This window comes from Humulus lupulus, chromosome 2, assembly GCF_963169125.1.
Source record: "Humulus lupulus chromosome 2, drHumLupu1.1, whole genome shotgun sequence".
Classification (NCBI taxonomy): Eukaryota; Viridiplantae; Streptophyta; class Magnoliopsida; order Rosales; family Cannabaceae; genus Humulus; species Humulus lupulus.
The window spans coordinates 189865462-189937550 of record NC_084794.1 but is presented as its reverse complement, the minus strand read 5'-3'; the positions used below and the strand labels follow the sequence as shown (position 1 = coordinate 189937550).

The 72089-nt window shown below is 40.9% G+C and overlaps 1 long non-coding RNA gene and 1 other non-coding gene across 2 annotated transcripts; one reads left to right on the top strand and one right to left on the bottom strand.

The window, feature by feature from the left end:
* Positions 1–35311: 35311 nt before the first annotated feature.
* On the bottom strand, positions 35312–42020 carry LOC133816459 (uncharacterized). The gene is made up of 4 exons (XR_009885260.1): positions 41600–42020; positions 40877–40976; positions 39899–40217; positions 35312–35487 (listed from the first exon to the last, which is right to left on the bottom strand). It is a non-coding gene; the product is annotated as an uncharacterized LOC133816459 (long non-coding RNA).
* Positions 42021–53141: 11121 nt separating this feature from the next.
* LOC133820151 (small nucleolar RNA R71) lies at positions 53142–53248 on the top strand. Its single transcript, XR_009886580.1, has one exon. It is a non-coding gene; the product is annotated as a small nucleolar RNA R71 (small nucleolar RNA).
* Positions 53249–72089: the final 18841 nt, after the last annotated feature.

Sequence of the window (72089 nt, the reverse complement as noted above, 5' to 3'; positions counted from 1 at the left end):
ACACCCGGTTGAATATTTGAACGGGACTAAGGGCTCCCTGATATATATGTTTGAAAGAATGGTTTTATGCCATGTAAATTGTAAACCAATGGCCTAAGCATGCCACGGTTAACTTGTGCAATTGGCACGACTCAGACACTGGTATCCGAGGACAACTTATTATGCACTGAGCTCAGTTTAAGCGGGCCAGAGTCAGTGGGTTAAACAAAGGGTGCGACCTAAGGTGTCGACCCTAGTATTTGCGCTAATTGATTATTATATTTGGCTATCAATGTGATTAATGAGATTGTTGAATAATCTGAGTATAGATGAGGTTACTTGTACCTTGAAGTGTGCTTATATGCTGTGGATTGAATATCTGAACATGCTTATTGGAATGTCTGCTTGATAATATTGTTTATGCTGTGTATGTTGTTTTCCTGCTGGGCCTTGGCTCACGGGTGCTGCGTGATGCAGGTAAAGGCAAAGGCAAGATCGATCAGCCCTGATTGGAGAGCTCGGCAGGGTGAATGTACATGTCAAGCCGCTCAACCGCCACGGTTGAGGAGGTTACAGGGACAGGAGGACTGGAATCACCTGTTTTGCCTTAGTAGGGCCAACGTTGTCTTTGACTTTTGTTTTTTTTGTAATCTGTTTGTAAACACTAAATGGTTTCAGGGATCCCTGCTGTAAATTGTTTATAACTTATTAAAAAGTATCTTTTGAGGACAAAATGTCTTTTAGCCCTAGAACACTTTAGCTAATGACACGTTTTGATTAAACGACTTGATTAGCAAGTCTCACACCTTTATAAATACATAGTGGAGTGGTTTTGGCTATCCAGGGCGTTACAGTGAGAGTGAGGAGAGAGAGAGAGATAGCCTGAGTTGCTTCTATAGCATTCTGCCTTAGTTCTAAGTAATTATGAGTTTATCTATAATAGCCAAAAGACTAATTTGCCTCTCCAAAGTTATCAATATTTCAAGGGTACTTAAAAGGGTTATCTAGTCATTTTGCTCCAAGATCCTGCTAATTCCCCAACTGTTCCTAACATTTACTAATTAATCTCGTCAACCAATTAATTACCAATTATTTATTCAATACCTAATAATTCCCAATATATTCCACAAATTCCCAAAAATACCTCCAGGCTCCTTCGAGCCGGGTATTAATCCCCGTTGTGACTATTTCGCCAATCTGCTCACTAGGACCGTCTCGAGCCATATGCTACAAATATATCCACATAATAATGTGGTCTCAACAATATATCACATATAACCACATTTATGCCCTCAATAGGCCAAAATTACAAATATGCCCTTATAAGCTAGAAATGGCCCACATGCATAATTAATAGTCATAACACATGCTTATCACATATCCACATAATTATATAATTATGCATTTAATCATAATCATACATATACCAATTATACCCTCCTGACACGCTAATTAAGGCCTTTAAGCCTTATTAGTGATTTTGGGTCGTTACAATTATCCCCTCCTACTGAAGTTTAGTATTGCTCCTTTAGATTTCTTTGTCCTCGAAATTTACCTTAATCACTCGGTATACTGGTCCCGCATCGTTGATTCAAGCTCCCAGGTCGCTTCCTCGACCTTACTATTCCTCCACAACACTTTAACTAGAGGAATCATCTTGTTCCGTAAAACCTTGTCTTTCCTGTCTAAGATCTGAATCGGTCACTCCTCATAAGATAATTTCGTTTGTAGTTATAAGTCCTCTTACTTCAACATATGAGTCGTATCTGAGACGTACCTACGAAGCATAGAAATATGGAATACGTCAGGAACTCTCGACAACGGCGGTGGCAACACCAATCTGTAGGCCACCTGCCCGATCCTCTCCAGGATCTCAAAAGGTCCAATGAATCTCAGGCTCTGCTTGCCCTTTTTCCCAAACCTTCTCACTCCTAGTAGTGGTGAGACTTGCAGAAACACATGGTCCCTTACCTGGAACTCCATGTCCCTACGCTTAGGATTAGTGTAGCTTTTCTGTCTGCTCTGTGAAGCGAGCATTCGAGCTCTGATCTTCTCGATAGCCTCATTAGTCTTCTGAACAATGTTAGGTCCCAAATACTTCTTCTCACCTATCTCATCCCAATGAATGGGCAATCTACAACTCCTCCCATATAACATCTCATATGGAGCTACTCCAATCGTTGATTGATAGCTGTTGTTGTACAAAAACTCAATCAACAGGAGATACTTACTCCAAGATCCTTCAAAGTCTATCACACATGTCGTGAGCATGTCCTCTAGTACCTAAATTGTCCTCTTAGACTGTCCATCAGTCTAAGAATGAAAGGTCGTACTGAACTTCAACTGAGTCCACATAGCCCTCGGCAATCCACCCCAAAACTTGGAAGTAAAGATAGGATCTCAATTTGATACTATAGACTTGGGAACCCGATGGAGACGTACAATCTCCCTCACATATAGCTTCGTATACTGATCCACAATATAAGTCATCTTCACTAGCAGAAAGTGAGCTGGCTTGGTGTACCTGTCTACTATCACCCATACCGAGTCATGTAGCCCATTGTCCTGGGTAAACTGCCCAAAAAATCCATCGTAATGTCTTCCCATATCCACTCGGGAACACCCAAAGGCTGTAGCAACCCCGCTGGTCGATGATGCTCAGCCTTCACCTGCTGACAGGTCAAACACCTAGCCATATACTCCACCGCATCCTTCTTCATCTTGGGCCACCAATACAATGTCTGTAGATCCCGATACATCTTCGTGGTGCCTGGATGTAGTGAGTACGGTGTAGTATGGGATTCATCAAATATCTCACGTCTAATCCCCATATCAGTCAGAACAAAAATTCGACCCTGATACCATAGCAAACCAACCTCAGAGATGGAATAGTCCTTTGCCACTCCCGCTAAGAGATTCTCTCCAACTTCCTGCAACTGTGTATCTACTAACTGACCCTCCTTAATCCGCTCCAGTAGGGTTTACTGCAAAGTAATATTTTCCAACCGACCCACAACCAATTATATCTTCGCTCTAGACATTTCCTCTGCCAACTCTCTCGATATTTGTACAGAGCTAAATAACTGTACCGGGCCCCTTCGGCCCAATGCATCTGCCACTATGTTTGCTTTCCTTGGGTGGTAAAGAATGTCACAGTCATAGTCCTTTACCAACTCCATCCAACGCCTCTGCCTCGTGTTCAAATCTTTTTGGGTGAAGAAGTACTTCAAACTCTTATGATCAGTGTTTCTGTCACACTTCTCTCCATATAGGTAATGCCGCCAAAATTTCAGTGTGAATACAGCTGCTGCTAACTCTAGATCATGGGTAGGGTACCACTACTCATACTCCTTCAGTTGCCATGATGCATAAGCTATAACCTTCTCATTCTGCTTCAACACACAACCCAACCCCAGCCTCGATTCATCACAATAACCTACAAATTTTCCTCCCTCCGAAGGAAGAATCAACATAGGTGCTGTAATAAGCCATCACTCCAATTCCTGGAAGCTAGTCTCACACTTGTCTGACCAGACAAACTTCAGATTCTTTTGCGTCAATTCTATCATCGGTGCAGCAATCTTCTAAAACCCTTCTACAAACTGCTTATAATATCCTGCTAACCCAAGGAAATTCCTAACCTCTGAGGCATTCCTTGGCCTTGGCCAACCTCTAACTGCCTCCACCTTAATCCCATCCTCACCAACAATATGTCCAAGGAATGTCACTTCTAGTAGCCAAAACTCACATTTCTTAAATTTGGCATACAACCGATGGTCTCTCAATCTTTGCAAGACCTGTCAGAGAGGTTGCTCGTGTTTTGCCTCTGAACTGGAGTACACCAAAATGTCATTGATGAAGACAATCATAAACTGATCCAAGAAGTCCTTGAACACACTGTTCTAGGTCCATGAATTCTGCTGGGGCATTGGTCAAACCAAACGACATGACCAGAAACTCATAATGCCCATACCTCATTCGGAAGTCCATCTTCGGTATATCCTCATCCTTGATCCTCAGTTGGTGATAACCAGATCAAAGATCAATCTTTGAGAACACCTTCCCTGTAGCTGATCAATAAAATCGTCGATCCATTGTAAAGGGTATTTATTCTTGATGGTCAACTTGTTCAACTCCCTGTAATCTATACACATCCTCAAAGTCTCATCCTTTCTTCACAAACAAAATCGGAGCAGCCCATGGTGAGTAGCTAGGCCTAATAATCCCTGTTGACGGTGAGAACTCATCAACTAAGTTGAGTTGGAAGAAGTTTTCAAGTCAGGATCGTCAATAAAAAAGCTATAGAAATCAAAGCAATAACTCAAGAATTATGACAGAATAACAATGGAGAAATCAATCAATCTTTCATTAACTCTCAAGCCCCTGCTACAGTAAAACTTCCAACCACCTTTCAGGTGGTCTTAGAGTTCATTTTATAGTAGGCTCTAATGGCCTTAGGTACATAGTGGTCCAGGAGACCATGGGGTACATAAGTACTATGTCAGGGGAGTGGCTTCAGAGGTTGTGGTCGTACATCCAGCACAGGAGCAGATGTCAGGAGAATGCCTCCAATACTTGTCTGTACCCATATCTGATGAGTGGTGGCAGGCGTAGTGGCGCAGGAGGTAGTGGTGTCGGCTTTGACCTTTGGCCGTAGACGTACGGACCATGACTCTTACCCCAGCAGTCTCACTGGCACTGGTATCCGTACTCAGTACTAGGTCGTACAAGTATGTCCCATTCGACTCGTACTGGAGCCTCTAAACATAGGGGTCTTAAGGTGTAAGGAATGGGACCCTGGGTATGTGTTATGGTCCTGGTGTGAGGTGGAGATCTTGGATCCTTGGCACGAGATGCCTGAAGCCTTCCGAGATCACTCACGAGTCTGGTTGATAGGCATGTGGCCTTGACGGATGTCTAAGGATGTGTAGCGAGATGCCCTCCTAGTGACCCCCTTGGTGGTGCGGCTCCCTTGGTGGCGCGGCTCTCTGGCTGTTCACGAGGCCCTCCTCCTCACGCGTGGCCAGGGGCGAGATGGCGAGGCGGGGCCACGAGCGAGGCCACTCCGGGGCTCGGGCCTAGATGGCGAGGCGGGGCCACGGGCGAGGCCACTCCGGGGCGAGGCCACTTGAGCCAAGATGGCGAGGCGGGGCCACGGGCGAGGCCACTCTGGGGCGAGGCCACTCGAGCCAAGATGGCGAGGCGAGGCCACGGGCGAGGCCACTCCGGAGTGAGGCCACTTGAGCCAAGATGGCGAGGCGGGGCCACAGGCGAGGCCACTTGAGCCAAGATGGCGAGGCGGGGCCACGGGCGAGGCCACTTGAGCCAAGATGGCGAGGCGGGGCCACGGGCGAGGCGCATGGGCGAGATGGGCCTCGCGTATGGCCGAGGTGCAGGTGCGTGAGGGGCCTCGCGTATGGCCGAGTTGCAGGTGCGTGAGGGGCCTCGCGTATGGCCGAGGTGCAGGTGCGTGAGGGGCCTCGCGTATGGCCGAGGTGCAGGTGCGTGAGGGGCCTCGCGTATGGCCGAGGTGAGGTGCATGGGCGAGATGGGCCTCACGAGGCTACTGAGCCTTGGCACCTATGCCTTGCCAATGTGGGCCACCTGGCATCGACTCCATGAGGAACGAACCCAGACTCGTGTCGTGATGGTGCGATGGCTTCCCGAGACGACGGTGGCCCAAGGGCCTTGCCTCGGCCTCATATTTTCTCTTGATGAGATTTATGAGCATCAACACTTGCCCCCCAGTCTAGGAGAGTACCTTTAGGTGCTCTTGTAGACTATTCACTTTGACTCCTATAAATAGGCCCTCATGCATGGCCTAATATTTTCATCTTACTCCTTTGGCTTATTGGTTTGGAGAGCCCTTCTTTTTTCAAGAGGTAAGGGGTTCAATCCCTCACAACCTCATTTTCACCATAGTTCCTTTTATTTGTTTTATATATATATATATTTTTTGTATGAGCTAATTTCTTGGTGTGTCTATTTTATGACTAACACATCTTTCTGGTCCATTCTTGCAAACGCGCATTTTCGACTCTTTGGTGCTTTTCGCTCCCCGACCTCCTTTGGACCCCAACTTCGCTCTCTTAATCGCTTGAGGTATATTTTCTTTCCTTCTCCCCCCTTTTTTTTTATCGGGTCCAAACTAGCAGTACTTGGGATGGGTTACCTTAGCCTGAGCTTGTAGTGAGTTTGACCATATGCACGCCCCTCCTCCTTTTTTTTTTTTTTATATATCCTGTAGTGGGCCATTTAGGGTGCTTGCATCTAGAGATATTAAGCCCATTCTTTGTGTTTTGTAGCCTTTCCCTCGTTTACACGTGAACCCCTTTTTGCTGTTGGGACGTGGTTTCATGGCCAGTGACGGCCCGTCCGACATACCCCCAAGGACTGAGTTTATTGACCTGTCCTCAGACTCTGAGTCCCCCGAGGGCAACCCTCACCAGGACTATGACTCCTTAAGGCAAGCCCGCATCCGCCACCTTGAGTGCCTGGCCGAACTTAGGCGTAAAATTTGGGTGGTGGAGAGCGAAATTGACTCGGTGTCGAGAGGAGATGGAGGACCTTCACCTCCGGACCTTAGTGACCATATAGCGCGTCTTAGGACGACCCTTTTTGAATTGCGGTGGGAGTTAGAATTTATGGAGGGACACATTCCGCCAGAACCTCCCACTCCCTCCTCGCCTGATGACGGTCATGGGGCTGCTAGCTCCTCTCCCCAGCCCCTAGTCTCAGTTTATCCTAGCTTAGTGCTTCCGCCATCGCTCCCTCAATGGAAAACTCTTGCTAGGAAGAAAAAATGGAGGGTTAAGTGTTCTGCCTCTTCCTCACATCTTTCTTTTGATTTTGCAGGTATGCCGAAAGCACGCAGACAGGTGTCTGTCCAGGAAGAGGACGACGCCCCTCTATTGGCATCCAGTCTGGTGTCACATGTGTCCGCGAACAAATTGAAGGAGATCGTGAAGCACTACCGTGTTGCTCCAGAATACACCCTATATGCTCCTTAGGAGGCATGCCGGGCCGACCGCCCTAGGAAGGGTCATGTGGCTTTGAGTGAGCATATTTTGAAGGCGGGTGGTACCATTCCTTTGCACCCATTTATCGTGGCGGTTCTCAACTACTTCGACTTGGCCCCTCTTCAACTGTCACCCAACAGTTGGTTGACTCTAAGTTGCCTTTTCATTTGGTTCAAGGAAAAGGCCGAGCGCGCCCCGACGGCGCAAGAGGTGCATTCCCTGTACAACCTCATGGCAGTGCACAAGTCCAAGGGCTTCTACTACCTGCAGAAAGCCAACAACGAGCTCCCCTTGATAGAGGGCTCAGTGTCCAACACAGGGTCTTGGAAACAAGACTTTTTCTGGGTAGAGGGCCCTCTCTCTGTTCGTGAAGACTTTCGCGCCGGTCCTAGTAAGTGCCCTGGTCTTTCTTTTCTTCTTATTAGAACTTACTGTTTCGTACTCTTGCTTGTACTGACATTGGCGTGGATCATGCAGAGCAATTTGCTGATCCTTCGGTCATTGGGCCAGAGGCGGAGGCTATAAACAACCTCATTAATGCAGACTCTGCCCTGAAGAAGGCGGCGTTCCTAATTACTGTGGCGAACTTCAACCACCACCAGCTGTCCCCGGTCTCTGACCCCAAGCTCCTGTGGTCAGTTACTGGGTCTAAGAAGACTACAGCTGCGCCGGCTGGGCCGTTCCCACATGATGGTGAGGCTGAGGGGGAGCCGGGGGATGCCCCCCTTGAATGTGGGGGATCTCATCAGCGCCCCCTGTCCCCCGGGGGATGCCCCCCCTATGGCTCCTATGACCAGGACATGGCCTTTCAATCTCTGGACCCGCAGGTCGCAACGGGATGTTACGCTCCCCCTGGCCTTGATGGCTGTGACGCCTTCCCTCAGGTCCCTCATGATATTGGCTTACCGGGGGCTGATTTCGTCGACCTCGCGGAGCCTCCCTCTAATCTGCCAGGGTCTCAGTTTTTCTCCTTCCCTGCGCCCCCTCCTGCTTCGGCGAGTGGGTCGTCCGTCCCTGTCCAACAAGATGCTCCCAGTACGGAGGCGGAGCCTTGGGTGACTAGGATGGCCTCATCTTATGCGCAACGTTACATTCAAATTGCCTCGGGCCTCCCTGTCTTCGACTGGAGGGGCCTATGGAATGTGGCTCAACCAGACCTTGGGGACACCCTAAGGCGCGCCGCGGCCTGGGTGAGTTCTTGCACCTTGCGTCGATTAGTATTATGTATAGATGTACATGTGTTTTTCTTTTTGTTACTTATCGCTGACGCCGTTGACTTTCTTGCGCAGATCTACACCGTATCTCTTCGGTATGCTGACACGTCCGGCATCCTCTCCGCATCTACTGCTGAGAGGGACTGCCTCATAGCCCGGGTCCAGGAGCTCGAAAATGAGCTTAACGAAACCAAGGTCAAGTTGTTAAAGGCTCGAACTAAGTTTTCCAACTTGTTCTCAAAGAGGGAAAAAGCAAAGGCCAAGACCAAGGAGCTAAAGGGCAAGGTTAAACGCTTGGAGCGCGAGCTCCAGGAGGTCAAAAATACTGCGGCTGCGTCGCAGCAGAGGGTTTCCCAATTGGAGACCGAAGCCGAGGCCTTTAGGGCCGAACTACAGTCGGCGCAGGAGAAGAACGCTTCCTTGGAGGCGGAGAGGGCTTCCTTGGAGGCGGCGAGGGCTTCCTTGGAGGCGGAGAGGGTCACCACCGAGCGTAGGTCTATAGATCGTGCTCTTTACAATGTGTGGAGGCAGGACCCTAACTTTGACTTCTCCTCTTTTGGTGAACAGGCCGTTGCCCGAGCGGCCTTATGGAGTGCCCACTTTAGGTGGCCTTGAAGTAGTCGTGCTCTTTTTTTTTTTTACTTTGTAATACCATTATCACTGCTACTTTTCTTTTGGTAACTCTTGTACTATCTCATATGTTGCTGTTTATTTCTTGTTCTATTGCATTTGAGGCCCTTTTAAGCCTGTATGATGGGGTTTGGTCGGTTCCCCTCTTTAATCTACCAGGCTAGAGGTCCTTTGGAGCCCATGCGAGAGGGTTCGCTGGGACCTCTTTTGGTGCCTCTTGGTTGCTTCTATAAGGATATTTTGACCCCTTGGGTCTTAGTTATCCTTTTATGTTTTTCTTGCGCGCGCTTATTATTTCTTTGCGAGAAGCGTCCTTCTCGTCGTTATTCATAGTACTATTTTTGCAAGGGTCTCCTTTGGGACCCTTTTTCGCTAGGCGGCTTGGTGGTCGCTCTAGACTTATTATTGTCGTTACCACATAATGGCTAGACTTATTATTGGCTAGACGGCTTGGTGGCCACTCTAGACTTATTATCATCGTTACCATATATTTTTTTTTTGTAAGTCCCTATGGCCTCCCTTGGTGTTCACAAGGGTAGCTAATCCTCGTGATCCCAAGGGATGCCCTGTACGGACATCGTTTAAGACCCTAGTATAGGGGGTCCCTTTGTTTTTGGGTCACTTCCTCTTAATGGAGGGGCCTTTTTGGGATCCTCTTTGTAGAGGGTCCTTTTTTTTTTAGGGGCCTCCTTTTTAGAAAGGCCAAGGGTCCTCTTGGTAGAGGGTCATTTTTAGGGGCCTCATTTTTAGGAGGGAAATGGGTCCCTTTTTAGGATCCTTCGTCATAGGGCCCTTTTTAGGTTCCCTTTGCTAGCCGCCTGCTGTCGCCTCCTATCCTGCCCCCCAAGTGTCTGGTGAAATTTATTTTGGCAGGTACTTTGGCTGATGCCCACGTAGCGAAGGAAAATAATACATGAGGTTGCAAACAGTTTCTCCCATAACATGCAGTTTCATTCATCACATTCATAACAAACAGTCTCATACAAACAGTTGTAACGGTACATAGGAGATTTTCATAGAAAATAAAATAAAAAGGCTCACACCTACTCAGGAGGTCGTCTAAGCAACCTCTTTGATTCCTCCCAATTTTATTAGGTTAGCATTCAACACTTGTCCTTTTACCATCGGATGTGGACGCCTTACTGGTAGTACTTCCTCAGGTGCTCCGCGTTCCATGCTCGGGGTATGATGGTGTCGTCCATGCGCGCCAGCTTGTAAGTGTTTGGGGGTATGCACTGAGCAACCTGGTATGGCCCCTCCCAGTTCGCCCCCAGCACTCCTGCGCCTGGGTCTCGCGTGTTAGGGAGTACCTTCCTTAGCACCAAGTCGCCAACTCTGAAAGTTCTCTCTCGCACCCTCGAATTGTAGTACCTTGCGGCGCGCTGCTGGTATACCGCCACCCTCATTTGTGCTTTTTCTCTCTTCTCTTCAAGCATGTCTAAGCTTTCGGCCAGGGCTACACGGTTGGCCTCGTCTCCATATGCCTGTACCCTGTGGGACTCAACTCGCATCTCGACTGGGAGCACGGCCTCGTACCCATAGGCTAAGGAGAATGGGGACTCCCCAGTAGTCGTGCGTGGGGTGGTTCTGTAAGCCCACAGCACATTTGGTAGCTCATCTACCCAGGCTCCCTTCATCTTTTCAAGCTTTGTCTTTAAGTTCTTCTTAAGGAGCCTGTTTATGGCCTCCACTTGTCCAATGGCCTGGGGGTGCACAACCCCGGAGAAACTCCTCCTTATGCCCCTTTCCCTACAATATTCATCGAAAGCTCCCCCCTCGAACTGGGTACCATTGTCAGAAATAATTTTGTAGGGAACTCCATATCTACAAACAATGAATTTGTTGACGAAAGAGGTGATGTGCTTGGCGGTTATCTTCACAAGGGGTTCTGCTTCTACCCACTTAGTGAAATAGTCCACTGCCACCACCGCGTATTTCGCCCCACCCCTGCCTGTAGGAAGAGCGCCGATCAAGTCTATCCCCTAGATAGCGAAGGGCCAGGGGCTGGTCATGCTGGTCAGTTCATTTCGGGGTCTCCGAGGGTAGTTGGCGTGCCTCTAGCATTTGTCGCATTTTGTGGCAAAGTCATGTGCATCTCTCTCCATGGAGGGCCAGTAGTATCCTTGTCTCATGGCCTTCCTGGCTGTGGAGGGTCCGCTCTCGTGGTTGCCGCACTCTCCCTCATGTATCTCTTGTAACACTTTCAACGCTTCCTCTTCTTCTACACACCACAGGAGTGGCATTGAGAATCCTCTTTTGTAAAGGACCCCATCTACTAGGGTGTATCTTGCGGCCCTGTACACCAACCTCCGAGACTCATTTTTGTCTGCAGGCAAGGTTCCTTCTTTCAGGTACCTCTTGATTGGCTCAATCCATGACTCCCTTGGGACACTAATCATATCCACGTCCGCGCCTTCGATGCTGGGGTTGGGTAAGTACTCCACGGGTATTGACTCCAAGATGTCACCATCCTTGGTAGATGCCAGCTTTGCGAGTGCATCAGCATGGGTATTCTTTTCTCTGGGGATTTGCTCTATATTATACGCCACCAACCGTCCCAGATAGCCCTTCACCTTCTCCAAGTAGGCTGCCATCTTGGGTCCTCTCGCCTGGTATTCCCCCTTTACTTGGCATACTACCAATTGAGAATCACTGAAGATATGAAGGCGCGTCACTCTCAGTTCCTGGGCTAAACGCAAGCCGGCCAGGAGCGCCTCGTACTCTGCCTCATTATTGGAGGCCTCAAACCCAAATCGGATTGCGCAATACATTCTGTGTCCCTCGGGCCCAGTCATCATGATGCCCGCTCTGGATCCTCCTTCATTAGATGCCCCATAAACATGCAAACTCCACTCCTCTGAACCTCCTGGCTCTTCCTCCATAACAGGCTGCTCCCCTTCTTCATTCCTTCCTTCAATCGGCTGATGGGTGAGCTCTACTATGAAATCTGCCAGCACCTGTCCATTGATGGAAGCTCTTGGGGTGTATAAAATGTCAAATTGACTTAGCTCGATCGACCATTTCATCAGTCTCCCCGAAGTCTTAGGCTTATGTAAGACCTGTCTTAAAGGACTATCTGTCAAGACTTCAATTGTATGTGCATGGAAGTAAGGCCTCAACTTCCTCGAAGCCACCACTAGTGCATAGGCAAATTTTTCGATCTCTGGATACCGGTTCTCCGCGTCCACCAAACGCTTGCTGATATAGTATACGGGTTGTTGCTGCTTCTTCTCTCCTTTGACCAAGGCTGCGCTGGTGGCATGCTCAGACACTGCCAAGTACAGGTACAACTTCTCGCCCTTCTCTGGCTTTGCCAACAGGGGTGGCTTCCCCAGGTGCTCCTTTAGCTTGACAAGTGCTTCCTCACATTTTTCATCCCAAGCGAACTTTTTGCTCCCTTTGAGGATGTCAAAGAATGGGAGGCACTTGTCGGTGGACCTTGAGATAAACCTATTAAGGGCTGCCACCCTTCTTGTTAGGCACTGCACTTCCTTCTTATTCTTTGGCGGGCTCATCTCTATTAGTGCCTTTATCTTGTCAGGATTGGCCTCGATGCCTCTGGAGTTAACCATGAAGCCCAAGAATTTTCCTGAGGATACCCCGAAGGTGCACTTGACTGGATTCAACTTCATCCGGTATTTCCTGAGTGTGTCGAACATCTCACCAAGGTCTTTGTTGAGCTCTGCTGCTTCTTTGGTCTTCACTAACATGTCATCCACATACACCTCCATATTCCTTCCTATCTGGTTGGCGAACATTTTATTCACCAACCTCTGATAGGTGGCTCCCGCGTTCTTGAGCCCGAAGGGCATCACCTTGTAACAGTAGAGCCCTTTGTCTGTAATGAATGACGTGTGCTCTTCATCTGCTGGGTTCATTGGGATTTGGTTGTATCCTGAGTAGGCGTCCATGAAACTCAGTAACTCGTGTCCTGCCGTCGCATCTACTAGCTGATCTATCCTGGGAAGTGGGAAGCTGTCCTTAGGACAAGCTTTATTCAGGTTCGTGAAATCGACGCAATTTCTCCATTTCCCATTCGGCTTCGGCACGAGTACTGGGTTCGATACCCACACAGGGTAGTAAGACTCACGGATGAACCCGTTGACCTTCAGCTTGTCAACCTCCTCTTTTAATGCTGCGTATCTTGTTGGGTCTAGCGCCCGCCTCTTTTGCCTGACGGGCCTTGCCTTTGGGGAGATATTTAGGTGGTGGCACATCACACTGGGGTCTATACCCACCATGTCCTCATGACTCCATGCGAACACGTCTAGATTATCTTTAAAAAATTTCATCAACTCCTCCTTCACGTCTCCTTGCAGGCTTCTCCCTATCTTCAATTTCCTTAAGGGTTCCTCCGTTACCGTAACCTCCTCTACTTCTTCTACTAGTTCTGCTCTTGACTCATCCACGACCCGAGGGTCCAGCTCTTGCGGACCCCCCGTGGACATACGTAGCGCCTCATGTATCACCATGGCCATTGGCTCCCGCGGTTTCGCAGGCGCGCGGAGTGAGGTGTTGTAGCACTCCCTCGCCTCCTTCTGTTCCCCCTTCATACTAGCGACCCCTCCTGGAGTCAGGAACTTGACGACCAAGTGATATATTGAAGTTATGGCTTTCAATTCTCTTAGGGAGGGTCTCCCCAATACCGCGTTGAAAGCTGATGTGCAATCTACTACAACAAAGTTAGACATGACTGTGGTCTGCCGGGGTTGCTCCCCCATGGTAAGTGTCAATTCAATCATTCCAAGGGGTTGCTGTAACGACCCAAATTCGTTATTAGGCTTAAGGGCCTTGAGTAGTGTGCCTGGAGGGCATAATGGGATTCTGTGTGTGACTTTAATGAGTTTAATGCATGATTATGATTTAATGCACGTTATATGACTATTTGATTATTTGTGATGCATGACTATGTGAATTAGTATGCATGTAGACCTGATTGAGCATATTTGTAATTTGGCCATTTTGGGCATGACTGTGTTGATATCTGTGATCTATGACTCGAGACGATCCTAGAATGAGCGGGTTAGCGGAAAGGTCAAAGCGGGAATCTGTACCAGGCTTGGGTTAAGCCTGGGGAGTTTAAATGAGAAATTGGAAATATATTGAGGTTAATCTTGATGATGAGGAATGTATATTTGATGATTAATCAGGTATAGGGTAGCGAGCGGGAATTATTAGGAACACTACAGGAATTAGTGGGTATTTTGGTAATATGACTAAAATGCCCCTTTATGGACATAAAGGTTTAGAATTATTAAGGGAGGGCATTTTGGTCTTTAGGCTTGTAAGAGTTGAATTAAAGGGGGCTTTATACTTAGTGGATTTTGTAGAAAAGAGTTATAGGCTGAAAAAGAAAGAAAGAAGGAAGAGAAAGGAGAAGAGAGAAAACAGAAGGGTTTGGCTTTTAAGAACGGTTTGTGGCTCTCCCAACCATTTTCCTTCATTTTTCTTGGAGTCAAGCTCAGTGGAGAGCTAGGGTAGGCTGAGCATCAAGGATCCTAAGCTAGACTTGAGGATTGGCAAGGGGTTAGCAAGATCACATCAGAAATTTGAGGTAAGTTCTTGGAGATTTCAGTTTTAGGGCTTGACTGGTTTGGATTGTGTTTTTGAGCTAAATGGATGGGGTTTTCGGGGAAAACAGGTCAAGGTTGTGAAGGTGCAATCTAAGGAGGTCTAGGGTTCAATTCAAGGTCGAAATTCCACCCACGGTATGATTTCTAAGACCCTATCTTTGTTGTTTGAGTGAATTTCTGGTTTTTGGGTTCATTGTGTTAGATTTTGAGTTTTGGGTTGCTTGAGCTTGGGATTGAGTTCATGGGATGCTTGGGATGAGTGTGAGGTTTGGATATGTGTGTTTTTGGATTTGGAAAAGGTTTGGACAAGTTTGGGGTTGAAATGGTTGAAGAAAATCGCAAGAAGCGATTCTTGGTTTTGGTCTGGCTGCAACTAGCGCTACAGCGCTAGTCAGGGGGTGCTGTAGCGCTAGCCCCTATTCTGGTGGGGTGGTTCTGCTTGTAGCGCTACAGCGCCCTCTTTAGAGCGCTGTAGCGCTGCACTGTTCACAGAGGGGATTTTTGGGCTTTTGTGAAGGGATTTTGACCTAGGGTTCGGGGCTCGATTCCGCCACTTTGTTTTGGGGATCTAGGACTTCCCGGGGGCTCGGGATTGGTCCCGAGGCTAGGTTTTGGACTCAAGGTTTGGTAATGACTTTGACTTATGGATTTTGCTTAGGTAAGCGCTAGGGCTCGAGTAAGATCGTGCTCAAGGAGTCAGGTTGATCAAGGCCATCGAATTTAAAGGTAATAAAACCGTAACACCCGGGATTAGGGCATGGGCCCACAGCGTTATTGCAGGGCATGGCCATAGATTGTTTTACTTGCAAATGTATGACCTTGAATGAATTATTATATGTTGAATGATTATTTTTTAATGTATTATGCGTGCAATTATAATGAAATGAACGGCTAAGGCCGAGAGCGGCAAAGGCCGGGTACGGCCTTGGGGCCGGAAGTAACACTCAGCACATGGGATGCTATAGCCAGGGTGGGACCCAAGGGATACATGAGATATCCTTACGGTGAGGACCGAGACCCCAGGCTTTGGTAAGGCCTCTGGGGCGGCATGGCCGTGCTTGTTTAGTCTGATGGTTTTCCTGTTTATCAGTGGATTATGTCAGCTATATTATTTGCATATGTTATGTACTATTTGGGTTTTCTTGCTGGGCTTCGGCTCACGGGTGCTCTGTGTGGCAGGTAAAAGCAAGGAGTCAGTCAACCGGCCATGGGTATGGAGAGCGTGGGGGCGGCGCGTACATGTTCGGCCTGCCCGACTGCTTTGGTTGGGGGCATTTTGTATATGGCTGTATTAACTCATTCTTTAGATAGTTAACCTGGTGTAAATCCATTTTTTAGTTGTAAATATTTTGTAAACCTTATTTTGGGATCCCAGATGTTTGACACTTAACGTTTTCAATGAAACTAAACATTTTCAAAGAGTACGGCCTTAGATTCTGGTTTATTCACACTTTTGGTTTTAGAAACCGCGTAGAGTCAGTCCAAAAGCACGATTTCTATTTTAAACTCACTAAGTAACGGCTCTAAGGTAGTAGGGCGTTACAGTTGCACTGAGTCCCCTGTGAATCCGTATAGGGACGACTGGCAGGGCTTCAGATGATGAATGCCCAGTCCCATCTTTTCCAAAGCAGGGCGATATAGGATGTCTACCGAGCTCCCATTGTCCACTAGGACTCGATGTACACGCTTATTTGACAATTGAACTGTCAGCACCAGCGGATCATTGTGGGGAAAGTGTACCCCCCGCGCGTCCTCCTCAGTGAACGTTATCGAGTCATTTTCCCCCTTGAAGTTCTTCGGGGGTCGTTGTTCTATACTCATGACGTAGGGAGGCGGACTTCGCCGAGCCTCTCTTGCATATCTATCTCGCCCCTTCCTAGAGTCTCCCCCAAATCCTGGACCTCCAAAAATGGTTCGGACCTCCCCCTGTATTTATGGGGCTCGCTCTTGTGCTTGGGGTGCTGCGGGCTCGTCCTCTGGCCTTTGCCTTTCTCTCCTGACATAGCGGCCCAGGTGTCCCCGGCGGATGAGCTCCTAAATTTCCTCCTTCAGATGGATACACTCTGTCGTGGTGTGTCTGATGTCCTTGTGGTATTGGCAGTATCTACTGGGGTCCCTTTTGGACAGATCCTTTCTCATTGGTGGGGGCTTTTTGAAGGGAACTCGATCTTCGTTGGTGATGTAAATATGCTCCCTGGTATCTGTGAGGTTTGAATAGTAAGTATAAGCCGTTTGCCTATGATCACCCCCTCGTTTGGTTTTCCTCTGCTGGTCATCTCTTGACCCATCGTACGTCCTTTTCTTCTTCGCTACATTCGACCCGTCGTTAGTTGGGGGCTTCGCGTGGGACACCTCCTTCCCCGCCTTTAGGTTTGCGTGGCCATCCTCCACATGGATGTACTTTTGCGCTCTCTCATAGAAGTCATCTAAGTCGGTGACTTCCCTCTTCAACATGTTGTCCCACAACTTGCTTCCTGGGAGCACTCCAGCGGTAATGGCCATTTTTAACTCTCGACGCGTTAGGCTCCCCACTTTTGCGGCCTCCATATTGAACCGGTGAATGTAGCTCTTCAGGCTCTCATTCTCCCCTTACTTCATGTTGGCCAGGCTGGTACCTGGCATCGTGTAGTCCCGCATGGCATGGTGCTGTTGGAGGAATTCGTCAGAAAAATGCTGCCATGACCTGATGGACCCCGGCCTTAGTCTTTTGAACCATTTGTAGGTGGGTCCTTTCAGAGTAACAACGAAGCAATGGCACCTGGCACCACTTCCAATCCCCCTCAGTTTCATCAGATCATTAAATGCATCCAGGTGGTATTTTGGATCCGTGTTCCCTTCGTAGGGGGTCATATTGGGCTCCTGAAAGTTGGCAGGGACCGGATTGCCTGAATTTCTCTCACAAAGGGTGACTCATGGTCGAAGTCCTCCTTAAAGGCCTGACCGCCTGATGCGGTGACGATTTTGCTCCACAGGATCCTCATCTCCGTGTCTAGGTCCTGCCTCCTCTTGCTGAGAGTGTCCCTCAAAGCGGACGGGCTAAGATCCGCCTTTCCCTTGCCCTCTCGAGGCGCCATAGGGGGCGTGGTCCCTTTGCCCGCCCTCTTTTTATTGAGCTCCTCTCGCAAGTCTGAGGGTGCTCTTTTAGAGGTGACCTCGTCCTCATTACGAGGGGCAGCATTGGTCCTCGGCGCTGGCTTCTGGGCCTGCTTAGGCGGTTCGGGGTGCTCACGTGGCTTTGCTCGGGGGGTGTTACTGGTTGACTGTCGGGTTCTCCCATCATCTACCGGTACAGTGGTCTCCACCCCATCCTTGCCCTTCTCCTTCCTCTTAGGCAAGGTCACGCTCGACTTACCCTGCAACAGGCCGTTTAGGACCTCTTGCATGTTTTCCAAGGTGGTTTCCAACCTTTGGTTCTTACGGTGGAGCTCACGTATTTCCTCCTCATAGAACTGAGACTTTGAACTTGAGCTCACAGAATGGACCCGGGGATGCTTATCATGCCTACGGGTTGAGGGGCCTGGGTCCTGTCGGCCGGAGTTCGGTGCCTGCGGTGGTTTTGGAGGAGGGAACTCGTTAGCATTTCCCGGTGGTGCTCTTGGAGGGCTTCCTCCAGGTGGAGCGGCTGGTGACGAGGCCACTCTATCACCTCCATGAACCTCAGGGTCTTTCGTGGGCTCCACATCTCTGGGTGGAGGAGTGTCCTTCATGGAGGCCTTCAGCTAGACTCCGTTCAGGTGAACCTCTACCTCCCGTGGCTCCCTCAGTCGCTTTGAACGTCTTGGCATCTTCTTCTTCCCAGAAACAATGGTGGAACAGTAGCTTGAAACTAACATTCCCACAGATGGCGCCAAACTGTTGACGGTGAGAACTCGTCAACTAAGTTGAGTTGGAAGAAGTTTTCAAGTCAGGATCGTCAATAAAATATCTATAGAAATCAAAGCAATAACTCAAGAATTATGACAGAATAACAATGGAGAAATCAATCAATCTTTCATTAACTCTCAAGCCCCTGCTACAGTAAAACTTCCAACCCCCTTTCAAGTGGTCTTAGAGTTCATTTTATAGTAGGCTCTAATGGCCTTAGGTACATAGTGGTCCAGGAGACCATGGGGTACATAAGTACTATGTCAGGGGAGTGGCTTCAGAGGTTGTGGTCGTACATCCAGCACAGGAGCAGATGTCAGGAGAATGCCTCCAATACTTGTCTGTACCCATATCTGATGAGTGGTGGCAGGCGTAGTGGCGCAGGAGGTAGTGCTGTTTGCTCTGACCTTTGGCCGTAGACGTACGGACCATGACTCTTACCCCAGCAGTCTCACTGGCACTGGTATCCGTACTCAGTACTAGGTCGAACAAGTATGTCCCATTCGACTCGTACTGGAGCCTCTAAACATAGGGGTCTCAAGGTGTAAGGAATGGGACCCTGGGTATGTGTTATGGTCCTGGCGTGAGGTGAAGATCTTGGATCCTTGGAAAGAGATGCCTGAAGCCTTCCGAGATCACTCACGAGTATGGTTGATAGGCATGTGGCCTTGACGGATGTCTAAGGATGCGTAGTGAGACGCCCTCCTAGCGACCCCCTTGGTGGTGAGGTTCCCTTGGTGGCGCGACTCTCTGGCTGTTCACGAGGCCCTCCTCCTCACGCGTGGCCAGGGGCGAGATGGCGAGGTGGGGCCACGGGCGAGGCCACTCCGGGGCGAGGCCACTTGAGCCAAGATGGCGAGGCGGGGCCACGGGCGAGGCCACTCCGGAGTGAGGCCACTTGAACCAAGATGTCGAGGCGGGGCCACGGGCGAGGCCACTCTGGAGCGAGGCCACTTGAGCCAAGATGGCGAGGTGGGGCCACGGGCGAGGCCACTCCAGGGCGAGGCCACTTGAGCCAAGATGGCGAGACGGGGCCACGGGCGAGGCGCATGGGTGAGATGGGCCTCGCGTATGGCCGAGGTGCAGGTGCGTGAGGGGCCTCGCGTATGGTCGAGGTGCAGGTGCGTGAGGGGCCTCGCGTATGGCCGAGGTGCAGGTGCGTGAGGGGCCTTGTGTATGGCCAAGGTGAGGTGCATGGGCGAGATGGGCCTCGCGAGGCTACTGAGCCTTGGCACCTATGCCTTGCCAATGTGGGCCACCTGGCATCGACTCCACGAGGAACGAACCCAGACTCGTGTCGTGATGGTGCGATGGCTTCCCGAGACGACGGTGGCCCAAGGGCCTTGCCTCGGCCTCATATTTTCTCTTGATGAGATTTATGAGCATCAACAAACCCCAAATCCAAAAGTTCCTGTAACTGTATCTTCAATTCTTTCAACTCTGCCGGAACCATCCTATATGGTGCCCTCGACACTGTAACGACCCAAATTTACTAATAAGGCTGAAGGGCCTTGATTAGAGTTTCGGGAGGAAATAATTGGAATATATGTGATTTAATGATTAAAAGTACGCTATATGACTATTTGAATATCTGAGATGCATGACTATGTGTATTAGTATGCATGTAGGCCTTAATTAGGTTAGAAAGGGCATAATTGTAATTTTGGCTCGTCAAGGGCATAAATGTATATATATATGTGATAAATTGTCGAGACCACATTATTATGTGGATATATTTGTAATCTGTGATTCGAGACGATCCTGGTGAGTAGGTTAGCGAAAAAGTCACGGCGGGGATTTATACCCGGCTCCGGGCGAGCCAGGGGGTATTTCTGGGAATTTAGAGAATATATTGGGATTAATTTTGACATTGAGGAATAAAATTGGTGATTAATTAGGTATCGGGAAGTAATTAGCATGAATTGGGTGAAATGACCAAAATGCCCCTAGGTGGATTAAAAGATTTAGAATTAAAGGGGAGGGTGTTGTGGTCATTTGGCATATAAGGATAGGTATAACTCAAGTTGTATGCCTTAGTGGGAAGTGTAGAAAAGGCTACAAACTCTGAAGGAAAGAAAGAAAAGAAAAGAAAGAAAAAGAAGGGAAAGAAAAAGGAATGGAAAATAGGGTATTTTTCAAGGTCGGTTTGGCTTTCCCCCATTAGTTCTTGAGGTCTTTTGGAGTAGAAACTCAGGAAGAGTTTGAGCAAGAGCTAGAGGCTAGGATCCCTATTCTAGCTTGAGGGATTGGTAGAGCAATTCATTCAGTTGAGGTAATACTTTGAAGTTTTCTTCAGTTTCTGGTTTTGGTATTGAACTATGATGTCTAAGCTGAATTTGATGGGAACTCTAGGGAATTCAAGCTAAGGGTTTGAGGAGGAGTAAGCCAAGGAGGTGTAGAGGCTAACTTAAGGTCGAATCCCCATTGAAGGTATGAAATTCTAGCTCTAAATTATGAGGTTTTGGTTGTTTTGCTGAAGTTTCTGAGTTTAAGGTTCAACCATGGTGCATTTTGAGATTAGGGATGCATGTGTTTAAGTTTTGTATAGTTGGGATGCTTGGGATGAGTTAGACATGTTAGTAAGCTTGATTCTGGGTCGGTGGAAGTTTGGAGAAGTTTTGGTAAGGTTTGGCTCGGGGAAAGTCGAAGGAGGGAAAAACAATATTAGCTGTTCTGTGACTAGCACTACAGCGCTAGCCTTTGGGCGCTGTAGCGCTAGGCCAAGTGCCTTGGGATGATTTTGGGCTCTGTTTGTAGTGCTGTAGCGCCTTCCTTAGAGCGCTACCTTGTTTCCAGAAAAAAGGTTTTTGAGTTATTTTCAAGGGTTTTTGCCCGAGGGTTCGGGGTTCGATTCCACCACTCCATTTGGTGGAATTGGGGCTTCTCGAGGGCTTGGGATTGGTCCTGAGGTTAGGTTTTGGACTTGAGGGTTGGTGATGATTCTGACCTATGGTTGTGACTAGGTGTGCGCTAGGGCTCAAGAGGGATCCTGCTCAAGGATCAAAGTGAACGAAGCTAGCGAATTTAAAGGTAAGAAAATTGCACCCAGTTATATGTTTGTGATGGGACTAAGTGCTCCCGATATCTGTATAATGTCATAGATGGTATTCTGCCATGGGACATGTGATAAATGACCTAAGGGTGCCGTATAAAATATTTGCGCACAGGGCGCAGCTTGGCCACTGGTAGCCGAGGACAACTTAATAGTCACTGAGCTCGGTTTAAGCGGGCCGGAGTCAGTGGGATAAACAAAGGGTGCGGCCTAAGGGCGCTAACCCTAGTTATCATTTGTGAATTGATTATTGATATGAGATGATATGTTTGGTATGCTGAATACTTGGTTATCATAAATGCTTAAACAGTTGAGAACATGTTTATGTGATATGAGATATTGGATTGTCTATTGATTGTTTATGCTCTGTTATTGTGTTTTCTTGCTGGGCCTTGGCTCAGGGTGCTACGTGGTGTAGGTAAAGGCAAAGGCAAGTTGGAGCAATCCTGAGATGGAGAGCTGCGGGGCTGAATGTACATAGTCAGCTGTTCGGTCACCATGGCCGAGGAGTGGATCAGGACAAGGAATGCCTAAGAGTCTGTTTTGCCTTAGAATGGCTAATTACTTTATTTAAATCTTGAATCTTTGTAAATGGTTTTAATCTTATTATTTTTGGGATCCCGTGTAAACAGAAAATGTTATTTATAAGAAATGCGGCTTTTAAGACCAAATTTTTTTAACCCTAGTTCCATTATAGTTTCAGTAACACGTTTTTAATTAAATGACTTGATTAGCAAGTCTAGCACTTTTATAAACACACAGTGTAACAATCTTGGCTATCCAGGGCATTACAGACACTGGCTCCATTCTTGGAGCTAACTAGATGACGAATTGAATCTCCCTGTGCGGCGGTAGCCCAGGTAAATCCTCAGGGAACACATTAAAGAACTCACGAACTAATCTGGTCTATCCCGACCCTGTTGGCAAAACCCTAGTAGTATCCACCACACTAGCTAGAAAACCTATACAACCTCCCTGTAATAAGTCTCTAGCTGTCAAAGCGGATATCATGGGTATGCGGGGTCCATGTACCGCACCCACGAAAACAAAGGGATCCTCTCCCTCAGGCTCAAAAGTCACCATCTTCTTCCTGCAATCAATGGTAGCCCCATATATGATCTTTAGTTATTTTCATGTAGATCTAATATTAAACAAATTAATATGAGATTACCTAGAACATGTTTCTAAAATTGAATTTAAAGAGAAACAAAGATAAGAATACTTATAGTATACGCAGCGGAATGAAAGAGTCCTTCCTTCAGTTTCTCTAACTCTTGTATCCTTTCTGTCGCAGAGTATTATCAAGAAACTGAACCGTTCTTCTAATTTCTTAACAGTCTTTCAATGTATCCTTAGAATCACCTAGACTAGTGTGGGCAATTCTCAACACATGAGATAGATACAGAGAAGAAGAGAAAGTAACAAAGAGGCTTTGAAAATGACTTGTGTTTAGAGAGAATCTAAAACCTATCAGAAAATCTGACTTGTGACTTGTCAAACTTGTGTTTTGACTTCTCTCTAAGCACTCATTTTATAGACTCAATTAGGCCATTTAATTTAATTAAAAAATTAATAAAATAATAGCCAATTAACAACCCTAGGTTGAAATTATCATGGGCTTTAGGCCCGTGAAATTTCCCATTTGATTATAAGCCCATTGGACTTAAAATCAATGCATGTATTATTTTCTATTGATTTAATTATTTAAATCCCTTATCAAATTAATTATTTATAATTTGAACCATGATTTAAACTTATTTATTAATTTAGATACCAATTTATCTTAATTAATAAATCTGCCATAATTTCTCTTTTCTTCTCAAAATTACAATCCAAAATTAACCTGGTCCACTTTGATAATTCTATTTGATAATTAAATCAATTAATTGAGACTATCTAGATTATTTTATCCAAGGTACAATGGGGACCATGGGCCTATGAAATCAAGCTCCAATAAGTTATCATAAATCTAACAAATAAACTTACTAACTTATTAATTCCTCGTGACTCCACTATAGACTCAGAATTGCACTCTTGACTTCATAGAACGCTCTATAACAAATATAGATACGCTATTAATTATCCATTGTTACAACCATAATTGTCACTCAATCCTCTATAGACAGTCTACAATGAGATATGACTAAAATACTATTTTACCCCTCATTGTATTTTATCCTTAAAACACTTAGTTCCTTGTAAATGATATTTCAGTAAACTAATTTAATTACTGAAATGAGATCTCTATCATTTAACACCTTGAACCAAACAAAAAGGAAACCATAATTTCACTTCTTCATTAGAAGATATAGATGTTCATATCTATGATTAACACTCCCACTCAATTATACTACCGAGTTCCCAAGATGTAAGTATGGGCTAGTCCGTAGGGTAAGCTGGTAACGAGCAAGTCAAAGAACTCAAATAATACAACCAGTTAGAATACTAACCACTCAAAATTGAGATTGAATTGACCTATGGTCAACTATATGATATGACTAGAATAGATAATAACAGTATGTTTACTTATCTTATCAACTGTCAATATTGGTCCAGTCTGATGTAACAAATACATCCGATCTTATCTTCTTTGCTAATGTTTTGGAAAGAACATAACACTGTGATGTGTAAGTAGATCATATCGTAGATTAACAAGTCAGTGTAATTCCTATGCACTGACTAATCTTAGGACTAACTTATTTTGAACATATACTCATATTTATATTCCACTGTGATTACGTCACTATAAATACGATTAGCTATATGCTCGGGATTTAATAGAAGTTTATATTAAACAAATAATCATGAAAATAAAACAGTGAGCAAAGTGATTGACCAAGTCAAAAAATGATTTCAATTCTTTTATTGATAATAAAATGAGATTACAAAGAATTTGGGTTTTAATTAGGGCATAAAACCCCAACATATCTAACCAACCAATCCATTCCCAAAATCATGTCAAAATCATCCATACCTAACTCAATCAAGTCTACTGATAGTTCCCTACCATCAACCATCACTGGCAGTTCTCTAATCCATCTCCTAGACACCACCAGTTCCCCTGTAGGCAACATAGTTCCAAACCCCGTAGTATAATACTCACTAGGTCTACATAATCTATCAATCACCTTACTAGAAACAAACGAATGTGTAGCACCAAAGCCAATCAATACAGTAAAAGGAGAGCCAACGCTAGAAAGTTGACCTGTCACCACCGAGGGACTAGCCTCAGCCTCTGCCTATGTCAAGGTGAACACTCGAGCTGGAGTCAAGCTGTCCACCTTCCCTGCTTCCCCTTTCTTCACTGTTGGGCAGTCCTTCTTTAGTTTTCCCACCACCCCGCACACATAGCAGGCCTTCGCCCGACATTTTCTCGGATGGCGTCTTCTGCACCTCGTGAACTTAGGGTAACTTCTCCATGTCTCACCGCCTCCCTGGCGGCCACCTTGAACACCCCGCTGCTCCTATCAGGACCAACAATGGTCGAGGTGTCAGGGGTCTTTCTCTTTAGATCACTGGGGCCTCCACCCTTACTAGACCACAAATATGGAGGCATCGCTATGCGAACCTCCCGTCTCGCATCGTTCTCCCTTCAAATCTTATTCTCCGCCTCCTCAACGGTAAGAGCCTTCTCAACATCCTGGGCATAAGTTGTTCCCCCAGGTACTGTTGTAATTCTCACATCTCGGGCTATCATAGCATTAGGCCCTCTGATAAATCTGTCATGCCTAGTTGAATCAGTAGGCACTAGGTCTAGTATGAACTTTGCAAGCATGTCAAACTTCAGGGCGTATTCTGTAACTGTCATGTTGCCTTGTACTAATCCCAAAAATTCATTTACCTTCGCTGCCCTGATGGCAACATTATAATACTTCTGGCTGAACAAGTCCTTGAACCCATCCCAACTCAGTGTAGACACATCCCTGATCTGTGATGCCACTTCCCACCAAATGTGGGCATCCTCTCTTAGCATGTAGGTGGCACATGCCACCCTGTCATTACCTTCTACCCTCATGAAATCGAAGTAATCATACTCATCCACTGTTCGACCTTCAGTGGATCTGGTCTTCCCTCAAAAGTTGGAGGATGTTGTCTCCTGAATCTCTCATAAAACAACTCCCACCTATTCCTAACCTTAGGTGTCTATATAACTGGTACCATAACAGGTGGCACAATTGGTGCATCACTCCCTATCAGAGCCTGCTGTCTCAAAAGACGGATTTGCTCTTCCTAGCTCTGTAACCGGGCTTGCATGTCTGCAAGTATCTGCTACCAGTTCTCAGGGATTGGCGGAGGGTTCTGGCCTGGTCATCATCTCTAGCCTCAGACCCTGTGCCGGCTAGTCGTATGGATCACCTTGGATGCATAGCTATCCAAATTTATCTACAATCAATGATTCGACAGTCAGACAATGATGACAGGGTAACCGTCTTTCCATGATCCATCGTTGGAACTCAACCAACCAAAAGAAATCAAGATATAAACAATTATCCAAATATTCATCCACATGCAATAGCAATGCTAATAAGCATGCCTCATTATCATCACAGAGTAGTCAAGGGCCTGGCCCTATCAGTATCTCATGCTTCTTATTAATCATACAGATAATACATTCATATTTCATTCAAACACTTAAGCATATAATCACATATATACAAATACCAAACCCTAAGTCGAGCTTGTCTTTAGCGGTGAGTGTACATGTCCAGCCAGTCTTCAGGAACCCTTAAACCTAGATCGCTCTGATACAAAGTTGTAACGCCCTGGATAACCAAGACCGTCATACTTTGTGTTTAAAATAGTGCAAGACTTGCTAATCAAGTCATTTAAATAAAAATGTGATTCTAAAGACATAATCAAGTTAGGGTTAAAAGATTTTGATCATAAACGGATAATTTTCATTAAGATAAATGTTTAGTACATGGGATCCCAAAAATAGGGTTTAAAGGACAAAATTACAAAATTCCAAAGTTTTATACAATCAAGGCCACTCTAATGGAAACATACACATTTTAGGTTTCTGTCCCTGTACAATCTCTCGACCGTGGCAGGCGATCAGTTGACAATGTACACCTCACCCCAGAGCTCTCCAACACATGGTTGGTCCATTTTACCCTTGCCTTTACCTGCACCACGTAGCACTCGTGAGCTAAGGCCCAGCAAGAAAACTATAACAACATAACATAATCAATAATGATAATCAAATAATTCACAAGACAAATAACCAGTGATGATAGTCAATGAATCACCAAGCATTCGTCCATATATTCAACAAGCTATAAGCATTAGATTAACAACAATAAACATATTTATATGCAACATTTTGTCATAATTATCATACAATACTCAGGGTTGTCGCACTTAGGCCGCACCCTCTGATTAACCCACTGACTTCGGCTCGCTTAGGCCGAGTCCAATGTTTATCTAGCTGACCCCAGCTCTTAGTGGTTGAGCCGTGTCCTGTGGGCAAATTATCAGTCCTGGATCTCATAGGCCATTTATTTCATGCTCACATGGCATATCACAATCATACAACATATGTATTCAAATATAGGGAAACACAATCCCAACACAGCAAGACAAGGGTGCAATTTTCTTACCTTTAATTTCGAATGGAGAAAAAGAAATGGTTCCGAGTACGATCCTCAGCCCCGAGCCTTGGCGATAAATCTAGTCACAAAGGCCAATGGGTATCCATCAACTTCCAATCCAAATAAATATCTAGGAGACAGAAACTAGCCTTCGGGACCTCAGTTTCTACTAAACCAGCCTTGGCGCCCCCTGTGAACCCAGAAAATCTGGGTTTTCTCCTCCTTCTTCCCAGCCAAAAACATCAAGATTTCAACCCAGAATTTCCCTAGCAAACCTCCGTAATTCAACACAAAACTAGCTACGAATTCAAGACTAAATCACATATTTTTAATCACCAAAAACCTTAGCAACAATACCAAAATCACTATCCCAATTCTTCAACTATTATCACCCCAATAACTCAGTTTAATTCATCATCCAATTCATACTCAAGAACCCAAAATTTTACCTAAACGAATGCAGCAAAAAATTTAGAGATTAAACTAAAGTTCTTACCTCAAATTGTAGCCCAGTTTCCCAGCAGTATCCTTTCACAAATTCAGCTTAGTTCCTTGAATTCTCCTCTATTTTCCTAGCTTAAACTCCCATCCAAGGCCTTTGTTTCTACCCTTTTCCCCTTCCTAAGCTTCAAGGCATAAATCCCTCTATGTTTCTTCAAGAGAAATAGAGAGATATAGAGAGAGTGAGGAACCGTGAGAGTGAAGAGAGAGAGAGAGAGATAGCCTGAGTTGCTTCTACACCATTCTGCCTTAGTTCTAAGTTATTATGAGTTTATCTATAATAGCCAAAAGACTCATTTGCCCCTCCAAACTTATCAATCTTTCACGGGGTACTTAAAAGGGTAATTTAGTCATTTTGCTCATAGTTCCCACTAATTCCCCGAGTATTCATAACATTTACCAATTAATCCTGTAATCCAATAAATTACCAATTATTTATTCAATACCTAATAATTCCCAATATATTCCCTAAATTCCCGAAAATACCTCCAGGCTCCCCCGAGCTGGGTATTAATCCCCGCTGTGACTATTTTTCCAATTTGCTCACTAGGACCGTCTCGAGCCATATACTGCAAATATATCCACATAATAATGTGGTTTCAACAATTTATCACATATAACCACATTTATGCCCTTAATGGGCCAAAATTACAAATATGCCCCTATAAGCTAGAAAGGGCTCACATGCATAATTAATACTCATAAACATGCTTATCACATATCCACATAATTATATAATCATGCATGCCACATAATCATGCATTTAATCATAATCTCACATATACCAATTATGCCCTCCCGACATGCTAATCAAGGCCCTTAAGCCTTATTAGTGATTTTGGCTCGTTACAAGTCATCTCAATATCCTATGTGGGAACAAGTGAAAACTTGGCGGATTCTTTTACTAAGCCACTAACGAGAGATTTAGTGCCTACCTCATCTTGAGGGATGGGACTTAAAATCCCTAAAGAGATCCACAATTGATGGTAAAAAATCTTAATACTAGTTACTTAACTAGTGTTAGGTTCAATAGGTAATAAAAATTCAATCAAGTATATATTAGTTGTACTCAATATAGTCTCTTTTAGAGCGACAACTAGAAAAGAGGGTGATGGACTCAACAATGAGTTGGTACAATGCTTCGAGTTGGTAATGCTGTGACCCATTACAGGGAGAGTTCGTCGAGGTAGGCCCCAGAAGGTCACCAATAAGGGGAATGGTGCGGGTAGAAAGCCACACTACTTCCACAGTTCGTCGAAACCTCTAATCACATCAGAAAAGCTCCTCTGCTTTACCGACCATTCCTCTTTGCAAAAGGCGAAGAAGAATAGAAGTGAGTAGATACCAAGTTTCCAATTCAAGTAAATACCTACTTGCTTTGAATATAACTAGCCTCATGTCAAAGAAGATGCATGTGAGCCCAAGTTGTTGATTTAGATGACTTCCTCCCGATTATGGACGAGGCCAATAGCCTTCTAAAGAGCTTCGACTCCATCCCTTCCACCCGACATCTTCACCTACCAAAGAATTGCAAATTTGGATAGACCAGATTCGTCACTAATTCAAGTAAGCTTTACGCCAATATGAAACCTAACTTGGGAGGAAAATGTTATACCCAATTTTGCTATTGCCACATGGCGTTTTGCGTAGCTGAAGTGTCAAAACAAGCGGTGAAGTGGCAAAGCACCACTATCATATTCGTTCCCCAAGGGAGTGACCCTCATCACCCCCACAACACTTAGGCAAAACCAGACTTCATCATAAATAGTCCACCTCTCTTGTCACATGATTCAATTGGCTATCTGCCTCTTAGGACCTCGTCGCCAACAACTCCAGGTCGTTGCCAGTTGCATAGGCTAAAGGCTCATCGCCAATCCTCCATCACTGATGGCCCTCGCAAATCAATGGTGGCCCTCGCCTCTCACTGGTGCCATCGCTGATCGCTGGTGGCTCTTGCCACCAAAACCTCCCTTAGCAAAATTGTTTAACCAACCTCCTCACACAAAGGACATGCAGATTTCCATTTTAGATAGGCACATAAATCCAAAACTTCTTTGCGTGTTTCAAGAATTAGCCGGATGAGAAAAGGACTTGCTACCGTTAGTTCTTCCCATCTTTGCAGCTATAAATACTGCAAAAAAAAGTGTAAGAGGGGTTTTGTCAGAAACTTTTCACCTTCCAGGAAGAATTCACTCTCCATTGTTGTAACTGTTCTTGTTGGTTGAATGTTCATCATATAAAAAAGACTAAAGTGGATGTAGGTCTTCTTTTTGGGATCGAACCACTATAAACATGTGTCTTTTGCATTTATTACTGCATTTATTTCTCTATCTTTAGTTTGTTATTCACAAGAAATATTCCACTTAGGATTTTACACACAAAACAACTCTTCATTTATTGCTCCACGTAAATTGACGTAAAATCTAGTTAACATTAATGGTATTAGAAATAGAATATAATGGGATTTGAATTCCTTTGTTTGATAGAGACTTTAGAATTTGTAACTAAATAAGTATTCTTTTGTTTGGTATTGTATGGACTGAAATGAAATAACATTTATATTATTTTGACCAAAATACCTTTTACCCTATTACTTTACTCTTACAAATGATTTTTCTAATTAAATCATTTTTTCTAACATATTTAGACAAACATTGTTAAGATAGATTTAAGTAGAATAAAAAATAAACTACTTGTTTTTTAAAAGTTCAGAAAAAAGGGAAATAACAAAAATACCATTAAAGTTAAATTATATTTTTTTTTGCTTAAAATATAAAATGCCATTTGAAAATTAAGGACAAATAATAATATATTGATATATATGGGAAATGAGGGTAAAGAGGACACAATGGAAAAAAAAAAAAAAGTGGGAATGGAAGCACTTTTCATGTAGTTTAATTTAGAAAAAGTGAATCATTTACTTAATTGAATTGGAACTACAATGGAATGTGCTTTTCATGTCAACCAAACACCTGAATGGATAAAGCTTAGGAATATCAATTCCATTCATTAGCTTAGCTTATTACCACGAACCAAACGTGCACTTAATGTTTACAATATCTACCAATGTATAATATCATATAAATATATCTTATTTTTAAATAAATCAAAATTATTCATATCGTTTCTTTAATTATTAATATTATAAAAATATAAATAATTTAAATATATTATATTTAAAATATATGTTATGTGGGGTGTAAAAATCAAATAAAAAAAAGAATAGTAAAAAGATATTGAAAGATTTTCTTTTATGCAATAATATATGGTAGATAAAGAATATATGGTAGAATATGTATATATGTTATAAAGAATAGAGAGAGAAAAAAATAAAAAAAATATTATTTAGAGCATGAATAATATTCTATAAATGTGGAGCATCAATAAGAGATGGAGGTTAAATTTATATTTTAAAGCATCTGATGGAAGTAGTATTTTTAGGTTTTGAGCTATATTTTACATTTTTAGCTATTATAACTCATTTAGTGTGAATGCTATAAGTCTTGAATAATAAAATAAAAGTATGTATATTATTTATTAAAAATTAAAGATTAAAATTTTTAAATAAAAAATTGATAAATTCTTAATAAAAATAAAGATTTAATACAATCTCAAAGATAAATTTATAAAAAATTAATTTTGAAAATTGAATAAATTTAAGCATCTTGAATCTTTAAGAAAGTATCATACATTAATATTGAAATTTTAATAATTGAATCATCATGTTTATTATACATATTTTAATTATATTATCAAGCTTGGTTGTTTCTTTTATACTTCTCTTTTTTTTTTTATCTATTGTTTTTTTACCATGCATAATTTATTTACTAAATGATGTCTCACTACAAGAAAAAATGCTTTTAATAACACCGAAAATGTGTTATCAAAACATACGATAACAGTTTCTGATGTGTTAAGACCGACTATGTTATCGTAGGTCATGATACTTTACATAACACTTTATCAGTGTTAAACAGATGTGTTATTGTACTGTCAACGATAACACAATTTCTGTGTTATTTTAATATATAGATAAGTGTTGAATTATGTTATTTATAGTCGATTATATAACATTTTTTTTTGTGTTATACTACACTTTAGTATAACACATTATTTGTGTTATACTACACTTTAGTATAACACATGTGTTATATTAGCTTAGAGAAACATAATCTTTTTTTACTTACACAAAACTAGGAAAACAAATATGAAAGTTGAAGCCAAATAAGGTAACATAAATATATTTTTATTAATTACTCAAATGTAATTACAATATTTAGTCTACTAGTCTAGGCTTAAGAAATCATATTACAACATAATTTATGCCCAATTCAGATTCCTTTATCACTAAATACAAAACAAGAAATGTATACAAAAATTAGTGAAATACATTCTTCCATTCTAAAGGCCTCAACTACAAATGTTGTCAAGAATCGCTCCAAAGAAATCATCTCAATATACCTGCACATTGTAAAAAAAAAAGTCCTTTTATTATTAAGAACATAAGACTTAAGCTAGTTTCCAACTATAAGCATATAAAGTTTAAATTAAATTTGTAATAACTCCAAAACTTGACGAAACAGCAGGGTATAGCAAGATGTACTACCTTGCAAAACGACTGAAGCAACAAAACATGAAACTTAAAACAATAAGCTAAGAGATGAACGAAGAGAAAATTCCACTGCCAAACAGAGTACTCTATCAATACCTAAAACTTAATGAAAATGAAAGAAACATCCAGCAGCATAATTCTAAAGCACAACAAAAGACTTTCTTCTTTATACCTTGACAAGGGCTGATGAAAGTCATCTTTTTGTTGGTAGTTTGTCTTCTAACATGGTCATATTAGCCTATTAAGAAAGAAAAATCTAAGCATATGAATTTCCCACAAAAGAAACAGTTAAATTCAGAAATGAAAGTGAATGAGAAAATCAGAGAGGATAGAGAATGAATGAACTGAACTTTATTGAAATATATTGAAGTGTTAAATAGAAAAAGAGAATACATCACTTATAATGAGCTAAAAATTAGAGTAAGACTAACAGATTCATAGAAAACCATAACAGATCTAGCAGCTACCACTTAATAGATAAAATTTGTAGTAATAAAAGTACTACAATCTTTCCATTAATCATTTATAGTGTGTACAAGGGAAATAAAAAGCCCACCTGTTCAGATGATGTTAGAATGCCCTGTATAAAGCCCTGAAAGCATTGCTTGTCTCAACAATAAGGGCAGGCCATACATTCATAGCACTACACCAGTTCCTAATAGTCCAAACTAAAGAATTCAAAGTCTGTCACAAGTATCTATTATTGACAAAAAAACATCCAATTTTAATTCAGTTGTTATCAAATGTTTTCACTGCCATAATCATAGCTGCCACTAAAGCATAAGATCATATTGACACAAGTAAGTTCATACAGTAGAGTCGAAGCTTAGTCATCACTAGGATTACCTTGCTTTCTTGTGCACCTCTTGTATTTACTATATAAATGCATTATAATCACTTAGTCATCACTAGGATTACAATAACCACTGTCAAACATACTTAATAAATTAAACATGTTTACAATTAAAGTGTAAATAAAAGCTGCTCAAACGAATGGTTTCTCTTCAATGATTTTAATTGCTAGTGCATGATCCTTGGGTTAAATTTTCTGAACAACAAGCCTAAAATGAATAAACTGCTTAAGTTGCACTAGACAAAACATGAATGAAGAAACCTAACCTCAACAGAGCATTGTCTATCAAAGATAGTTAGAGCACATGTTTAGACTCTTCATAAAAAATATCATCAAAGAATTTCATTAAGTAACAAGGCACCAGCCAAATTGAAATCAGATTTAAACAACTATTTACTAGTAATACTTAAATTAATAAGATGCTCTGGGACATGAGTATAGAAAATTGGATTTATAACAGTAGTAAGTCCAATTTATAGATTTATTGGATTTGGACTATATATACAATGACAAGGGGAGAATTCAAACAAATAATTGGCAATTGGTATAGAAAATTGCTTTAAGCAAATGAAAAAAAACAATAAGCAAAAAATGACAAGATTCCACTAATTATGATGGAGCATAGGCCAATGACAGCAACAACATAACCAAATGCAAACATGTAATCCAAATGATTTTACTTCCAACACAGTTATAACAAAAAATAATAACCCATGAATCCATATGGAAAACTAAGATAAATACTTATCTGTTTGTATTATTATTTTAAGGTCTTCATGAAGTGAATAAGGATAAATGAAGAAACTGATTAAAATGATGACCACTAGTCAAAACTATGTGATGCATGTGTGTGTGTGTGTATACTGTCACATCGAATATAAAAGATGGAAAATGAAGCATCTTCAAAGATTAACGAAAGAACTAGTCCTTGGTCCCAAAAATCTATCAGCAACTGTAAATTCCATCAGATAATAAAACCAAGCAAAATCTGATAGTTACACAATGCACCCATCAGAAACTGATCACAAATTTGAAAGAAATAAAAACTAATAATGAGATAAGCACAAATCCAAATGCTTGAAGAAAGCCTAAAGGAATGACATGGTCGTCTTAAGCATGGAAATATATACATTTATACAAGTACATAAAATATAATACAGTCTCATAGCATGCTAATCATGCACAGTACACTACAGTATCACTAATCATGCTAATAAGAAAGTACTACCATTTCTAACTATAAAAACTAGTATCACTAATCATGCTAATCTAGTGAGATCGAACAACTATATAAAATAATACTATAAAAATCCCCACACTGCCAGACTATCCTTTATAACTTAATATTAAGATCCTGTACACTAAAACAGAAAAGAAGTTAATTACAGCTCTAAACTAAAATAGAAAAGAATTAGCTATTGCTTTCATACTGGAATGAAAAATGTGATTAACTTACATAGGATCCTGTAGATAGTTACCTCTCTAAAAGTTTCATTGTAGTTGCCTCATCCAACACATCCTTGCATTCACATAGAAAAGCACATAACTCTTTTATTATTGATCAAATTTATTTTTAAGTTATACACCACATACCAAAATCTGTGAATCTTCTCTTGCAAAGGTGAAGAAACTCTGCGTATTTCTGAGCTCCCTCGTTTGTCTTGTCAAGCTGCAAGACCAAAGGTCGCCTCGTCATGATCCCTGCAAATTTTCCAATCCAAATTTCATTATATATCCTTGCTAAAACAAAATAGTAAATAAGAAGAAAAAAGATACAAGAAAATTAAATGATAAAAATAGTAAATAAGAAAAAAAACAACTAGCCTTTGTTTACTTTTGATTATTAAACTAAGCAAGCTAGTTAATTGAGGGTAGATAGGGATGAATAATAATAATAAAAAAGAAGAAGAAAGAGCTACATGAAAAAGCTGAAAAGTAATAGACATAAAATCAGTAATTGATTATGCACTCAGAATGTTACTTACTTAATTACCATTGTAATTAAATCTTTACACTTATATGTTTCAGTTGATACCAACTCAAAGACAGCTTTTGTTACCAACTCAAAGATAGCTTTTGTTACAAAGACAAAATACTTATAAAAACAGAAGACAAGGCATCATCAAGAGAGGACCATGCAATAAAGTTTATACAGCATGCTACAAGAAAAAATGCTTTTAATAACACCAATATGCTTGTGGTACACAAATTTAAAATCATGGTAATGAGATGTATAGTAGCCAGAACCTGCATATGTAGTGACTTTTTGTTATTTTGTTTCTAATTAGTTCATTTATTTTGAATAAAAAGTGAAACTAATACTTCCTTCTGTGATGTGTGAGTTTTTTTGGAGGTGTAATAGGTACCAAAATTATCCAATAAAAAAAGTAGAACCAGGAAACTTGTAAACAGCATAGCAAACCTTTACTACAACATAGGCATCTTTCAAAAGTCGGCCAACGATTATAATGTGGAGAATCTTTTCATGGATAGCCTTGCACATGGTGCTTTTGCCATATCTCAACATATTGTAGACAGAAAAAGCATCTGCGTGTGCCTTCATCTTACCAAGATGAAATATTAGGGAGGAACAGAGTTCCTACACAACCAAAAAGAAAAAACTATTGGAATAGGTTACCCCTTCATATATTAGCTCGTTTCAGGTCAGAGTTCAAATAGTTCAAGGCAAACCTTTATAAACAAAAGAAAGAGCAAATCCATATTAGACTTTAGTCATGCATACTTGAAACTGTAGTGCACCAAAATTTTTTTTTTAGATTATTTAAATTTTGTGTTTTATTTTATTTAAATGTTAAGTGTGATGAGTTGTTTTATTTAAATGTTGTTTATTTTATTTAGTTGTTGTTTGTTTTATTTGATTGTTTATTATTTTATTTAATTGTTAGAATTTTTTGGTATAATCTTTTGAATTTAAATTTGTTAATTGTTTGTTTGGTTAATTAATTTAATAAGTGAATAATTGTGTAACATGCTTATTTTACTATTAGTATTACATTTTAAATAAGTGTGACAATTGAGGTAATCATGTGAGTTATGGTTGAATGCACTAAGGTGCATGGTAGATAGTGATGCACCCTAGTGTTTTAGTGTGTGCTAGTATATGGTAATAGGGTGCACACGTGTGGATTTTCTACACATTCTATAATTGCCATTTATTGATATTTTTGGGTAGTTTTATTTTAATAAGTAGGAAAAAAAAAAGAGGTAAAGGATATGGCAAGTAAGTGGACGTGTGGTGTAGGGAATGGAGTGATATTTGTTTTTCCATTATTTTCTAAGGTAAATAAAGTTAAATTGGATGAGGATAGACATTTTGGGAAACTACCATTTGACTCCAATCTTTTACAATAAAAGAAAAATAAAAGGAATTAAAAGAAAATAAAATGAAGAAAGGAAACTTACCTTTTTTTTTCTTTTATTTGGTCATTATGAGAGAATGGAAATAAAGGGGAAAGGAAGAGAAGAGGAGGGCATTTTTGTGTGGCTGACGTGACCTAGAGAGGGAGTTAGAGAGAGAGAGTGTGGCGTGTAGAGAGAGAAGGAGAAGAAGAAAGAAAGAAAGAAGAAAAGGAGAAGAGGAACCAAGTTTAGAGTATGTTTTCTTGTATTTTTGTTTGTCCAATCTCTTTTCTTGATTATATGATTTTGACTTGTTTATTTGTTGTGTGTGATTGGATTTCTTTCTCCTCCTCATGGTAGATTTCAACAAAAAAACCCTAGGCTTGAACAAGGGGTATGAAGTTTGGGTGTTAATCATATTGTATTCTTGATTTTACAATCAAGAGAGGTAATGGTCTTTCTTAGCCTATATATTGGTTTTGATGGGTTTATCTTTGAGGTTGTTGATGGTGATGCTAATGGTTTGATTATTGTAGGATTGATGATTATGATTTGTATTTTTAAGAGAATATGTTTTGTTTAAAAAGGGCTCGTGGGTATGATTGAGAAAATGGATTTGATAGGGTTTATATGAGGTTATATTTTATGTTTATATTGCTATGGTTATTTTTTTTTTAAATATTTTATTTATGTAAAATGGCAAATGATGATTTTAGAAATATGATAAGATGTATGTGATTTTTGTACTAATGAATCTTGATATGCATAAAAGGAGGAATGATAGAAATATGTTAGGGTTATTATAAAGGCATGTATATGAAATATGATGTTTATGAATTAATGTATGTTATTGCCATTGTTATTGTTGTTGGATTTCATTTGTAGATTTAATGAAATAGAAAAGATGGGTTTTATAAGATTTCATGTGAATATGTTAGTAATATTCTTAGAATTATGTATATAATAAGAGTATGATGAGATTTTGGACATGTATGATTTTATGTGAAATTTTTGGGATAAAAGATGAATTTCATGAGAAATTAAGCTTGCTGATTTTTGTAAATAATTGGATAAAAGTTTGATAAAAAATGATTTGCATGCATAAGTAATGTCCTTGATGTTATCTTAATTTTATGAAATTAAAAAGGGTATTTTAAGTCCCATTAAAATGATATTTTACTCAAATAAATACCTACAGAATTTTTATTGTATTTTTAGAAAAATATGAGGTTTTAAATTGAATATGGTGATTTTTAAAGGTAAAAATAGTTGCTGGAATTTTTGTAAGAAAATGTGAAGTGTGTTCCACTAAAATAAATTTGATGAGTTTTTGGAACAAATTATTATCCTAAGTTATGGTAATATTGAAAAATGTTATGAATGCATATTTTGATAAGTTATGATTTTCCTTTATTTTGATTGAGAAAAATATTTAGATTCTATTTATTGTGATTTTTAAAGAAATTAAATAGTGGCTGAAAGTTTGGTTTAAAAAGTTTAAAAATGATTATTTAATTGTCACATATGGATTTATGTTACATAAAACTAAGTCTTAAATAATTTAAATAAAAATATATTTTTCCCACACTTAAAAATATATTTTTCTCACATCATTTATGTAACACAATTAACCAATGTTAAAATTTGCTTTTCTAAAGAAACATATTATAAATAGGTATTTTAATTAATTCTAAGTTTTTGGGTTAATTCTTTGTAATTTGAGATTAATGAATGAAATTGTCACATATTTTATTTTTTTAAGCTAAATCAAATTATTTTATAAAATAAAATAATGTTTTGAGGAATTTAATCAACTTAGAAATTTTAAGAAAAATAAAGCATGTTATATGTCTATTAATTTTAAAACAATAAAATTAAGAAATATAGAATTATCATTTTTAAAACGTCTCTATTACGCAATGTTCTCACGTATGCATGTTACATGCAAGTCCACTTTTACGTCCAAAATTATGTTTACTATTCAACTATGTGGTTTTTATAAAAAGATCATGCATGTAAAATAGGTAAAATGAGCATTATTCTTTTATAGCTTTATGTGTAGTTAAGAATAATTGTGTGTTATGTGTAATTGTTATTATGTGTGCATGGCCCATGCACACATGAGTTGTATGGAATGGCAAATAGTAATTTTATGAACCTAAGAAATGTTGTTTTGATTATGATATAGGCTTGTTGAAAGATTGTGAAAATTTCTTAGCTTGGACCTGAGGTAAGGAAGTTAGATAGATTCTATGATTTTATGCTATGAATGGTAAGACTTTTGTATGAATGAATTGTTATGAAATATGAATGTCATAATGTGATGATATGTGTATGGATGTTAGATACATCAAAAAAGTGACGATGTTAGATACATCAAACAAGTTACGATGTTAGATACATCAAACAAATTATGATGTTAGATACATCGAACGAGTTACTATAGCTAAAGACGTAACTCCTAGGGCGGACGCGCCGAGGTTATTCAAGGACCAGAGACTCTTGTTTACCTAATAGGGTGACATGGACAACTAGCGAGCGATGCTCATCTTGTATGTTGTATGAATATGATTAGGGTGACATGGACAACTAGCGGGCCATGCTCATCATGTATGCTGTATGATTGTGATATGATGATATGTTACGATTACGTTATGATATACAATGATGATATGTTACGATTATGTTATGATATGCCATGATGTTTTAGATGAACGTTAGTGTTTGTATTTGTTGTATTCTTACTTGTTTATTGTTTGTAATTCCTTACTGGGCTTTTAGCTCACCCCCCTTACTTTCCTTCCAGGTAGTAAATAGGATTTCTTATGGCACGCGTGGTGACGTGAGGAGTTCTATCATCGTGGGGTGTATGGCGTGGGGTAATCCTATGGACGGAAAAACGATCATCTTAGAACGCCATTTAAATTATGTTTTGTTTTAAGAGACTTTCCTAATTATCAGTGGGACTCAGTTATTTAAATTTTTGTTCCTTTTGAACTTTGCATAAAAATTTATGTTTTCTTTTAAAACTAATGGCGCCAACTTGCATGGTTTTAAGCAAGTCCCCACCGAGACTTTGATAAGGAGTGGTATTCTTTATAAACTATGTTATGCGAATGTTTTATAAGTATTAGTTTAGGGCGTTCTTTATAGAAACCCATTATATTCTAAACCAAATATGGAACATCCTACAGCTACCTAATCTCCATAATATCTCATCACATTTTATCTTCCCAACTCAATACTCATTATTCTCGCATGTTTTCTGTCCTAAAAGTTGTCAGGCAACAAGGCCACAATGAGTATTTTTTTAAAATAAAAAAACAATTATTGGGTGAGTTCCTAAACCTTGTCTGAAAGATTATTTGGGAAATTGGATGTGGAAGATATTATCTTTTTTCTTCATAAGCTCATTACTTTTTTAATTGACTTCATTCATATCTAGAATCCTTCTCATTCTGTGTCTATCTTCCAAAATATTCTTCATTCCCGCACTTTTTTCCATGAAATTTGCCATGTTTTCTATTTTACTCCTGCTTCTACATAACTTGTTTATTGAAAAATATATTATAGTTTTTTCTACTCATCTTTGGACAGAAAAACAAAGAAAAAAATGTGTAGCTAGTTTTAATCAATAGGAAGGAGCATACCTCATCTAATTGATGGCCTTTATTGTGCATGTCCACTGTCATTTGGTAAGCAAGCAAATACAACTTCTCCTTACAGAAATATTTTATTAGGATATGAAAGGTATTATAATCAGGACTGATAGCTAATTCATCCATTTTCTTTAACATTTCCATTATGCCTCCATATCGCCTACTCTGCAGTAAGCACAGAGCATAGTGTTAAACATCACCAAGTCGTATGTGTCATATCTTGCTTCAAAATCCTTGGCCAATTGCTTTGCTTCTTCCAAAAGCCCGCCTCTGCAGAATGCTGAAATCATGATACTGTAGGAATAACCATCTGCCAGAGGAAAAATACATCATTTCAGCACAATGATAGTCTGTATAATTATACTAGATGACCTATGGAAAGCATGCAAAATGACAGCTATGCCCATCAAAGGTCATGTTGATTAAACTGAATCTATCAAATTTGAGAGTAAAGTTGCAACAGAGATTCCTTTATAACTTTACTACTGTTGAAAGACACATATTATTGAAGGTGCATTATCAGTATTATAAAATTTTTGATACAAGATCTAAAACAATGTTATTCCAGGGCAAACTTTCTAATACTTGGATTCAAGGATCTTCCACAAGACATCTCATGACTAAGGTCAAAATACCAAATAAACGCGTTGAGGGTTCCTTATATATGTAGGTTACGAAGTCCCTTCTCAATTGCATTGAGTGAAAACTAATTTTAGTGTAGCATGCATAGCATTTTAACATTTGTGTTGAACACTTCTTGTCCAAATCTTAAGACCTTAATTAGAAACCCTAGTAAAAATCAAATTAAGTTATGAACAGGATTTTGGGGGCATGACAAATGATATGTTTAGTTTGATCACCTAAAGAACTAGATGCTTATGCTTTTTAGTGCATCGTGCATTAGTAAGAAGGCAATTCATAGTTTGATGTCTAAAAGAAGCCTACTTAACAACTTTATTCACTGCATACCTGAGCTAACGCATTTCTCAAGCATTTCATCAAAAACTGATTTAGCTTCATTGATCTGTCCAGTCTTAGCAAGTGCATTCATCAATAAACAGTATGGCATCTGAAAATAGATTGATGATGAGTGACAAACATACAATCACAAAAGGAAAAAAAAAACTGGAGCTAATAAAAAGTGTAGGTAGCATTCCCCCAGGGGCCAAAAGGAAATGAATATAGATTTTTAGTAAAATTACAAAGAACTCTAAGTTGCCTTGAATCATAACCAAATGTTTGACAAGAGACGAGCATATATTGTTAGTTCCTAAACATTTAAAAAAAAAATTAATCAATCAATCAACATAATGGCTATGCTTACTTGACAGAGTTGATATTAAATTGAATGACCAAAGGAAATTTGTTGTTTTGGAGTTAAGATAATTAGTCATATCAACTCAAAAGAAGAACAAATAAGTAAAAAGGAAGTTGAAAGTTTCACAACACAAAGACAAACATTACCAGTAGTTGTAGCAAAAAGAAATAAATCAGACAATTTTGGCTCAGTCAACCGAATGTATTGACCAAACTAGTTCTACACTGAACTTTAATGATGATGCAACTTAAATCCAACACATTTGAGGTTAAACAAATGCTCTCAAAGAGAAAATCTCATAGTAATTACAAACTAGAAAACCTAGGACTATGAAACTAAATGATAGTTGTAACAGTACAACTGTACAAGTTTACCTCATCTTCGGCGTAGCCCTTAGCTTGCAGTTCAGCTAACAATTCTCTAGAATTTTCAAACAAACCTCCTCTGACATATAACTTGAGCGCATTTTCTCAGTAACCAAACATAGTTTTCTTTAATTGAAGTTGAAACAAACCTCCACTCAAGCCACTAGTCCGAGTTAGGTCGATATCGTATGGACTGGACTCAACGTCAAGACCAGAACGGACCTTGTCGGGAAGCCTAGAGACGAATTCAGTCCTGAGTGAGTTAATAGAGCATCCTCGACTGAGTTGGCGATTCCGGTGAACGTTATCACTGGGTCACTGGAATGGTCGGAGAGGCTCCGTCACTAGAATGGTCGGAGCACCTCATCGTCGCACGACCGTTATCACTCAGTCTCCGACTTCGCTATTCCGGAGACTGAGAGGCTCCTTCCATTCGTTGAGGCTCTTGTAGGAGGTTGCATTGGAAAGAGGTGGTGGTGTTCAAGGTTCAGTCTTTACCAATTTTTTCAACTAGGTTTTAGAAAATTAATTAGAAGAAGAAGAGGAAGACGGTAATAGGATGGTCAGAAGTGTGTAGAGGTTTGGAAATAAAAAAGTAAAAAGTAGAATACTTTACTAAAACGCGGGCTCCCAAATTTTGTACCGCCAATTTTTTTTCCCACCAATTGTTTTATTATTTGATATACCATAATACTTTTTCAATACTATTATATTTATATGTTATGGAAAGGGGTATTTGGTGTAGTGTCTTTTGTATTCTATTTCACAGTTATATAAGTATATATATTTATATTAGTGAATGCATATATATTATTATAGTAATATACGAATTTCTGGTATTTTCATATAGGGTAAAGAAAGAAATAAAAGATTAGAGAGAAACCCTACTACTTTCAGATCGTGTAAAAAGCGTAAAAACAAAAGGACACAAAAGAAATGCTAGTGACTGGTTTGGGTGTTTTGGTTTTATGATGAGTAGTGCTCATGATATTGAAAGAGAATGAAGACAGAGGGAAAGAATGTTGGTATTAAACGTAAATCACTCATACAATTGAACGATTAAAATATTAGGCGAAGTCCTAGGCTTGCATTAGTCACTATGCTTAGCAACATATGGTGCCCCAATTTTTTGTTATTTGTTGATGCCGTTTTTCGTCAACTTAGAAATGAAGAGCACTAAACTGAAAATCAGTCTAATAAATAAGCACACAATTTTTTACGTGGTTTAGCAGTTAAAATCTGCCTAGTCCATGAGTCGATATTATTCAACTATGGAATTCTCTCAAAACTTTTAGAAAGCAATTCAACAGAGTATTCCCAGTACCAACTTCAGTCATTCTACAAATGAATTTCTCCAGTCTATTTATAGACTGGTTTACAGAATATCTCCCCTCACATTTCAGGAAGTTATGATTCAAATTTCAAATAAATACAATTAAAAGTGTGTAAATATACAATATCTCCTGATATTCAGGATTTATTAATAGATTACAACAAATCCCTAGATATATGGACTTTCAAACAATAATCGTATTCACAATAGATTATCGATCTCGAACATTTGACTTACATATCTTCAGGATCAACAAACCATTACGAGCTCGCTACCTCGACTTGTCACAGTCTTAACAAGTGACTTTATCGAGATCGTCTTCTCCGAGCTCTTAATGCTTGGGCTCGAACCTTCTTGATGGATACTAATAAAAATAGACCAGGAAAATTAGATGTTGTTGATTTTCTAACGTTTAAAATATGTGCAAGTATACACAATCGGCAACAAGTAATACAGTGACAAAGCGTCAAAGTTCGTATCCACAAGGACTTTTTAACTAAATTAATGTAAAATCAACCAAAAACAACTTATAAAATAGTAACCAAAACAAAGGAAAGAGTGGGTAATTAACGCTGAAAATAATTGTAGACAAACAAAGGAATTAAACCAAAAATCAGAGATTAAAATGACAAAATACTGGGTGGTTTTCAGATATAAGAAAAATGGATTCGGGTGATTAATTCCCCTCGGTTCGTTCCAGTTGTTACAGCAATGGCTCAGCAATGGGTTAGCAATTATGATAGTGTTAACAAATTTCGTAAAACCCAGCAAGTTTTTCCCAAAACGTGCAATCTAATGTCTATACTCCCCTTCTATACATTCCTGCATGAAATCAGATTATAAACATTCATTTAAGCATCAATTCTTAAGTTATGCAAGGTAGCAAAACATTCCTATTCTACTACTCAAAATCACCTAAAACTAGATGAATCTCTTGCATCAATTGAATGAAATCAGCTAGACTTCCCTTTTCCAAGTTAGATCTAGCTTAGTAAATGCTAAAAATGGCCAATAATTAACATTCAATAACAGTAAAGCACATTCAATTGAACAAAGACATAATCACTTAGCCATTGCATTTATATGTTGAGTTCATACTTGAGGGTTCATAATCACCCAAACCCTTAGGAAATTAGTTCATAGTTGCAAACTTAAACATGAAAATAATACAGAAGTAATCCATGGAGTTTGCAGAAATTAGATGAAATTAATACAAAGAGAAAGAAATGGTGTAGGAAGAATGAGTTGTGAGCTCAAATCCTCCTTATGGCATCAGCCTTCTTCCTTCTCTGTTGGTCGTACTCTTCTTAAATCTTCTCCCTGAAACCTTCTCTGTACTTAGCCAAAAGTTCTCTCCATTTCTAAAAATGGTCCATATCCCAAAAAATACGGCCGGCCTCCTTTAATTCTAGGGTACTTTCCTTTACCCTAATTGGACAATCCAGATCATTTGCCTACATGTACTTTGTCCCACATACTCAGCTGACTCAGTACTCAGTACACTTGCCACCTGGCCGCCTCTTTTCTCTTCATTTAATCCAGCTGGAGTATTTTTTTTTCACGAAGTCCTTTTTCTCTAGCTTCTGTTTAATTGCTAAGACTGACTGCTACAGCATTGTTGAGTTAGCATCCTCCCCTTTTCAGCAACATTTCCCTTTGATTCACAGTTCCCTCAGCTCCTGTTTCCTAACCTGAATAACAAAACATAAACTACATAGATCACTAAAAATATGAAAACACAAACACAACTACTCCTAACATAAATTTACACTAATTCGACACCATTTCAACTAATTACAATTCATTACTCTTTGATTTGGTTTGAAAATTAAGTTTAAAGACATAAAAATAACTCTAAATCTTAGAGTTATCAACACCCCAAACTTAGCATATTGCTCGTCCTCGAGTAATGACGACACACAGTAAAAACAATAAACAAAAAACAACACACAAATAACAGATGAGAGATTTAAAAGGTTCAAATTTGCCTAGTGACATTGTTGCTCTCAGAAAAATGGATTTGAGTGGAATAATGAAATGTTTCTGCCCTAACCGTATATGCTGCCCTTTTCAACTTTTATTCACTGGACATCGTTAATATCTCCTCCAAGTCGCCTAATCAATAGTGTACACAAGTGCATCCCACCTAACTTTGAATTTTCTACAACTACCCTTTGATTTTTCATTATAGCTCCATAAGTTGAATTAGTGCATTCCTCTCCACTAATGTAGTCTCACTTATCCCCTAGATCAAAAGGACTTTATTAAGCTTATAATGTAGGGCTTAGGCTAGGGTATGGTAAAGGATGTGTTTACTAGCTTAAACCTAACCACCTCACTTGTCAAAAATTAAGCCTCTTTCTCATGATTTTTGTTTTTGTTTTTCTTTTCACTCTTGAATCTCTTCCCTATGATTTTTGGCTCACAAAGATATGTAAATAAAATTTGTTTCTCTTGCTAATTTTATTCCTATCTCTCTTCTTAAAAAATGTTTTTTTTTTCTCTTTTTTTTTTCTTCTTTTTGTATATATATATATATTTTAACACTAAACACATATTAAACATAAGAGAAATATATTAGTACATGATGATATATATAGCAAGAAAATTTGCACATAATTAATGTATGCTTTGTGAGCTAATTCCCCACCCCAAACTTACAACCCAACATTGTCCCCAATGTGGCTAAAATAATGAATAAGAATTAGCTCGCCACAAGCTACACTCACCACACTCACCCCAAACTTAATCTTAAAAATAATAATTGACAAGTGAGAGCAATTAAGTGGGTAGATAAATGGAAAGTGTATTAACGGGGAAAATGTGATGCATGTTCGGGTTAAATGAAAAAAAATCAGGTTAATAGGCTCAAACGTGGGTGACTAAGGAACACATATCATACAAGGAAGGCTAAGAAGGCTCAATCGTCCAAAGATGGCCTAAATCATTTCTAAAGGATAAGTGGAGCTAGGATTTCGCCTCAAGGAGATGCACTAACCAATTCTAGATGCTAATAGCATAAGCTCAGCAATCATTGACAGAAAAGATCAAAGTAAGGTGGGAAAATCAAAAGTATATCCTATTGAGGAGAGACTAACAGAGACATCCATAATATCCAACAATTAAACATGACTGGGCCGCATATAAAGCCAGGCAGAAACAAGCATGGATCGAATGGAAAAAATATCATCATCGAGCAGTACACTAGGCCAATAGAATAAGTTTTTAAAACTCTCATCACAGACAAAAACAACAAACAATAACATCCAAAACAGAAACATAAACGAACACCTATATGACAACTAACACTAACACAGAAAAACAGCAAACAGAATTAAAATATATATATTAGGATTAGGAAACCCCCTTCACTCGGAGTCCTCATCGGGAGCCTCCGGATTGGGCGCAGGGGCTGAGTAGTCCGTCCATGGGTCGAGGAGTTGCTGTGGGAACTGTGGAACCATCCTGGGAGTTAGCTTTTTGAATGTACGTTCCACGCTGCCGTCTCTTTGCTGCTCGTACTGCCAAAATGCTTGCATTTTGTCACATAGTTCGCCCTGCCGATGATGCATTTGGTGCTACATCATCTCGTACTGAGTAAACCGCTCCACGAGGGCATTGTTGACAGGGGCAGCAGGGTCATGCACTGAGGAGAAGGCAGAGGCACGATGAGTCCTCGACGCTCGGGCCGGGCCAAAACTCACTGCTGCTCTAGGATGCAACAGCCCCTCTTCGGGCCATACCGGTACACCAGCATCTCGACATAAGGCAGTAATAGTGGCTGGTAAAAACAGCTTCCCTTTGCCCCGCTGTGCGCACTCAAAAATTTCCCGCGCTAGGACTGTGCCAACATCCACTTGCAACCCCTTCTGAAGGCAATATAACATGAAAGCTCGGGCTTTGCTGACAGTGGAATCGTGCGAAGTTGGGCATAAAGTGGTCTGCACAAATGAATAGAGACACTTCAGCTCGTGCTCTAAATCCGTCCGTCTAAGCCGCAGGTTTTCCTGTTCATCGACATCCCAGACATCACCTAGAGCGACATTTTCCATCACTTCAACCAACTCATCCCCCCAAATCTCTCCTCGGTTCTTGGAAAACACACATTTCCCTGTCTCGAGCCCAAACAGATTATTAATCGCCTCGGCAGTGAATTGGACTTGCACTTCACGCACTGTGACTACGGTGGGCCATTCCTGAGATAAAAAATTCACGTAGAACTCGCGAACAACTTCAGTGAGAGATGGTTCCGGTGTCACAACAATTTTATCCCACCCCCTCTCAGTGATTGTTGCCTGCAACCATTCAGGTAACTCTTTGATGCCCTCTGAATCTGCCACGAGTCCCCGTTCCATGTACAACTCGCGATGAACGACTTGATTGTTGTATTTTGCCTCTACAACTGGGCAATAGAACTTGGCCACTTCATTAAACTGTCGCCTTTTGCCTTTCTCTTTGTGAGCAACTGATTTTACTCGCGGCATTTGTGGATGGTGAAGGTTATGTTAGCTCTGTTGAATGATGTGGGGTGGGGAAATGGGTAATGGGTACTCAATTGGCTCGGGTAGAGGGCGTGAATATTGCTGGGATGATGGCAGTTCACGGTCTGGTCAGTGAACTGGGTTGTGCGGCGGAGCTGGGTTTGGAGAGGGGCGGCTGCTGTGATTGGTGCTAAGGGGAGAAGATGCAGTAGGGTAAGGTTGAGATGTAGTGGGCCAACTGAGTGTTTTGGGGTCAAAGTGGTCAATGGGCCCAGTTGACTTTTCTAAGTCAGCCCAATACCCATTTCTCTGGTCTGGCCGAATTTAAAATGCATGGGGCCCTTTTTAACTTGAATAATTAATCCCCAAAAACAAATTTTGCAAATGGATCTCTTTTTGTTTTAATTCTTTAATTCATTGACTTCCACGGGCCATTCCCAAAATTTCAAGAAGAGAAAGGGCTTAGGCAAGTGGTCCCACTAATTCTTTAAAGAAGCCCAATGATTGAATACTTATCTCCCAATCATTGGCTCACTTAAAATGTTTCTTTCTTTTTGACCACGTGCCCATTAATTCTCACAGAACCAATTACCCCAGCTTCGAGCCCGATACTTCTCGTTTTTTAACCCAGCTTTGTCAATTTGCTGCCCAGCAATTGCTAACGGATTGCTATAGCAACTGGGCAATACTCCTACACCCCAAACTTAATGTCTTTCCCAGATTCCAAATTTTTCCCAGATCCTGACTTCCTTCCAGAATTTAACCAGCACCAAAAATACACCTTTCAGAATTACACAGAACAGTTATTGCTATCTATATATATATATATTTTTTCCTCTCTTTATAATTTTTTTTTTATGGGGTGCCATTGAATCTGTTGTTCCTCACTTTTTTTCCTGACTTTTTTTTTTCTTTTTCTTTTTTCTCTCTTTTCTTTTTGTAGGCACCCCAAGTTACAATTGTCAAGCATCCTTTAAGGAGATCGAGGTCTTTTCTCGGTTGACCTCGCCTCCCCAATAGTGTTTCAGTCGCTGCCCGTTCACTTTAAACTCCCTTCCAGACTGCTTATCTTTCACTGTAATAGCACCAAAGGGAGTCACCTCTTGCACTGTAAACGGACCAGACCAACGGGACTTTAATTTCCCAGGAAAGAGTTTGAGCCTTGAATTGAAGAGTAGTACTTCCTGCCCTCTTTCAAAAACTCTTTCCTTGATTCTACAATCATGCCATTTCTTTGTCTTTTCCTTATACAACTTAGCATTCTCATAGGAAAACAAACGCAGCTCATCCAACTCGTTCAGCTGTAACTTCCTTGCCTCACCAGCTGCTGAAATATCCAGATTTAGATTTTTAAGTGCCCAAAACGCCTTGTGTTCCAACTCCACGGGAAGATGGCATGCCTTCCCATAAACTAGGCGATAGGGAGACATGCCTAGTGGAGTTTTATAAGCTGTCCGGTAAGCCCAAAGTGCATCGTCTAGGCGCTGGGACCAATCCTTTCTGCTTGGATTTACAACTTTCTCCAAAATGCCTTTAATTTCTCGATTTGATATTTCAGCCTGCCCGTTGGTCTGTGGGTGATAGGCAGTGGAAATTTTATGTTTAACACTGTACTTTGCCAAGAGAGCAGCCAAGACTTTGTTCACAAAGTGTGTTCCCTCATCGCTAATCAAGGCTCTAGGTGTCCCAAACCTTGTAAACACATGTTTATGAAGGAACTTCATAACCACTCTAGCATCATTTGTCGGACTAGCAATTGCCTCTACCCATTTCGATACATAATCCACCGCCACTAGAATGTAGAGATTCCCAAAAGATTGTGGGAAGGGACCCATAAAGTCGATACCCCACACGTCAAACAATTCCACCTCCAAAATGCAATTAAGAGGCATTTCATTCCTAGCGGAGATATTTCCCACTCGCTGGCAGCGATCACAATGTTGAACAAAATTATGGGCATCCTTGAAAATAGAAGGCCAATAGTATCCCGACTGAAATATTTTGGCAGCAGTTCGTTGCCCACCAAAATGACCACCATAAGGGGCTGAATGGAAGCTCTCTAGGATGCTGGAAACTTCACTTTCTGGGACACATCTTCGCATTATTCGATTTGGGCACTGTTTATATAAGTAAGGTTCATCCCAACAATAAAATCTGACATCATGTAGGAACTTTTTGAGCTGCTGTTTGGTAAAATCTGGTGGATACACGCCCCCAACTAAAAAGTTCACGATATCCGCGTACCATGGTACTTCCTCTTGTGCCACAGCCAGCAATTGCTCATCAGGAAAAGTGTCTTGAATCTGCAATTTACCCTCTGAATTGCTGCTGTAAATACTTGATTCCAGCCTTGAAAGATGGTCCGCTACTTGATTTTCAGTGCCCTTCCTATCTCGAATTTCTAAGTCGAATTCTTGCAGCAAAAGAACCCAACGTATCAGCCTTGGTTTAGAATCTTTTTTAGCTATCAAGTACTTGATAGCAGAATGGTCTGTGTACACAATAACCTTGGTTCCAACGAGATAGGAGCGAAAATTTTCAAATGCAAAAATCACAGCCAGCAGCTCTTTTTCTGTTGTAGTGTAATTAATTTGGGCATCCACTAATGTTTTACTGGCATAGTAAATAGAATGAAAAACTTTATTCTTCCGCTGCCCAAGAACAGTCCCAATAGCAAAATCACTTGCGTCGCACATAAGTTCAAAAGGTAGAGACCAGTCAGGTGCTGTAATCACTGGTGCAGTAACAAGGGCTGACTTCAACTTCGAAAATGCCTCTTGACATTCATCAGTAAAATCAAAAGGTCTATTCTGCTCCAGCAAGCTGCATAACGGTTTTGACACCTTCGAAAAGTCCTTAATAAAGCGCCTGTAAAAACCAGCATGACCAAGGAAACTTCGAATGCCTTTAACTGTAGTAGGGGCTGGTAGTTTCTCTATAACTTCCAGTTTCGCTCTATCAACTTCAATCCCCTTTTTCGACACTTTATGCCCCAATACAATGCCCTCTTGCACCATAAAATGGCATTTTTCCCAATTCAACACTAAGTGGGTTTCCTCACACCTTTTTAAAACTCGTTCTAAATTCACCAAGTAGCTGTCAAATGAGTCCCCATACACAGAGAAATTTTCCATGAATATCTCCAAAATACTCTTAGCCATATCGGAAAAAATGGCCATCATGCACCGCTGAAATGTGGCCGGTGCATTGCACAAACCGAAGGGCATTCTTCTAAAAGCGAATGTGCCGTATGGACAGGTGAAAGTGGTCTTCTCTTGGTCCTCCGGTGCTATAGAAATCTGATTATACCCAGAATACCCGTCAAGAAAACAGAAAAACTCCTTTCCCGCCAAGCGGTCCAACATTTGATCGATAAAAGGCAAAGGAAAATGATCCTTTCTAGTGGCCTTGTTGAGTTTTCTGTAATCCATGCAAACCCGCCATCCGGTGACTGTACGAGTGGGAATAAGCTCATTGTTGTCATTAGTAACTACTGTAACGCCCCCTTTCTTCGGGACGCATTGAACTGGACTCACCCACTTGCTGTCAGAAATTGGATAAATAATCCCATAGTCAAGCCACTTAATGACCTCTTTTCGAACTACATCTTTCATTACTGGATTCAAACGCCTTTGCTGCTCCACAGAACTAGTACAATCAGATTCCAGCAAGATTTTATGCATACAAAGCGTTGGACTAATTCCTTGATTATCGGCCATTGTCCAGCCAATCGCCCTTTTATGCTGCTTCAGCAGTTTCAGCAATGCTTCCTCAGCAACATACTCCAGACAGCTAGAAATTATCACAGGTAAAGTGTCATTTTCGCCCAAGTATACATACTTTAAATGGCTTGGCAGCGGCTTTAACTCCAGCTGAGGTGGTTCTTCAACAGATGGTTTAGGGGCCTGAAAGTGCTTTTCTGGCAAATTTAGAGCTTCAAACACCTTACTATATTTCTTGGTTGGTTGGCAAGAATCTACCCATGTAATCATCTCCTCATCTTCACTGCTATACTCCTCCTCATCTCCAAAAATCTGGGTTCCCATAGCAGCTTTTTCCACCCTTTTATTGAACTTCTCAGCTACCAAAGTATCAACAACGTCAACTCTAGAGCATTCTTCCATTTCATCCGGGAATTTCATAGCTTTAAACACACTAAAGGTGATTTGTTGGTCATTCACCCTCATGGTAAGTTCACCATTCTGCACGTCAATAAGAGTACGCCCTGTAGCAAGAAAAGGCCTACCCAAGATTATAGGTACCTCTTTATCCGCTTCATAGTCTAAAATGATGAAATCCGCCGGAAATATAAATTTATCCACTGGAACTAACACATCTTCAATCTTGCCCTCGGGATGAGCCATAGATCTATCCGCAAGTTGTAAAGTAACAGTAGTGGGTCGTGCCTCACCAATACCCAGCTTCTTGAAAATTGACATAGGCATAAGGTTGATACTAGCGCCTAAGTCGCATAATGCTCTTCCCACATCTCTACCCCCAATTGAGCACGGAATTGTAAAACTGCCAGGATCTTTTAATTTTGGGGGTATTTTACTTTTCAACATTGCGCTGCATCCGTCTGTAAGTGCTACAGTTTCAAACTCCCCCAAACGCCTTTTCTTCGTCAAAATATCCTTTTAAGAACTTGACATAATTCGGCATTTGCTCCAATGCTTCGACCAAGGGGATATTAATATGCAGCTGTTTCAGTACATCCAAAAACTTTCTGAACTGACCATCCTGTTGTTGTTTGCGAAATCGCTGCGGAAATGGAAGGGGCGGTTTAGGACCAGAATTTACTGGAGCAGTTTGCTGACCCTTTGCTGTAGCAACTGGGCCAGTTTCAGCAATTTCCTAGGCAGTTTTGTTACTTGTTTCTCCTTCGCTTTGGATTGAAGTGGGCTCTCCACTACCCTATATTTCCTCAGAATTTCCCAGATTTTTACCATTCCGCAGCTGAATAGCTTTACAGTGTTCTTTCCCATCTCTCCTTGGGTTTTCTGTATCACTAGGCAAAGATCCTTGTGGCCTAGTTTTCATTTCATTGGCTAGCTGGCCGAGCTGCATCTCAAGATTACGAAGAGAAGCTGCTTGGCTTTGTATTACTGCATCGTTCTTAGCCATATACTCCCTCATTAGATTCTCCAAAGAATTCGGCTGGGTGTTTTGAACATGTTGTGAAGGTCTCGGCTGTTGTCAAAAACCTGGTGGATATGCTTGTCTTCCTTGTGCTGGTGCTGTGCTTGAACTTGCTCCTTGACCCCCCCATGACAGATTAGGATGATTCTTCCATGCTGGATTGTAAGTGTTAGAATATGGGTTGTTGTTGTGGTTGAAATTCTGATTTCCCACGTAACAAACGGAGGCTGGATTTGAAGGGCAATTCTCAAAAGTATGCCCGTCCCCACAATACACACATGATACTTCTGCACTTTGAATGGCAACAGCTGGCTGAATACTTCCTCCCAAACTCATATTCTTCAAGATGTTGGTCATTGAGGCCATTTGAGCTGTTAGAGCCGTTAATGCATCTACTTCAAGAACTCCCGCCACCTTTCTACTTGTAGGAGCTCTAGTGTTTGACCATTGATAGTTATTACTTGCAATCCTTTCCAAAATCTCAAATGCTTCATTGTAAGACTTGGAAAGAATGGCTCCATTGGCTGAAGCGTCCAAGACCATTCGAGAGGCTGCATTGAGACCATTGTAGAATGTCTCCATTTGTATACAATGTGGGATACCGTGGTGTGGACATTTTCTTAAAAGCTCTTTGAATCTTTCCCACGCGTCACTAGTGGACTCATCTTCCAGCTGCTGAAACGACATGATTTCACTTCTAAACTTTGCATTTCTGGTGGGAGGGAAGTACTTTCTTAGAAATTTCTCAGCCAAGTCATTCCAATTTGTAATGGAATCGGGAGGAAGGGTGTTGAGCCATGATCTAGCTCGGTCCCTTAAAGAGAACGGAAATAACTTCAGCCTTAACGCCTCTTCACTTACTCCTTGAAGCTTAAAAGAATCGCTCACCTCCAAAAATGAACGAAGGTGGAGATGAGGGTCCTCCGTTGGCATCCCGCTGAACTGCCCCACAGTTTGGAGCATTTAAAACATGACTGGTTTGAGCTCAAATTGAGCTGCTTGTAGTTCTGGCCTCACAATGCCTGGATTTAGCTCATTAAACATGGGGGCAGCGTATTCCCGTATTGCTCTGGCTCTTTCATCTGCCAAAACAATGGGATTAGTAACTTGCTGGCCATCCCCCTCATCATCAACACGTTCAGCCATAGTGCCTCGGCTTTTAGCCTTTTGATCTTTCCTCCTTTTTCTGAAAGTTCGTTCGATCTCGGGGTCAATAGGAGCAAGTTCACTGTCCTCTTGCTGGTTCATACACTGTAGGTACCTGAGATTGCATAACCCGAACCAACAAGGTTAAAAACAATGAAAATAAATTGTCAAATAGTTGATAAAACAGAATTTAATTTTAAAGTCACCGGCAACGGCGCCAAAAACTTGTTGTTGATTTTCTAACGTTTAAAATATGTGCAAGTATACACAATCGGCAACAAGTAATACAGTGACAAAGCGTCAAAGTTCGTATCCACAGGGACTTTTTAACTAAATTAATGTAAAATCAACCAAAAACAACTTATAAAATAGTAACCAAAACAAAGGAAAGAGTGGGTAATTAACGCTGAAAATAATTGTAGACAAACAAAGGAATTAAACCAAAAATCAGAGATTAAAATGACAAAATACTGGGTGGTTTTCAGATATAAGAAAAATGGATTCGGGTGATTAATTCCCCTCGGTTCGTTCCAGTTGTTACAGCAATGGCTCAGCAATGGGTTAGCAATTATGACAGTGTTAACAAATTTCGTAAAACACAGCAAGTTTTTCCCAAAACGTGCAATCTAATGTCTATACTCCCCTTCTATACATTCCTGCATGAAATCAGATTATAAACATTCATTTAAGCATCAATTCTTAAGTTATGCAAGGTAGCAAAACATTCCTATTCTACTACTCAAAATCACCTAAAACTAGATGAATCTCTTGCATCAATTGAATGAAATCAGCTAGACTTCCCTTTTCCAAGTTAGATCTAGCTTAGTAAATGTTAAAAATGGCCAATAATTAACATTCAATAACAGTAAAGTACATTCAATTGAACAAAGACATAATCACTTAGCCATTGCATTTATATGTTGAGTTCATACTTGAGGGTTCATAATCACCCAAACCCTTAGGAAATTAGTTCATAGTTGCAAACTTAAACATGAAAATAATACAGAAGTAATCCATGGAGTTTGCAGAAATTAGATGAAATTAATACAAAGAGAAAGAAATGGTGTAGGAAGAATGAGTTGTGAGCTCAAATCCTCCTTATGGCATCAGCCTTCTTCCTTCTCTGTTGGTCGTACTCTTCTTAAATCTTCTCCCTGAAACCTTCTCTGTACTTAGCCAAAAGTTCTCTCCATTTCTAAAAATGGTCCATATCCCAAAAAATACGGCCGGCCTCCTTTAATTCTAGGGTACTTTCCTTTACCCTAATTGGACAATCCAGATCATTTGCCTACATGTACTTTGTCCCACATACTCAGCTGACTCAGTACTCAGTACACTTGCCACCTGGCCGCCTCTTTTCTCTTCATTTAATCCAGCTGGAGTATTTTTTTTTTCACGAAGTCCTTTTTCTCTAGCTTCTGTTTAATTGCTAAGACTGACTGCTACAGCATTGTTGAGTTAGCATCCTCCCCTTTTCAGCAACATTTCCCTTTGATTCACAGTTCCCTCAGCTCCTGTTTCCTAACCTGAATAACAAAACATAAACTACATAGATCACTAAAAATATGAAAACACAAACACAACTACTCCTAACATAAATTTACACTAATTCGACACCATTTCAACTAATTACAATTCATTACTCTTTGATTTGGTTTGAAAATTAAGTTTAAAGACATAAAAATAACTCTAAATCTTAGCGTTATCATTAGACAAAGTGTTGAACCCTTGTCATTGTAGCTTCGAGCTTAAATTGTAACCTCGAAACATCCCCGGGATCACGTGGTTTCGAGCTCGCCAATTCCGACGTCATCGTTTTAATATTGAGCGATCCTGTCAAACTCAATTCTCATTAATGCTGATCACAAGACAAATTTGCTTATTTTGAGCTTACACTTTACGAGCCTCTTCCCCACCCCCACCCCCACCCCCCTTTATTAAATGGTTAGGCTCAGAATATTGATACTTAGTTGTTCCTGCAGCCAATTACCATCGTCCCACCCCATCAGTAAAGTTGTGCTCAACTCCTCTATGTGGTCTCCTTCTATGCTTAAGCACAAACCCGATGTATTGATCCTCTTTCTGGATCCTAGGGATAATTTTTATGTGTGGTCATGGGTAGATTATAGAGTGCGTAGGTTTGATAGCTGGTTAGGTCAATATCAAACCATGTATAGTCTGAATGAGGTCTGGGATGGGGTAGCCGTTCAGCATGGAACCAACATGTATAGAGACCTTTGAAGGCTATCTCCTACATAATTAGCTGGGACTCCCCCAACATCCTCAGAAGATAGGGGAATTTTTTGGTCACCGAGCACAAGCTCGGTCGAGTGTACTAGTTAGGTTTCTTTTATCCTTGGTCTTGTTTCTTTTAATAACCTTCGCTCGATCACTAAAGTGTGACATGTTTTTTTTTTTGGTAGGTGACATGGACTCTGATCTTGACAACGTGCTCCACCGTCCCTCGGTGGCCAAGGCAAGGAAACGCCAAAGGGAGTTTCAAAGAGGGGGACGTCCCTCCAAAATTCCCAAGAGATCTGAGGCAGTCCCTCCAGCCTCGGCTGTTCAGGACTCGAGCCAGGCTGCTAACCCTAATCCCGAGATCGGGGTAACTACTGAAATTGAGTCAGCGGCGCCCATAGACCCCTGTCTCCTCCTTTGGTTCGAGTCACCCAACAAACTCCTACTGCCAAAAAGAGACAAGCCCCTACACGGGGAACGACTTTGGTTGATCTCAACTCATGTCCCAGAGTAGGTGCTTGATAATGCAGTTGGGTCACACAGAGTCAATCTAGGCTTGGATGTCTTGTCCCGTGTTGGCCAAAGTCTCAGCAACCTTGGTGCCCCTCAATGGGAGTTCCTCACCTCCTGCTACGATGCCAACACCATATTCGACAAGGGTGGCAAGCTTCTTTCTTCGGTAAGTCATTTGTACTGTGACTTTATCATACTGACTTACATCGCATGCTTAATAACTTGTATTTATTTTTGTGTACATGCATTCACTGCATTTGTTCAACACAACTTTAAGTTGAACAATGAGGTGGCTAGGAGCAGGGCACATGCTCAAGAAGCCAAGGACCTCCAGCTGAAGCTTGCAGATGAGCTCAGAGTAGCGAAGTTGGAGGTGGCGGTAGGGGAGGCAGCCATTCTCAAGGTGTCTGAACTCGAACTGAAGCTGGAGGTTTCCCTAGAGACTGCTCAGAAAGTGTCTGACCTTGAGTCAATGATGGCAGTGACCTTGAAAGAACTCTAGGCCAAAATCTCTGAGATCAAGGAGAAAGACTCAAAGATTAAGGAACTCCAAGAGTTAGTTGACAAGTTGGCGGAGGAAAAGAAGGCAACCTTCGAGATAATCGATGGTGAGAAAGCCCGCCTTCTTGAGGAGTTCAAGACCAAGAAAGATCACGCCGTATACATGGCGATGTATCAGATCTGGGTGAATAATCCTGACCTCGATACCAGCTTCTTGGCCAACTTAGAGGCCGAATTTGTTGACAAATTCCAAGCTCGACTTGAGGAAGAGGAGGCCAAGCTCGAGGTTGAGGAGGCGGCAAAGGCAATTGGCACTACTGGTGGGGAGGCGTCTACTTTGTGAAGGCGAGATCATGGGCTGCATCCCATTAAACTTTTGTAACTATCTTTCTATATATAATTTTTTTATATATGTACCCTTGGGGCGAAGACAATATATAGCTTGATTTAGAGCTATTTTTCTTAAATAGTAACTTTAATCTTTATGCATACAATTTTCTCCCTCGAAAATCTTTTATGCATCTAATTTTATTTTCAGTTTTTTGCCTTAATATTATGCTACACTTCTAGGTTGAAATATTTCGAGCATGTTATATTAAAGGCGTTCTTTTATATTTTTTTTTATTTGTACAAATATATCTATTGGATTTAAGCTCAAATTTCAATGCATTCATGCACAGTTTATTCAAAGTTTCCATGTTCGACTTCGTTACTGTCAAGGTCGAACCTTACTTTTCACCATGTACTTGAAAGTACTTAATTGGCATGTGATTTTAGTAGTTTAGTTATATCTTGCTTTCCTAGTCCCTTTTTCTCATCCTCGAGTATATCCTCGAGGTTACGAGGTTGAGACTTATTTGCAAAACTTTCCAGCCTTGGAATCGACTTAATTCGCAGTAAGTTTATCTTAAATTCCAACTTTTTTTACTGTCGATTAGGATGGTTTGTTCCAAAATAATTTAGCTCGTGTGTACACTTATAAACTTTCATGTCGAGTTAATGATCCAGACATTTTTAGCTCATGTGTACACTTATACACATTCATGCCAGGTTAATGATCCAGGCATTTTTAGCTCGTGTGTACACTTATACACTTTCATGTCGGATTAATGATCCAAACATTTTTAGCTCGTGTGTACACTTATACACTTTTATGTCAGGTTAATGATCCAGACATTTTATTTTATGTTATTTATTTGTTCAAACCTATGGTATGACTCATATACCACTTATGCCCCCTTAATATCATATGAGTGTGATAATAGGTTATTAAATGAAGAGGGTTTGCAAAAAAATATAACATTAAAATAGAATACAACTTTTGAACAAAACTGAGAATTGTGATTGATAAAAAGTAGAAAAAATGAGCATGCTTGGTTATAATGAAAACATCATTCCTACATGATTGATAATAAGGTCGTAGATGCTCGCCATTCTAAGCTCGTGGAATCAACTCTCCGTTTAACCTTGCCAGTTTGTACACTCCACGTCGAATGATAGAATCGATCTGGTAAGGTCCTTCCCAATTAGGTCCAAGTACCCCGATGGATGGGTCTTGTGTAGCTAAAAATACATGCCTTAGCGCCTGGTCTCTCAATCCGAATTTTCTATCTCGAACCCTCTTGTTGAAGTATCTAGTGGCTCATTGTCAGTATGCAACAATTTTCAATTGTGCTTCATCTTGTCTTTCTTCAGTTAGGTCTAGACTTTCTTTGAGCTGGGATTGGTTCGAGGCCTGATTGTATGCATGGCTCCGTATTGTAGGGATTTTAACCTCAATAGGCAACATGGCCTCTCATCCATAAGCTAGGGAGAAGGGAGTATGTCCTGTCGAAGCCCGTGCTGTGGTTTTATAAGCCCACAAGACTTGAGGAAACTCTTCGGGCCACTTCCCCTTTGCCTCCTCTAACCTTTTCTTTATGGAGCTCTTTAAGGTTTTATTGACCGCTTCGACCTGGCCATTTGACTGGGGATGGGCCATGGTAGCCAAAAGCTAAACACATAGCGGCCATGCTGTCCCAGGCGCTTTACCAGGCCCTGGGTTCGCGGTCTACACCGTGAGGATGTCCCAAGCATCCAAGAAGGGTCTTACCCTGGTGACTTGCACTCCGCGTGCTTAATGCCGCTCCCGACCCCTCGCCGTACTCGGCCTTGCCGTTCCCGACCCTTGTCATTCCCGACCTTTACCGTTCATTCAAAAATATGCAACACATAGCATAAATTTAACAAATACTTTAACAAATACAAACTTAATCAATAGGGCTACGCCCTGCAACACAATCACATAGGGTCGTGCCCTGCAATACAAACTATAGGGCCATGCTCTACTCTACGGGTACAATAGTTTTCTTACCTGTGTCCCAAGCTATTCGAGCATCGAGATCATGAGCACAGTCCTCTAATCTGAGCCTTGAAGAAAATCCTAGTCACAATGCATGAATAAAATCAACTATCAAGTTCTAACTCATTAAATAGTTTCAAGACATAACTCTAGCCTCCGGGATCCTGGTTTCTACCAAACTGGGTAGTGAAAACCTTCCTGAGCCTTAACGTTCACGTTCCCAAGGTAAAAGCCCTCAATTTGCCAAAATTACATGTTTGGGCCGCGGCCCAGCCCCCCTTAAGGGCCGCAATGCGCCCCAAAACAGAGGCAAAATGCCTCGCTGCTGGGCAACTTAGGCTGTAGCGCCCAAACCTTGCGCCACGACGCCTGGGAAATTCTTCGAAGCCCCACTGGCCTATAAACTCAAGTTGGCCGCGGCGCGATCCCGAAACCCAGAAATCCCATGAAAATTTTACGAGCTAACTTCCCTGAAAATCATTCTAAACACACCCCAATAATAGAATTGAGTCCCATAATCATCCTAATACACTATAAGCAGCACTAGAACCCTAGAAGCTATTCCATAACCTCACTAAAACTCAAAATCAGAACACAAGTTTGAACTTAGAAGAAAACACTTAAAACATGGCAGGAATTCATTAAAACCAGAGCAGAGAGCCTTACTTCAATGATGGTTTCAACCCTAAGCTAACAATAATCCTGCTCCTAGCTTTGTTTCCCCAACCCTCAGCCTTAAATTCCAAGATTCCTCCTAAAACATCCCCAAAACCTCCCAAGCCTCAAGATAGTGAGATGTGATGAAGAGAGAGAGAGAGAGTTTCTGTTTCCTTTTTCATTCCAATCCCTTAATTCCAGTGACTTCCTTAGACCCCCCAGCTTATCTAAACCATGTATATCCCTACCAAAAGACCCAATTTCCCCTTAAACTTATCCTAACCCCTTAGGTAACCCAAGGGAAATTTAGTCATTTGTCATACCCCGTTAAGTTCCCGAGTATTCTTATAAATCCCCATTAATCTCGACATGTTCAAAACATTACCAAACTACTACTCGTTACTCCATAAATCCCGAACACATTTTACGTTCCCAAAATACCCATAAGCTCCTCCCGAGCCAGGTATTTGACCTCGTTGTGACTTTCTTGCTAAACCGCTCCCTAAGACTGTTTCGGATCGTGCATCACAAATATATCTCCTCTCACACGTGGTAAAGATCACAATAATCACAAATATTACATTTATGCCCTCAATGGGCTAAAAATTACAATGCCCCTAATGACTAAATGGGGCCCACATGCATATTTTATTCACCTAAACATGCATTTCATATCACATACTCATCAAATTCACATATTAATATAATAAATCACTTATTGCCCTCCAGGCATGCTAATCAAGGCCCTAAGCCTTATTAGCAGATTTGGGAGGCTACAACTATCCCCTCCTTACAAAAATTTCATCCTCGAAATTACTTTGAATAACTCGGGATACCACTCCCACATTTCTGATTCAAGTTCCCATGTCGCCTCCTCAACCTTGTTGTTCCTCCACAATACTTTCACCAAGGAGATGGTCTTGCTCTGCAAGACTTTATCCTTCCGGTCAAGATTCTGAACCTACTTCTCCTCATATGATAAATCATGGTCCAGCTCCAAGTTCTCATAACTCAGTATATGCATAGAATCTGATACGCACCTCTAGAGCATGGACACGTGAAATACATCATGAACACCTGATAGAGTTGGAGGCATCGCCAATCTGTAAGCTACCTCTCCAACCCATTCCAGTATCTCAAAGGGGCCAACAAACCTAGGGCTCAGCTTGCCCCGCACACCAAACCGTCTCACCCCTCTTAAAGGTGAAACCCTAAGAAACACATGGTCACCGACTTGAAACTCCACGCTCCTGCGTTTCAAGTCCGAGTAATTCTTCTGGCGACTTAGGGAGGTGAGCATTTAGGCTCTAATCTTTTTAATCACCTCAAGACCCAAGTATCTCCTCTCGCCCATCTCATCCCAATGGATAGGAGATCTGCACTTCCTCCCTTATAGCATCTCATACAGAGCCACTCTGATAGTCGCCTGGTAACTATTATTGTACGAAAACTCAATCAAAGGGAGATACTTACTCCAAGATCCCCCAAAATACAGTACACAGGCTCGCAACATATCTTCAAGTATCTAAATCATCCTGTCAGTCTGTCCATCCGTATGTGGATGATAAGCAGTACTAAACCGCAATTGCATGCCCATAGCCTTCTACAGACTCTCCCAAAACTTGGAGGTGAAGGTGGGGTCCCTGTCGGACACTATCAACCTCAGAGCCCCATGAATTCGAGCAATTTCCTTCACATACAATTCAGCATACTGCTCCACAGTATAAGTTGTCCTAACAAGCAAGAAGTGGGCAGACTTGGTATACCTATCAACCATCACCCACACTGAATCATGTTGCCCCATGGTCTTCGGCAAATTAACCACGAAGTCCATGGTGATATCCTACCACTTTCACTCTGGAATCGCTAGAGGTTGCAATAACCCTACTGGCCTCTGATGTTCAGCCTTTACCTGCTGACAAGTTAAGCACTTAGCCACATAATCCACCACGTCCTTCTTCATTCCGGACCACCAATACAAGGTTCTCAAGTCTTGGTACATCTTCATTGTACCTGGATTTAAAGAATAGGAAGTGGTACGAGATTCATCCAAGATCTCTCGCCGGATACCAAAATCCATCGGAACACAGATCTGACCCTTGTGCTTCAGTAGTCTCATCTCCAAGATAGAAAAGTCCTTAGCCGCTCCGACCAAGACACTCTCCCTGAGCCCTCTCAACTGGGGATCCTCCCCCTACGCTTCCTTGATCCTCTCAAGGAGTGTATACTGAAGAGTGATGTTGGCTAACCGACCAAACACCAACTCTATACCCGCTTTAGTTATCTCCTCAGCTAACTTATCAGATATATGCCTTAAACTAAACAATTGTCCTGGGCCCTTCTGACTCAATGCATCAGCCACTACATTAGCCTTCCCAGGATGGTATAGGATATCACAATCATAATCCTTTACCAATTCCAGCCACAATCTCTGGTGCATATTCAGATCCTTCTGAGTAAAGAAGTACTTCAAACTCTTATGGTCGGTGTATATCTCGCACTTCTCACCATACAGATAATGTTTCCAAACCTTAAGTGCAAATACCACCGCTACGAACTCCAGATCGTGCGTGGGATATCTCTGCTCGTACTCTTTTAGCTGTCTCGATGAATATGCTATCACCTTTCCAGCTTGCATTAGCACACACCCTAAACCCTGTCTGGAAGCATCACAATTAACCACAAACTAATCATTATTTGACGACAGACACAATACTGGAGCGGTGGTTAGTCGCTGCTTCAATTCCTTTAAACTGTTCTCACACCTGTCTGTCCACGCATACTTAGTCTTCTTTAGTGTCAATTCAGTCAACGGTGTGCCTATCTTGGAGAACCCCTCAACGAACCGCTGATTATACCCTGCTAATCCCATAATGCTCCTAACTTTTGGGACACTGCTCGGTCTAAGCCAGTCTCTCAATACCTCAATCTTACTTGGGTAAACTAGAATCCCCTCCTTACTGACAATATGGCCCAGAAACGTGACTTGTGGTAGCCAAAACTCACACTTGCTGAACTTAGTGTATAACCTATGCTCTCTCAACCATTGTAACACCACGCGTAAATGCTGCTTGTGCTCTGTCTCAGACTGAGATTACACTAGTATGTCATCAATAAACATAATCACAAATTTATCTAGATAATCCTTGAAGACCCTATTCCCAAAATACCCATAGGCTCCTCCCGAGCTGAGTATTTGACCCCGTCGTGACTTTCTAGCTAAACCGCTCCCTAAGACTGTCTCGGATCGTGCATCACAAATATATCACCACTCACACGTGGTAAAGATAACAATAATCACAAATATTTCATTTATGCCCTCAATGAGCTAAAAATTACAAACATGCCCCTAATAACCAAATGGGGCCCATATGCATATTTGATTCACCTAAATATGTATTTATAATCACATAGTCATAAAAATTCAGACATTAATATAATAAATCACTTATTGTCCACCAGGCACGTTAATCAAGGCCCTAAGCCTTATTAGCAACTTTGGGACGATACATAGACCTAAGGAGCGGAATAGTCACAACGTGGTCGAACACCTGACTTGGGGGAGGCTAAGGGTATTTTTGGGGACATAGCACATGTTCAGGATTTACCGGATAACGAGCAGTGATTAGCGATTGTTTAAGTATGTCGGAGGATTAAATGGGCAATTATAGGAACACTTGAGGAACTAGCACGATGTGGCAAATGACGAGATTGCCCTTGGTGGCATTAAAGGACTAAGGAATTGCTTAGGGGAATTTTTGGTATTCTACAGCTAAGGATAGACTTAAGCTAACTAAAATTTCAGAACTCATCAGAAAGGAAATAGAAAACCCCTCTCAGGCTATCTCTCTTTCTCTCTCATAACTCTCTCTCCCTCTCTTGGTGACTTAGAAAATTGTGGGAAGAATTGAAGGGAAAACTCAGAATTTAAATCTGGAAGTTGGGGATTTGTAGCTGGAGGTGTTGGAAATTTAGTCTAAGGTCGGAATTATCATTGAGGTAAGATTCCGAACAAGTTTCCTTAGTGAATTCTTTGGTTTACTTTGAGTGTTTTAAGGTTTTGAACTCAAGTGTTTAAGCTTAGGTTGTAGTGAGGTTTTAGTTAAGTTTTTGGGGGGCTTGTACTAGTTATGTTGCTTGGATATGGATTCTTGAATGAATTCTAGGTCTAAGGTTTGAAATGGGTGAATTTCAAGAAGTTTAGCTCGTAAAATGCATGAGGAATTCTGGGTTTCGGGGCTCGCACCGCTGTCCTGTTCTTTAGGCGCTGTGGCCCGTGTGTGCGAAGAGGCCTGGGAAGCCTCTGGTTTTGTCCAAGTGCCGCGATGCTAGCAGGGCACGCTGCGGCCCGTGTCCCCCAACTAAGAGAGTTAGAGTCCTCTGACTTGCAACTGTTCGCGGCCCTAGGGGGTGGGTTGTGGCTCAAATTAGGGCAAACGACCCATGTTGGGTTTTAAGCTTGGGAACCCAAATCTTAGGGTTCGGTAAGGGTCCTACTACCTGGTTTAGTAGGATTCGAGGTTCCGAAGGATAGTATTTTAATCCAAAGTTCTTAATTGGTTAGAGATTGGTGGATATCTATTTACTATGGTGTTGTTACTAGGTTTTACATGAAGGCTCGGGTTTAGGGGATCGTTCTCAGGATCGCTTTAGTCTACCAGCTTGGGGCATAGGTAAGATAACTGTTGGTACCTGTAGAGCAAGGTATCACCCTATTATTTGTATTTTAATGAATGGCCCTAATATTTATGTTTAATGTATGTGTGAATATTTGTAATTACTATGCTATGTTGTGTATGATTATGAATGAACAGTGAAGGCCGACAATGTCAAAGGGCTGAGAACGACAAAGGCCAGGAACGACGATAGCACACTGAGTACAGGCCGCTAGGGAGAGACCCTCTAAGGGTTCTGTATCCACTCACTTGGTGAAGACCGCGAACCCAGGGCTTGGTAAAGCACCTGGGTCGGCATAGGCCACTATATGTTTAATTTGTTGGCCGTTTATGCTTTATAGTATTGGTTTAATTGTGATTGTTATGCGTTGAGTTCTCTTGCTGGGCTTCGGCTCACGGGTGCAGGTAAGGGTAAGGGAATGGTCGATCAACCATGAGTTGGAGAGTGTGGAGCGGCGTGTACATGTTCGGCCTACCTGGCTGCCACGACCGGGGTTGTTTGAGGAATTTACTATAAATGGTTAATTTTGTTGCTTAGGTCGACTGTATTATTAACTTTTGAATTTTAAAACATTTTGAAACAGTATTTTGGAATCCCAAATGTATAAATTTTATGATTTTAAATAAATGTCCAAAACTTTATAATTAATATTATCAAATGAGTCTTTATTTCAATTTAATCACACTTTTCAACCTAAACCCTCGATTAGCGAGCTAATGACACATTTATAAATCACATGGTAATGAATCCAAGATAGTAGGGCTTTACAAAAATACTTGGAAGTAATGCCTCCAAGGAAGTCAATTAGACTAGGCGACACAAATATCGAGGCCAGAAATTATAATGAGGATCAGAACCCTCCACCTGCCCCTCAGGGATGGCATCAGATGTTTGCACATATACAAGCTAGGCTTTAGAGACAAGAAGATGTGATAAGATGGTTAAGGCAGCAGATTCCACTAGGGAATGCTGTCCCGCACGTGCCACCTACAGTGGTACCTGTATTGGTGCAACCCAAGTTATGGAAATGATATGAATCACTGTACAAGAGGTTCCAGTAGCAAGACCCTCCGGTTTGTGAGGGAGGCCTAGATCCACTCAAGGGTGAGCAGTGGATGGGTATGACTAGTTCCATCCTCAATTTTATGAGGATGGTGGGCAATGATAGGGTGGCTTACACAACTTATATGTTATGGGAGGATGCCCAAATATGGTGGGAGGTTGTGTCCCAGACTCGGAAGGTTGCTACTATGTGCTGGGAAGAGTGCCGAGAGCTATTTAATGAGAATTACTATAATGACACAGTTTGGACTGCGAAGATGGACGAATTCATGAATCTGGTTCAAGGCAACACGAAAGTGAAGGAGTACTCCTTGAAATTTGATAGTTGGCTAAGTTTGTTTAGGAATTACTGCCAATATATGTCACGAGGAAAGAACGGTTTGTTCGAGGGTTGAACTCCATGATAGCCCGGGACGTGAGAATTACTTCTATACCTGGGGTTACCACATACGCTTAGGTAGTAGAGAAGGCCTTTACTGCAAAAGGGGAGGAAGATAAGATCTGGAAGGAAGGTGTCGCGAGACGCGATGCTCGGAGGATGGCTCCTCTGTTCACTAGGTCAAGTAGGGGTGGTTGATCCACTGATAAGAAAAGGAAGAACAATGATAGTTCTGGTAACCCTGGCTCAAACAAGATATTTTGCGACACTCAAGGTGGTTGTCAAGGTGGGAATGAGAATTGGAGAGTCTATCCTTAGTGTGCGCAATGTAGGAGACATCACTTAGGTGAATGTCATGCTAAGGCATGTATCCTGTGTGGGGTAGTGGGCCATCTCCGGAAGGATTGTTCATAATTGATGAAGGAGGAACCAAAGAAAGGCGATAATCTAGTTCCATCTCGAGTGTTTACGTTGACCCAGGCAAAGGCTGAGGCTAGTCCTTTGGTAGTGATAGGTCAAATTTCTAGCGATGGCTCCATGTATTCAGTTCTGATTGATTCTGGTCTTGCTCACTCATTTGTATCGAGTAGAGTGATAGATAAGCATAATAGACCTTGTGATATATATGCTATACGGGATTAGAGACTTTGTTACCTACAAGGGAATTGATAATCTCTAGGAGGTGGATTAGGTCTTTAACAGTAGAGGTTAATGATAGGGAATTATTGGTGGATCTGATTGAGATAGAAATTGAGGATTTTGACATAATATTGGGCATGGATTGGTTAACCAAGTATTGGGAAACCATATATGTGGAAGGAGAATGGTGACTTTTTGTGTAACGCCCTGGATAGCCAAGACCATTACACTGTCTGTTTATAAAGTGGTGGACTTGTTAATCAAGTCATTTAATTAAAAACGTGCTATTGAAATTATAAAGGAACTAGGGTTAAAATGTTTTGGTCTCAAAAGCCACATTTTAACTAAGAAACATTTCCTGCTTACACGGAATCCCAAAAATATTAAGTTTAAAGACCGTTTACAAAAGACATAAGGTTTAAATACAATATCAAGCCATGTTAAGGAAAAACAGACAGTTAGGCAATTCCTGTCCTATAGTCTAAGAATGTTAATTATAACCTAAATTTTGATTAATATGACTGATTATGAAGATGATAATTGTTATACTATAAGGTTTAGATAGACCCAATAAGATAATAACACTTGTCATGTGCATGTTTAATGAGAAATTAAGTATTTTTGAGGAATAGTTTATTAAGAGTAATTTTTGAAAATCCCAGAGTTGCCAGCAGCTTTGAAATCGTTATTAGACTCAGTCAAAGTTGTTTACTCAATTCAAATTAGGCTGAAAAAGTGTAATTACGTGTATAATATTTCAGCGTATGTCGATATATCGCAGCTCTAGCGGGCGCTATATCGCCACACGGGGATACGAAAAACACGTAACTTCACACGACCATTTCGACGAGCCTCAGGAATATGAGCCCAGGCGATATATCGGCTCTAGCGCTGCATTTTCAAATGATTTTGAAACCGAGATCATTTTATTCCATAAACCTCTTGATAAGCCAGAATCTTTTTGACCGAGTCATCAGCCTTTGCTGAACGATTATTCAAATATCTTTCAATTAAAAAACCATTATTTTGTTCAAGCTAAATGAAGATGTTTTCATTCTTGAACTCTATAAATAGGAAATAGTACCCAGCCATTTCTTCATTCTTCAAGCTGAGTTCAGAGCCTACAAGCTGCTAGGTTTACTTTAGAGTGTTAAACACTTGGGTTGGGGTTATAAGCTTTATCATTATAAGCTTATCAAACACTTGGGAAGTAAGATTTATGGTGTATTTCAGTTTCGAGGTATAGGTCGGTTATAAAGCAATCAAAGGTATTCCTATTCCTATTTCATCTCTATATATTTCCTTAGTTTTTTTTATAGTTTTTCTCTACTCAAATCCTAACTCAGTATTCTTTATTCTTGGTTAGGCATCTAAGTTCTTTGAACATGAGGTTCTTGTTGGTAAGTATCTTCTCGATGGTTTAGTTCATTCTTTTCATCTCTTTTCTTTTAGAATACTCACCTCCATAATAATGGTTTTTAGGAATATTCCAAAATCTCGCCCTTGTTCTCACATCCCGGTATTTGGTAAGGAAAATAGGATAGTTCCTATGTGATATGTGCTATGTTTTATATAATATGTTATGATTATGCTATAGTATGATTTATATGTTATGATATATGTATGTTTTGGGGCTTATAGTTGTTGTATAACAAACCCTAACACTTTTATGTTTTGGGCTTATAGTTGTGATATAGCAAACCCCAACACTTTTATGTTTTTGGGGCTTATAGTTGCTTAACTAGCAAACCTCATTGTAGTTTGAGGCTTATAGTTGCTTAGTTAGCAAACCCCAATAGTTACCATGTACATGGGTTAGAATTATGATATATGTGTTATAGTATATGATATATGTTCATAGTTTATGTGTATGATTATGTTTAATTCTTGTAGTAGATTTTCCTTGCTGGGCATTAGGCTCATTCCTTTATGTTTTATATGTGCAGGAAAATAGTTATGGCAACGGGAAGATTCTTGAAAGCTTGGGAATGTGTATTGAGGAAGAATGGATTCGGTGGACTGCGTGAATGATTCGAGGATGAAGTTGTTTTTAGTCATTTCAATCATATTTTTTACGTATTTTTCCGCATCTAAGTTGTAACAAATTTTAAGATTTAAAGTTATGTTTATTTTAATATTTTCAAAACAATGGGATCCCATATCCTAAATGAATTTTATGTATGTTTACCTTTGCTTTATAGTTTATAATAAAGTTATGGTTATTTCATATGTATGTTTTCTTAAGATTAGTGTCTGTGTATATTAGATTTTAATGGTCCAAGGTCTAGAATAGTTGGGTCATTACAGTTGGTATCAGAGAAATGGTTCATTCGTATGAAGTTCTCCTCGATACACACACTCAAAGCTCCAAATCTAACTGCCAAGTAAGTGTTTATGATTATAGTTATTATGTTTATATGTATAGCTAACGATTTTAGCCTTTATGTTTCAATTAAGAATGAACAGAGCATTAACTTATGAGGATATCCGAGCCATTAAGGCTTTAAAAAGAATTAGAGAACCCCGAAAGACCGTAGGAGTGCTAGGGAGAATCACTCGGATGCTACTTTTGTTCCAAAGGGAGATAGGTCACCTCCAAGAATCTAAGAAAATTATGATGAGATCAATCGAGCAATATGTTTTAGTACTTAGAATTTTTAGAGATTATCCTACTGTGACTGCAGGCTTTGAAGAAATTTGGGAGACGATAGATGATGAAGATGAACTGCTGGTAGCTATGAGATATTATTTTCTCATACTTAGGTTCACTTCAAAAATGGAATTTCAGTTTACAAATGAGCAAAAACATAGAATTTTTACAAATCTTCCTCGAGGGCATTTTGAGGCACAAGACAATGATGAGTATGAAGAGATAGAAGATGATATGCTAGATGAAGGATCAGTTGTAGAAGATCCCGATTTTTAGAATAGACTAGTTTCATTGTTTATTTTTATTTATTAATTGTTTTCTTTGATGATTGTAAATTGTGAAAACTTTCTTTTCCAAATTAATATCATGGTTATTTTTGTTATCACGTATGAGTTTGATTTTCTTTTGAAATCACAATAAATAATAAATAAAATAAATAATGACTAAGTTCGGTGAGGGTGGATACAAATCAATGAATCAAGTTTCTATATTAAGAGTTAGGGGGTCATAGTAGTGGGAACGATTTTACTGATCCCAGCCCTCCCTCAATATGGTTAACTTTGGAACAATGATGAATTTCGAGCTTGAGAATTAAGTCATATAGGATGATTAGAAACAGACTTAGAAAATAATAAAGATGGCTTATTTTTCTAAGTATAAAAACCCACTCTAATAATAAAGAAGACTTATATAATTTTCATAAGAAGTCATAATCAATAGGTCTGAGTTATGTTTGTTTAGATTAAGTTTTTCCTTAGAACCTATTAGGGTGAAGTTCTGAAATGTTTCTCTCAACTGTTAGAACTCTACTACGATGTCGCTCTGAAGATCTGCTCGCACCAACGGAAATGCCTCCAACGCTGCTCCAGTGAACAATGAAGCCCCTCCGGTTCGCAGAATGGGAGTACGTGCTACTACCAACCACAATGCGCCACCGAAACCGCCAGTTGACAACACTGCAGAGATCGCCAGACTGCGACAACAAGTCGAGGAACTATTGCAGCAACAGCGACAATAGGCTCAGCCTCAGACTCAGCCTCCGCCTCCGCCGCAACCATAGCCACAGCACCCAACAAGTTTGTCCATATGGGGGATGGTCAGTGGCGAATTATGCGCCATATCCAGTTTAGCATATGGAGCCAGTTTATGAGCAGTTCCGTAAGCAACTCGCTTCGAACTTTGAAGGGACTACAGACCCCTTCGACGTAGAAGAGTGGCTAAGAAACGTGGAACCAATCTTGACACACATGAACCTCAGCAATGCGGACCGCATATCCTGCATTTTGTCTTTGCTCAAGAAGGATGCTAGGATATGGTGGGACTTAGTCTAGCAGACGCATGATGTTGCCACTATGACTTGGACCCGATTTGTGGATCTATTCCACGAGAAGTACTATAATTCGGCTGTACTCACTTTAAGAGTTGAGGAGTTCACTGGCTTAAAGCAAGGGAATTTATCAGTGACAGAGTATGCTCGGAAATTCGACCGATTAGCTAAGTTCGTGCCAGAAATGGTTCCAATTGACTATCTGAGGGTGTCTAAGTTCGTTAGAGGACTTCGACTAAAGAACGAGCTAGGGGTTAAGCTAGCAAACCCAGGAAATACTACCTATGCCGATGTTCTAGAGACGACAATAGAAGTAGACAGGCTGCAGGCTAATGTTAGTAAAGAAGAAGCCAGTAAGCCTGAGCCTAGACAGCAGAATCAACCTCAGACTAGTCAGAACAACAACCACCATAGCAACAACAATAACAGTCAGAAAAGAAGGCATCCTGACAATAAGCAGTCCGACAATGATAAAAAGGCATGGGCAAATAATGGAGGTAGTAGGCCGGGTTATGTAGAATATCTGCCATCCACTAAGTGCCAAAGGAAACATCCTGGGGAATGACAGGAAAACACCAAAGGATGTTACAACTGTAGTCAAGAGGGGCACCGAAAGAAAGAATGTCCTCTGCTCAAGACAGAAGGGAAAAAGGAAGATAAGATGGTTCATGCCAGGGGTTTTACCTTAACCCAATGAGAGGCTGATGCTAGCAATAAGGTGGTCACAGGTCAGGTTTCTATCCTCAATAATATATGTTCTGTATTATTTGATTTGGGAGCCACTCATTCGTATAACTCATTAGGAATGATAGAAAAACTAGACAAACCTTGTAAAAGATTTAGAACTAGGTTTGTAACCGAGTTGCCTTCGGGAAAAATAGTTCTATCATCACGGATAGTACGAGGTGTACTGATAAAGATTGAGAACATAGAATTAGAAGGAGACCTAATAGAACTAGATATCAAGGACTTCGACGTGATACTAGGCATGGACTGGCTAGCACGGCATGGCGCAACCATTGACTGCAAATGCAAGAAAGTGACGTTCGAGACTCCTGACAGCCAGAGACTATGCTTCATGGGACAAGCTTCAGGACTGCGCACACTGCTAATATCATTTCTTAAAGCTCAAAGGATGATAGAAAAAGGATGTCAAGCATTCTTAGCCAGCTTCACAGACATAGTAAAAGAAACACCGCTTAAGATATGAGACGTCCGCATTGTACGAGAATTCCCAGAAGTATTTCCTGATGACATACCAGGGTTGCCGCCGATTCAGAAAATTGACTTCACGACAGAATTAGTACCAAGAACCGAGCCTATCTCTAAGGCACCATACCGACTGGCACCTACAAAACTTAAGGAGTTAAAGACGCAGCTACAAGAACTCCTAGACTTGGGCTTCATTACACC